The sequence below is a fragment of the Anabrus simplex genome, chromosome 2 (genome assembly GCF_040414725.1).
Source record: "Anabrus simplex isolate iqAnaSimp1 chromosome 2, ASM4041472v1, whole genome shotgun sequence".
Taxonomy (NCBI): domain Eukaryota; kingdom Metazoa; phylum Arthropoda; class Insecta; order Orthoptera; family Tettigoniidae; genus Anabrus; species Anabrus simplex.
In genome coordinates, this window is record NC_090266.1 from 761,886,483 (window position 1) to 761,958,571 (window position 72,089).

Consider the following 72,089-nt stretch of genomic DNA (forward strand, 5'->3'; position numbering starts at 1 on the left):
CCATATAAAGCAACAGTGGCTCGCGATTTAGCCACATCATTGTTTACTTCTGGATCCTCCAACCACGTGTGACTTCACATTTACATCTCTAGAGATACGAACTCGATTGTACTATATTGTAGACCTACTGTAACACCATCTCGGTATTAAATTAACAAATAATGTCAGATGTCAATCCTACAGGGATATTTTTTAATGTTATTTGTTCGTGGCGTCGACCTCTGTAGATCTTTTCACCATATAGGCCTACCATATGATATGAACCTGCGTGTAAGTGGAATTGCGGAAGTGTCGAGTGTTGAATGTGAGGAAAGGTTCGTGAACGACGACTCAAACATCCAGTCCCCAGGCCAGGGATATTAATCATTACAATAAGAAACCCATGACCCGGCCGGGAATCGAACCCGGAACCGCCGGGTGACAGGCGGACGTGTTGCCTCCTACTCCGCGGGGCCGCAATTCAGGCACATAATAGATGCAATTGGTAATTATTCTGGCGAGTCAAGCAGGGACGAACCTGAGTGCGTTGGCTGCTCCGTATGGATCGTGAAGCTGCAAGCTTGTATTTAGGCGATTCTTAATTTGCTCCAATAGCTTTTGCTTTCCATGCCGCCACGAAAAAAAGCCCTGGGTAAGTCCTTGCCCCAATGGAGGTGAGTTGCACGTACAACTGTAGCAACATATCAGCCGTCCTGCCATTCTTAGCGTAAATTTCTGGCGGTACCAGGAATCGAAACCGGACCTCCGAGAACGGCAGCTAATAGTGCCAGCCGATACACTACGGGAGTTATTATTATTATTATTATTATTATTATTATTATTATTATTATTATTAAATAATAATATTCTTATATTAAATAATATAAGAATATAATAATATTCTTATATTAAATAATAATAATAAATAATAATAATAATAATGCCTTCGGTTACCGTATGCAGGCTTGTTAATGTTCTATTATGTAGGCTGCCTGCCTGTCTCTTTAAACATTACGTTTTCCTCCAGAGGGCATAGATACTGCAAATCGATTGGGTGATCTACTGCAAAATTTTAATTAATGTTGTCTTTTGAACCGCAAATGGCACCAGAGATCTTTTTGGTCTATAGAGCAAGGTATGCTAAATGGACTTCTTTCTGTTCTTAAAATTTTCGGCTAACTCTGCTGGTTATGAACCTGCGTTCTTGTACCCGGAGGTCGTTACTCTACCACTGATACACAGAGGGAGCTATCGAGCTTGTTCGTTTACCGTTATAAGACGGTAATGAAGTTTGTATATCAAGAAATTGTTAATAATGCGTACTTGATATCGACATTGAAAAATATCTTTCGAGTGTGTAATTGGTTTATAAACTTTCTGGCACATATTCTGTGAGGACACTTGTCCGGAATAATCAGCTTTTAATTTTGTTTACCAAGTCAGTGCTAAGGCAAATTCGTAATAACATATTTCTCGTTTTCATAATTTTAATACATATTTGCCCAATACACACTTTGCCAAAAACATGAAGTTTAGTTTAGTTTAGTATAGTTTAGTTTAGTTTAGTTTGTTGCCTTTCCTATTTGGAGGAGCTTAGGCCATGAAGCGTGCTATTATGCCGAACCATATTATGAAACACAGTTATAACAATAGAATAATATAATACATTTTAGTTTCGTTACGTTAAGGCAGTGACAATCAGGGGAAATATTAGTGAATGCTATCATTGAAAATCGTTGCGAAAACCACGGAAGTTCACTCTTCTCTTAAGAAATTTAGATAAGCCAAGTAATCTCTGTAATAATGTTCTCCATCATTTCGCTCGTGCTTTTATCTATTTTTTCTCAAACTCTGTTCAAAAGGTTGTGTAACATTGCATACTGTAATACATACGCGCTAAACGTAAAGTCACCGAGCTCGATAGCTGCAGTCGCTTAAGTGCGGCCAGTATCCAGTATTCGGGAGATAGTATGTTCGAACCCCACTGTCGGCAGCCCTGAAAATGGTTTTCCGTGGTTTCCCATTTTCACACCAGGCAAATGCTGGGGCTGTACCTTAATTAAGGCCACGGCCGCTTCCTTCCCACTCCTAGCCCTTCCCTGTCCCACCGTCGCCATAAGACCTATCTGTGTCGGTGCGACGTAAAGCAAAAAAAAAAAAAAAAAAAAACAAACGTAAAGTCGTGAACAAAACTTTAATCTACGGTTCTTAATACGTACCATCCAATATGCTTCGTTGTTAACTAGTGTACGTCCGGATGAATTCTTCTCTCTGCTTATACAACATACAATTTTGGTGGTGTGAAGGGAAATCTGTAACAAGTAAATTTGTTGTCTATAAAGAACGCAGCTTGCTTTTCCTTTGAACTTTTTATACTTCAAAAGCGTTTCCTTCCGAGGCCTGTAGCGGCAACCTCATATACAGGGAAGGCAATTCCTTATGTGCGCATCCTAACGATGTAATGTGAGCTGCTTCCACAGAGAGCGATGTACTCATTGCCTGTAATAGCGAACATGTGTCGAGGCAAGGTATTTTATATCATGAAATGAGATTAGTTACAGAATACCATTCTACCGTGAATTACGGGAACATGCGCAATTAGGGGGCGTGTTTTACTGGGGTAAGCAGAAGGCAACATACAAATTACTCACTGCTGAATTAAGCTACACATCCGGAAGATAGTGGGTTCGAATCCCACTGTCGGCAGCCCTGAAGATGGTTTTCCGTGGTTTCCCATTTTCACACCAGGCAAATGCTGGGGCTGTACCTTAATTAAGGCCACGGTCGCTTCCTTCCAACTCCTAGGCTTTTCCTATCCCATCGCCGCCATAATACTTATCTGTGTCGATGCGACGTAAAACCACTACCAATAAAAAATTAAGCTACATTCTCTAAAGTGAATAACTGTTCGTAAATTTGTCATACTATGTTCACTGGACAGGCATTAATATCCTGTCCTGGAAGTGTCGTCCTTCCTGGGTTAAATAGGAATTGTATCTAGTAACCACATTCTGGCTGCCGCGAGTGAGTTCTGCCACAGTAATGTTGCTGATTTCATTCGTAATGTTTTCTTTCAGTTCCTCCAATGTGTGAGGATTTGTTCGATAAACTTTTTATTTCAGTTTACCCCACGAGTAAAAATGACACACTGTTAGATCTGGAGAACGAGGGGGACATAGACCAGCACTAATCACTCTGAATCTATGCTCGTAATGGTGGCACATCACCAGGAAATTGCTGAACAAATGCATCGCGTACCCATCGAACCAACATGTATTTAAAATAACTTTTACATACGAAAATACGGTATTGAAATGACAACTGCCTCATCATGTTAACAGCTGAGATTCAGACTGGCGACTGATGCTTGCGAGGTCGAATACGTGCACGCTGCTTGCAAGGGCAAGAACTATGCGCGCGCCTCCAGTACTGCTACTTTCGTATTGGATAGTAAAGACGCCGCTTGGACAGTCTTAGTTTATAAGGGAGACCCTGTATAGTGTCATCCAACTAGATGTAGCCGCGAATATAACTGTAGCTGTACTTAAGGAGCTGTCAAGATGGAAATAAGTTAATCGTAGCCTGTATTTTACTTAAGATGCTTCAAGGTTGATAACACCGATTTACATGTGGAAATTTATGAGCAGTAGGAGTGGAGTTCCGAGGTGCACTTTTGTAACAGTAGATAAGGTTTTCTATCTGTTAACTTATAAAAATCTAGTGAATATTGTATTTTCACGACCGCATCGTACTTGAAATAAAGTTTCGACGTATTAGACCGTGTTCAGTACAATGGACATTAGTGGGATCGGAATAACATTCCAATTTCACGTCGGATACTCTAACCAGTTGAGCTATGGTGCCTGGGTCACTTTTGTTCTGTTGGGAAGGTTCTAAGCTACAGGTCCGGGACTTCTGCCGTCATAATTGTAGAGTGCGAAATCGGAAGGTTGTGGGTTCGGATCCCACTGGTGTTTGATTGGCTCCTTTTGTTTTGTATTATAATCTCTTCGGTATGTAGGCCTACTGTATGTACAAAACATCACCTAATACGCTGGAATATTACTTTCAGCCTAACAATCTGTCTTCTCTGCAGTTAGATTTTAGAATTCTGTCATTTTGTAGGTTTATTATTTCCATTTCAGAAATTTCTGATTCTTCAATTTGCAAGCCTCTTGAAATCTCAGATCAATCGTGGCAAATGGGATGGGAAAACATGAGCGGGAGGCTGCACGGTTTTGGTCACGTAGCTCTCAGCTTACATTCGGGAGATAGTGGGTTCGAGCCCTAATGTCAGCAGGCCTAAAATGGTTTTCCGTGGTTTCCTATTTTCACATTGGGCAAATTCTGTGACTGTACCATAATTAAGACCAGGGTCGCTTTCTACACACTCATAGCCTTCTCCTATCGCATCGTCGCCGTAAGATCTATCTGTGTCGATGCGACGTAAAGCAAATCGTAAATGCTTTTGATTCTTTCACAGAATTCTCCTTAAAGAGTTTCAGGGTGAACAATAAAAGGCGAAGTCTTTACGTTTACTTCATTTATACTTTGCATCTTCATTTTCATGTCTGTGAAGCACGAGAGAAAATATTTTGCTATTGAGCCCTACATAACAAAGAAGTTTAATTTCAAAGAGTGTTCGACAACCATTCTCTGAATTTTCAAACGAAAATCCTCCAAATAAATGTACAAAATCACAAAGCATAAGGCAGGCGCCCGAAATCTTATACCCGCGGGCACTGCCTTGTCGATCTCTGCCCTAGTATTTGGCAATGATATCGTAATTTTATCGGAGTTTGGAGAATAGCTGGGGGATGAACTGAATTAAAAATAAAAACTAACCGGAACGTGTGTGTACGATACAACTACAATTCAGGTAGTTCGACCATATAGGATCTATCGCCATCTAGCTTGGCCAATTAAAAGCGCGCACCATACCTATCACACCTTCAGCATCCTGAATAAAATACTGAATTATTCATAACGCACCTACGTGAGAAGTTTCTTCAATGCCTCTCCTCACACTATGATAAAAATACCCCATGAAGTAACACCACCCTCCTTACATTATCGACTATTACGTTCACAAGCCCACAGTTCTCGTATCTCATGAATGGATGAAGATCCCTAAGAATATAATTACTATACCAAGTGGAAATGCTTTTAAAGTAGCTGTTCGGGAATTTTTGTGTAACTAGATTAGCGTATCAGCTTCCCGTCTTGAATCAAAGTGTGTTATCTTTTATGTCCTCCCAATGTAACTCGTTGTCTTATGTTGCATTTATTAATAATCATGATTCGAATAGTTTTAACAACATTTTTGTTTATACAGTAATAATTTCGTGTGGCTGTTTTCAAACCTGATGCAGCCATTATAAGACCGCCCCTTGATGAGTGTGGGTGGCATCTTCCGCGTATGAGAAACAAGAGTTGTAGGAATGTTAAGGATGGCACAATCCTCCGGTCACTAAACCATTTAAAATCAACATCCTTGGACCCGACTGGAAATAGAACCTGAGTCACCGAGGGCTGAAGATCAGGATACTGCACGGAGCCGGACGTTTAGTTAGTTATTAAATACTTATTTTGATACTGCAAATAGTAGACTATTTTAAACATAAGTTATTACCAGTTTTAGCAGCTAAAGCGCAATATTCATGTCTTTTTCATGATATTTAATAATTCGTTATTAATTCAGTCAATAATTTATATACCGGGCGATTTGGCCCTGCGGTTAGGGGTGCGCAGTTGCGAGCTTGCATCCGGGAGGTAGTGGGTTCGAATCCCACTGTCAGAAGCCCTGAAGATGATTTTCCGTTGTTTCCCATTTTCACACCAGGCAAATTCTGGGACTGTACCTGAAATAAGGCCATGGCCGCTTCCTTTCCACTCCTATCTCTTTCCCATCTCATTGTCGCTATAAGACCTATCTGTGTCGGTGCGACGTAAAATAATTTTTTTTTTACATAATATCACGTTGTTAGGTACGCTTATATACATATTTTTATTTCATTGTAAACAACTTACAATAAGTAGAGTAACAACCTGGTCAGATATAATAGGTCATTATGCCTTAGTCTTGTAAGGATAACTAAATCGTTAATCAATTAATAATCATTCAAAACTTCAGAGATAGGAAAGTTGGGATTTAGCCCAGGATGAGGGCCTTAAATGTGTCATTTAATTTACAGAATGGATGTCTTGCACTTAGACATTGTTTAATTAACATAAAAACGTAAATCAATGTTAATTAACAGAATGAAGTCGAGGGGGGCAGGTTATAAAGATAAGGTAAGTTAGTATCTCTAGCGGAGTTTACTTGTGGTAAACAACGTGTGGTCCTAGAAAATATGTGGGTTACCAAACCACGTGGATATATATTCCGATGTTGTTTACCCCGAAGATACCAGGGGATCCAGTATTTTAATATATGTTTCCAGGCATGGAACGAATTTTCGTACTGGGGTAGAACGATAAACCTTCTGCATTTTGCTTCTGCTTTTATTTATATAGGCCTACGTGTCATATGCTCGAAAAAATAAGCCTTCCTTAAATGTTAAGTGGAGTACACTTAGTATATTGGTGAAATATTATATATACTTTTTTTACAATTTGCTTTTCGTCGCACCGACACAGATAGGTCTTATGGCGACGTTGGGAAACAAAAGGGCTAGAAGTGGGAAGAAACCGGCCGTGGCCTTAATTAAGCTACAGCCCCAGCATTTACATGGTATGAAAATGGGATACCACTGAAAACGATCTTCAGGGCTGCCGACGGTGGGGTTCGAATCCACTATCTCCCGAATTGATGAAAAAGTATCAAGTATTATCGTATGCTTATTCATTTATTTTGCAGTAATCTGATGAAGATGATTATGATGATATTGTTGTTTAGAGGGGCCTAATATCTAGGTCATCGGCATGGAAAGCTGCATCAACCCAGTCTGTTGAATGGTGACTCAAACAAACAACATTATTATTATTATTATTATTATTACTATTATTATTATTATTATTATTATTATTAATATTATTCCTTGATTTGTCCCAAATATTTGTAGTTGACAGTAAATGTGGATTAACCCCAGTTTTACAGCTGGATGCCTTTCCTGACACCAACCCTATGAACTTTTACCTCGAGTTGTTCTTAATTTCCTACAACCAAATCAACGGTGGCTCTATGTCTAATCAAGACATTTATTCCCTAATAACAGAATGAATTAATTGCAGTTGCTCAGTCTACGCCTGTCCAGCTACTTGGCTGAACGGTCTGCATTGGGGCCTTCGGTTTGTAGGGTTACAGTTTCAATTCCCAGCCGGACTGGGGATTTATGTCTTGTCTAGTTAAGTCCTCTGCTCGGTGACTGTGTGTTGTGCTGTTCTTAACACACTCCTCCTTATTCTCATACAAAGCATTATACTTCCGACCACAACAGAAACACATTTAACACATCTCTCCACATGCGGCGGCGTCAGGAAAGGCTATAACTTTTACTTTATCCGTAAGTAGTGCCAACTCCAACTTACTGGGAAAAGGTCAGGAATAATAATAATAATAATAATAATAATAATAATAATAATAATAATAATAATAATAATAATAATAATAATAATAATAATAATAATAATAAGGCTCAATTTAGGCTTGCCACATCTGTAATACACATTTCCAGGAGAGTTTCAGAGATTCGAACAGATACCATTGGAGATCACATTTTTCGTAGACCAGACATCAGTGCATAATTATTCTTCGCACAATCGCGATGACTACGCGTGGGACATATTCGGAGAGCACTTGTCAGAATTGGATTTGTTTTTAAAGAAATTCGTCTACCAGTTTTAGTGATATAATGTACCTGCACAGAATCAGACCCCGCGACACGTGTTGCAAACTGTTGAGCAGATGACTCTGGGTTCGATACAGGGCTTTGCCAATTATTAATTTAAGACAGATTTCATAGTGCGCTCGCCATGGTGAATCCCATTCAACAGTTCTTTGACCTCGGGGCGTAAACAGGAGGGAGGGGGTTGGGTTACTTATTTTTACAAAAATAATATGAACAGAAACTGACAAGAAGCCGAACGAACATTCAGAGAGATAATTTAAAAACCAACAAATCTAAGAAGCCTCGAAAATTTTATTTAAATTGTAAACTGAACAATGGCCTAGAATTCACTTTAAAACTGTTGACCTTGATCGTATTGTTCTTGTTTTGTAGGGTACTGCAATCTGAATATCAACGTAATTCACTTGTATCAGTGCCCTTATAATGAAAGTCATGCATGAGCGCACCACACACGCACCTTCATTATGCTGTAAGTCCGGCTACCATGGCTAAATGGTTAGCATGCTGGCCTTTCGTCACAGGGGTCCCGGGTTCGATTCCCGGCAGGGTCGGGAATTTTAACCATCATTGGTTAATTTCCCTGGCACGGGGGCTGTGTGTATATCTTGTCTTCATCATTTTATCCTCATCACGACGCGCAGGTCGCCTACGGGAGTCAAATCAAAAAATACCTGCACCTAGCGAGCCGAACCCGTCCTGGGATCTCCCGCCACCAAAAGCCATACGCCATTTCATTTCTCATTATGCCCTATCAGCACTTTGTAACTATAACCTCCCCCCCCCCCCCCAACCGGCCGATCCTGGCTACGCTACTGCTTTGACCCTTAAAGCGTAGCTCTTGATGATCACAGATCATATGACAATTTCTGTCCCAAGAAAAGCAGGCGTCAGTAGGAATTGGTTCATGTGACCTGTCTTGTCAAATGCTAGGCTGGTTTATCCCAGTTTAAACCACCAACAACATTTGAGTGATCTCACACAAAGAATACGGAGTCGTCCTTGACAAGTCTGCTTTATTCAGAAACACATTGCTTGTCAAGAACGAACTACGTGATTTCCTGTGGCAATTTTTAGCAAATCAACATCAGTGATAATAAAAAGTAATATTTGAGGGAGCTACCAAATGATCCCATTTCATCCTCCTTGCTCCACACTGCCTTCATTGTGCAACTAACTTTAGAAGAGTAAGCAAAAACTGGCGTGCTGAAGTCGGTAATAAGTTGACAACCACAGAGAATTACAAGGAAGCCTTGTCAGCTAATAAGCGTTAACTTCACTGAATCTTGCAGCAGATGTTGAAGGCGCCACGCCCACATGCCTATAACAATGTACATGATTGGCTCCATTATTGAAGCACGCTGTGTGACGTCAGAGACCCAAACTGACGCGGAATGAGCTGCTTGGTGGGAGCTGCGGTCGCATCAGCAACAGGGGTGGCACGTCAGTTCGTGCTTCCTGACGCGGGTGGGTCACACCTACTCACCAGGTGAACAACACGAGACCTGTGAATTTAGAAACAATAGCTCAGATTAAACCGTCTTGAAGAGAGCTTTGGACAAAAATAAATATAAAGCCACAGCCGAGAAGGCGAGACTTGAGTATTCGAAGTTTAAAATCATCACCGACGGTGACCATCCTGAATATAATATTTTCCAGGGATCTATACATACTTACACCTAATAAAAGATAGGATGATCGCTATTAATTCATATTCCAGAGATCGTCTTCCAATGTCAGTGACAAAAACTGTACATTACAACACATCGACTTACAAGTTAACTACAAATTATCAAATAACACTTAAGAATCTCGGACTAGACTGTTGGCAGAGATAGAGATAGAGAGGGGAGGAGGGGGGATGGACAGAGACAGAGTTTCGTGTCAGAATGGTTTGTTATTTAACTCCATTTTGTAGCAAAATCCAGGTATTCATGTGTCTATCATAAGTACTAATTATGTTACTTATTAGGCTATAATGTTCATTATTCGTTATCACTAAGAATACGTGGTTGCTGGCCAATTTCTCTTCAGCCACTAGAGAGATTGAGTATTATTATTATTATTATTATTATTATTATTATTATTATTATTATTATTATCATTATTATTATCAGTCATACTTGTTAACCCTTTAATAGTGCGAAGAGTGTGTATATTTCGGCTGTAATTGGTTGTACTGCAGCATTTTTTTTAGCCTTGCAGCCTAAAAGAAATTAGTAAAATCTGCAGGTGGACGAAACGGGTCTTGTCATACCTAAATGGAATCCTTCCTCCATTTTTTAAATATTGACTTTTAAGATAGTATGTCTAACTTACGGTATTTGAAAAATAATTAAGGTGGAGCTCCGGCATTAGCCTGGTGTGAAAAATGGGAATCCATGGGAAGGTATCTTCAGAGTTACACGCAGAGATATTCGAACCTCATTATTTCCCGAACGAAAGCTTAACAGTTAAATTCTCACCGCGTAGACAATCGCACGCTAGAGATCATGTTAGGAATAATAAACGGTTCTTTTTTTTTTTTTTGCTTTAAGTGAGATCCACCTGGATTTCACGGTTTATGGATGAGAATCACAATGCGAGAGCAATTTCAAAAATGTCAGGCTTCTTCATTAGAGTTGTTCCAATTAAAACATTAATTTGCAGAGTGCTAGAGATTGAGCCATGAATTGGATCTATCCATCACATTTGGAGCTGGTGGTCATTATTGGCAAAATTAACACTCCACGGGCATTTCCCAGCAGTCAACTGGCTTGATTTATTTCCCTGTACATCATTATCATCACTTATTTTGTTGGAATTACTTACTGCTAACCAGTAGATAGTAGCGCTGCATGGCGGAAGGAGTGGGTGGTAACGGAATACCGGCTATCTCATCGCAGAATGGTGCCAACTAAATAATCATTACCGGCTGACAGCAGGTCACCGATAGTTCCTCTATTATCGCTGGCAGAGTTTCCACAGAATGTGCGCTGTATCACAGTCAATTTGCAGACGGGGACTGTCGATAGAACCTCGACAGTGAGTTTACTTGAAGCAACAATCTGGCACTAAAACTGAAATACAGTTCACCAGCATATGGCACATCGCTAAATACACCAAATTCATACTCCACTGACTTAACACAACCATGTTGTAAAACTTACTGTGAACACGTACGCTTCAATGTGTTTCCAGGTAACATCATGATTGTTTTCGTTTTAAGGCACCATACATCTAGATCATACGCCCCTCAATCTAAAAAGAAATGCTTCATTGGTGTAGTGGAGATGAAAATAGAGTCCCCTGGAGGGACTTCACGATGGGTCGGACTTTAGAAACATTCTTTCGTACAAAAGAAATCTATCTTCCTTTCTTGTAAAACAGGAATGCACTCTTAATGTTTGAGTCGAGGGAGGGGGATATTCAAGCAAACACTTTTTAAAAGAAGGGAAAAAGAATTCCGCAGCTGAATAATATATGCAAATAATAATAATATGTTGTATATTATTATTATTATTATTATTATTATTATTATTATTATTATTATTATTATTATCATCGAAATCTTCAAAATTTGGTCTCAATATCATAATGATCGATGATTGATGTTTGTTGTTTAAAGGGGCCTAACATCGAGGTTATCGGCCCCTAATGGTACGAAATGAGATGACAAATGAAAAGTCCAAAATACTCCACTGACCAGAATTCAAAGCGTGAGGACGAAAAGTGAATGGATGGATTGATATGAATTTAAAACGATCAGTGGATCTGACCCACAGTGCCTCACATGCACAGAAGCTCGCACAAAACAATAGTATTACGGACCAAGGGACTGCTGCTATAGCACGATGCTAAATCGATTATGCTTGTTGTCGAAAAGGATCCAAAATCCTGGTCATCGGCCCCTCATAATGGTATTTATCGCTAGAAATGTACAATCATGGTATTTGTCATGTTGCGGTACTAATCAAGAGTAGCGTAGACTCGCGGTATTCCACACATTATGGTAATACTCACAGGTAATGAAATTCGCACATGTATTACATACCTACTGTGTTTCGCACAATGCGGCGCCATTGACAGGCAACGCAAACCTATGGTGTTCATCACCTAAGTGTACTAACCACAGGGACTCGTACTATCCCGTGGTCTTCCTCATATAGTGGGTAATAATCATAGGCAAGCCAGAACCATTGGTTCCGTCATCGCATGGTGTCGCTCATATAGTGCTACTAACCACAGGTACTGTAAAAGCCGTCGCGCTCTCGTTTGCTACTAATCACCAACCTATTTGGTACCTAACATAGTGGTACTACGCGCAAGGAAAAGCGACCCAAGGTGTTCCCCGCGTGGTGGTACTAATCACGAGTAGTTTCATGGTTCTAATTTGATCATCCCTTGGTAGCCCCAGAAGACTCAGATCCTTTACCGGCCTGCACCCAACTCCACCTCCGTATGTCCTACAATCACAGTCCAAGGCAAAGTTCTGAAGAACATAGAAGATTTCTCATACCTTGGCAGCCATCTAAAGCAAATTCAAATCTTGATGATGAGATTCAACACCGCCTCAAATGTGCTAGTATGGCTTTTGGTCGTCTTCGGGTAAGGGTCTTTGATAATCATAATATCAGCACTCAGACCTAGCTTTACTGTATGTGTACAAAGATACCGTTATACCATCTCTTACATATGGATACGAAACATGGACCACCTACAGGAGGCACATACGATGCCTGGGAAAATGCCATTAACGTTGCCTGAGAAGGATCCTGAGGGTGAAATGGCAAGATGGACGCACTAACATCAGTGTTCTGGAAGAAACCAACTCCACTAGCATTGAGGCCATGATTATCAAGCACCAACTTCGCTGGACAGGCCATATCGTTCGCATGCCTGAATTCCGTCTTCCAAAACAAATTAAGTACTCCCAGCTAAAGGATGGTCACAGAAAACTTGGAAGACCACAGAAGCGTTACAAAGATGCACCGAAAACCAACCTGGAAAAGTGTCAAATGAAAACTATCAACTGGGAAGCTACGGCACGTAACCGCACAGTCTGGCGTCGCAATGTCTGGGAAGGAACTCAGCGCTTCGAGCAAGAAAGGCAGAGAACAGAAATTGACAAGCGCAATGTAAGAAAACAACGTATGCTCATGAAGAAAACCAACTACAGAGCCAGTACCTAACAGAACAAGTGTGTGTCAAAAATGTGGAAAAATCTGCGGTTCTAGGATTCGCCTCACAAAAAAGTTCTTCAGGAAGACAATCATACTCGTTTACGAGGGATAGCCCATCAACACGACTGGCAGGGGATACCGTGGGTGTATTCTTCATCTGCCTCCCCCACTCACAGGGGGTTCAACCTCAAAGTGGTAACAATGCAGGGTATTTGTGTATCGATTTAGATATTTCATTTCAGTTGCCTTCTACCAACGAAGTGAAACACTGCATTAGTGAACGGTTTCTAGGGTCGCATTCGTTTTGTACATTGGACGAAGTGTGTCCTAGCGGATGCTCTTAAGACACCAATAATATTCAGATATATTATGACTAAGGTTTTTGTCCACCTTTTCAAAATCGGCTTTCTCGCTTCCGATTCGCGAACAAGGGATCACGAGTCGGTCACTCTACCTCTAAACCATTAAAGTGGAGTTCCACCTAGAATAATGCATCATTCTTTCAACAAACTCCTGGAAAGAAAAACCAAGGTCTTTCGAGTGATGATCCTACAGTATATGAGACCTTTCACTTTTTTTTTATCCAGTTGTGTATCTCAATACTTGCGCTTTCTCTTATTATCACAAAATGTTCACATTATCCTTTTTCTGAGTGGTTGATGAACACAATGTTTTCTAACTACACTTCGTTCATGGCAATGAAAATTAGCGGAAACACCCCATATATCGCTTGAAAGTTCGGAGACAGGTCCTCAGTTCCAACGAAAGGCTGTTCATTTGAACATTAAAAATTTGCATGCTCTAAGTCTCGGCGGAATTCGTGACTGCAATAATATGAACTCCGCATCGTGGTCAATTCAGATTAAATGAACGAGTGCTTTACCCGTTCAGAATGCAATGGACAATTATGATGTAGTCTAGTTCTGCGAAGTCCTGGAGTAGGACGATATGAACGATGATCGAAGGTAAAGTTATTGGAATGCATTGTGAAAATTATTTTCATTTGTATGTTGTCAAGCACCAGTATCATATAGGCTACTTAACCGGCGAATTGGCCGTGTAGTTAGGGGCGCGCAGCTGTGAGCATGCATCCGGGAGATAGTGGGTTCGAACCCCACTGTCGGCAGCCATGAAGATGGTTTTCTGTGGTTTTCCATTTTCACACCAGGCAAATGCTGGGGCTGCACCTTAATTAAGGTCACGGCCGCTTCCTTCCAACTCTTTCCTATCCCATCCCATCGTCGCCATAAGACCTATGTGTGTATGTGCGACGTAAAGCACATTCTAAAAATAAATAAAACAAAGAGGTGCCTCCGACAACCGTTAAGGTAGGTAGTAAGGACATGAAAGTAATTCTTCTTTTTCTTCTTCTTCTTCACCTTTTACAAGTAATTGGATGCCAACCCTTATGTGGAGGTATGTATTCACTATCGTGTCCTTTTGTGGTAGTTTGTAATATGATGCGTCGTGTGTAAATGAAAATTGTGTGTGTGTGTGTGTGTGTGTGAAGAATATATAGGCCTACACCCAGTACGCGAGTCAGAAGTATTAACCATACACGATTAAAATCATCGCCATGGCCGGGAATTGAATATAGGGGCCCTATGAACTGATAGCAACAACAGTGGTCCTTCAGTTAAGGAGTTGGACGGACATAAAACTAGTTAGAGTTTATAAGGACACGCAATAATAAAATGAGCTTTATCCCATACTGATTTCGCTAAACAATAAAATTCGTACTTATTCTGGAGGATCATTTTCCAAATAGCAATCCTTGAATGATGATTACATGCACACCTTTTCTAACAACATTAGTAGCTGCGTAATAGCTAAGAAATATATATCAAAGTGGAAGCATGTCAAAAGTGAAAGCATATTTCCTTTAAGTGTGTTTGGGCTATATGATAATGTAACTTACATAGGTCTATACGAGTGCAGATATTGACTGAGTAGGAAGAGGCTTTATTAACGGCACTGTAACTTAAAAAATTAGGAGACGAGGACGATGGGGAGAGGGGTTCCAAAAGATATGAAAAATAATCTCAAAGGTTAGAAAGCGTAGAAGGCTGCAAATTCGCATGCAAGTAACTGTTAATCATGAATGGTACAGGAAAGCTTGGTGACGTAAAGATCCCACAGGGAGGCCAACAATGGAGGTTTTCATAAAATATCTGAAATTGAAAAAGAAATTCTTTCCAATTTCGTAAGGAGTTCACACTTCGTGTTTTAACTTCATCTCGTAAAGCGGAGACATAGAGAGTGTTTCACTGTTTTGCTCTTGCTGATCACGTAAAGAAGAGGTTAACTTTGCTTGAATTTGGTTACTGATTGGGTTATAATAAGTACAGAAACCCGTTGATATTTAACATGTATTATACTAGTATAGGTAAAATACTGTTTGTTTTACCTCTTGATTGCAGGTGGTGATTGTGCTCACATTCTCCCATGTGTTTGCAATCAAACTCTATCCATACTCTCTGGGGAAGGTCCGTGTTTCGGGCGAGGATGCCTGAGAAAATTGTTTATTACCCAATTAACTACATGGAGAGCTGCTAATAACCCACTTAGTGATACATAGGTGAGATTAAATCGTTAATGCCAATTATGAGGCATTTTATCAGTATTAAATAGGAAACAAGTTTGTGTTCTATCTCAGAGCCAACACCCACCCAGGAGTGGCTCAACTATAGTTCACGTAACCAGGAATAGCTCGTACCATTGGAGTATCAGAGTGGAGACCTACTCTCTTTCGAAGGTTCAAGATTCAAATTTCAACGCTGACAACGGCCATAGCCTAAACAACACCATTTTCCTAACCGTAATCTCTATATGCTGCAAGAAATGTATTGGGAAGGCACCAGCTCATTTCTGTTTGAGGGAATGTAGATTTTCTCAGCCACGTAAATAGATAATAATAATAATAATAATAATAATAATAATAATAATAATAATAATAATAATAATCAGTAATAAGGGAGGTATTTTACTTACTGTATGATTTGTTATATGACTGTTTCAGTGCAGTTGGTGCAGTTCTTTACCACTGATTTCGGATGTTCGGAATTTTGCACATTATATTGAACCCTTAACTTACCATTCCATCGTTGGTCGGACACAGCTGCTGCAGTAGAGCAATATTGAACTCCTAAGTCTTGGAGTCGTTGCGGGAATAATTCGGTCACTATCTTAACCAAACGATGGGGTTCAGAAGAGAGCCTAAATACTTGAAATGAGGAGCAAATATGTGCTTACTAACTTTTATTGAATCAATTAATGGCACAAAAAATTATTTATATAAATCCTTGATTAAAAAAATTAAATATTTCAAACGCAGTCATATTGCATAGCGTTATTTTTAGTGATTACAATATCGAAGAATTTTCTTCGGAGAAAGTAGGAATCTCACAAATTAGTGGACAGCGAAACTGAAAAAGTGAAAAAGAAAGCCTGAAAAATCGGGCACCTATTAATCATAACGATAACTGAGAATTAATCCACACGATCCGTGGAAAATCTAACCTTCAACAAGTAGAACGCCGGGTTTCCTCTTAATTAAGGTTATCCACCAGTCGAATAGCCTTTCGGATACGGAAACACCCGCCGAATGGACCCTTAATCGAAACAAATTGACTATCAGTTGCTTTGGATAGGCTGCATGATATTATTGGAAAGCATGGTGTTCACTACAAGTTAACAGCAGCATTCACAATTGAAACAAAATTCCACCATGTATTGTAATTTCATGACATCCTTCAGTTATACAATAATCCCGATGCTAACCCTGCATCACCCAAACAGCTGTTCAGAAAGAACCAACAACAACACGATCCGAGAGGATCTTACGTTACGTTGTTCTGAAGGAACAAAACTGCGAAATGCAGGAAACACTTATTCATCACGCATTTAGAAGAAATGCCAAACACTGAAGTTAAATAAAAAGTGGTAAATCACTTGAAAAATAGTATTATAAAACCGACTTTCAGGTTATAAATTGTTACGTTACGCTTAATAAAATTACAAGTCCACATGGTAAAATAAAATAAAATAAAATAAAATAAAATACAGAATTCTTTCCTTTTTAACAATGACTACCACATCACAGATCCATCTACTTATTGTTTGTCCCAAAACACTACCTACAAAGTTATCAATTGACCACACTCTACTACGTATAAAAATTAAATAACGACAAAAATTGAAAATAAAATATATTACCGGCTGACGAATCGAACCCGCATTCGTAACTCAAATCTCACACCAATACGTTGAGTGTCAACACACACACTATCAAAGCAAATGGACGTCAGAACGACAAAACAATTAAGTCCGTGAAATAAAATAAAATACTGAAGTTCATTGAACTCAAACACGCATGGCGAACTGCAGTACGGAGCTCGATAGCTGCAGTCGCTTAAGTGCGGCCAGTATCCAGTATTCGGGAGATAGTAGGTTCGAATCCCACTGTCGGCAGCCCTGAAAATGGTTTTCCGTGGTTTCCCATTTTCACACCAGGCAAATGCTGGGGCTGTACCTTAATAAAGGCCACGGACGCTTCCTTCCCCCTCCTATCCCTTCCTTGTCCCATCGCCGCCATAAGACCTATCTGTGTCGGTGCGACGTAAAGCAACTAGCAAAAAAAAACTGCAGTAAACATTCAATCACCATTAACTCAGTACCCAATATTGGACAACCCTCACATGCCATTCGTGGTTCCATAATCTTAGGTGAATACCTTCCAGCTGGTGAGGGCTGGACGCAAGCTTGGCGTCAATATTACTGAGCTAACACTCTTCGCATTGTACACACTACTGCAGACACTACCATCGCTCAAGTCACTTCGCAAAAACATCTAATCTAAGACTTGAGTATGCACAGTTGACATCCCAGACCTATCGTCGGGCCAACCTAATGTCTGCACACCCTAACACTAACCTCTATGTACACACACACACCTTCCTAACCCTATCGTTGAGCGTGAACTAGGACGTCTCATCATCAGTATACTCCTAGGATAACATGCGACGTCCTAAATCTATTGTCGAGCGGAAATTGGGTCGTATACGCTTCCTCTAGCATATCAGGTGATATCGTAACTTCAAACATACTCTTAGATATTTTAGCTGTAAACCTTGTAGGAAATAATAGCACACAATGAAGCGAATCTTCCCACAAAATGAACGCAAGTCGGGAAATGCAGCTAAGTCCCTAACTTGTTACTAAAACGTGAAATTGAAAATAAATAACGCGTGGCGAACAATCCACAACTCAAACACGATCTCAGCATGCACACTGAAGTTTGGAAAAATAATAATGACTTCCAACACACGTCTAACACTACTTGACTATCGCCAAACAATAATCATCACCACCGCAAAAATCCACGCTGTAATTTTAGGGTGAAGCCCTCAAATCGCCTACCGTCATTTTCCAAATGTTCATATCCATGACTATCCAGTAAAACGAAACCGAATGAATCTACACAGCCAAACATATCGCTTTAATAACTTCCAATATATCATCCCACAATGTTTCCGATTTAATGATAAACTGCCGTCTCGTAGTTTATGAAATTTACTGATTGGAAACTTGTCATTACAGTCAAATAACACCAACCGTGTATTCAGAATGCTCTTCTAACCTTGAGGTCATATTACTATAATATTCATTATACTGACTTTACGTAACTAGTCACTTGATTTTTGCTACCAAGAGTTACAATCTTCACCGGAAATCGTTTTTCACTTAGGATCTTAACTTGAAATTTTACTGTGCCTCATACAAAAATCATCTCGAACCAACCTTCTCCTGGTCTCAGTTTTCGGATTGTCAGCGGAATACACTACAGCCTGCCATATAAACATCACATTTAATATTCAGCCTGTCTCAAAAATTCTTCGCCATCAGCAAATATAGCCTGTCTCAAAAATTCATTCAATCGCCTTCTCACGGCGGCATTACATGAAATATACAGGCTTCCTTTGCCATCAACATTATCTCAACATATCAAATTTCTTCGCCATCAATCCCTTTTCTCATATTTCAAGACTTCACAAACCTCAATCATCTCGTGACAAACAACCTTTATAAAAATATACCGTTTTATTTTATTTTTACTACAACTTTCCGACCTCAAGAATACAACAACACACCGTGATTTTCCATATCACCGATATACACGATGTCACAAAATTTGACTTCCCATGAATAAAACATTACTTTATCGGATTTCACTGGAATCTTCTAGACACACGCAAACCTTATTGAACATACCTGTTAAGTGCACTTTTAACGTAGAAAAAAATTATCCCGCAGTGAACATTATTATTATTATTATTATTATTATTATTATTATTATTATTATTATTATTATTTCGACCAAATTTTTCTGAATTCCTACGATATTCGAAATTAAGACATTCACCACGGCTACGTTATCGTTACCACCTTCCTAATTTTAATCAATTTGGACAATATCTCAAAGAATACTAACACAATATTTAAACTTCGCATTTTATAGTTTCTTGGCGTGAATTTCACAGCACTGGAGAGTTCCACACGACGACCAGAAATGTAATTCATTCGCCTGATCATTATCAAATATCAACCCGACATACGCAATGAAAATTGGTTGGGACAAACAATACTCTAACTACAACATTGATACAAAAATATTCACAGACCTGTAATCGTAGACATCATTCTGGATTCTGGTTGCATTTAGCCAGCAGACCTCTTTGTCTAGCCTTCCATGGCTATCTTAGAAGTCTTCTTATAGATATATAACTTAAATTACACAACACTTTACAACGCACTTTCAATGCGTCTAACAGGCGACGAGCACTCTTCTCAAAATGACCACGTCCACTGCGCTCGCGTGATTCTGTTCCCTGTCACCCTACTAAGAGCCAGGTGTTCCAACAGATAAGAAACCAGACCTCGCAGCTAACTTCCAGACTCCTCTTTAACAAATATTAGACGCACACACTGAATACAGAGAGAAACTCAATTACTTATTCACCCAAACATCTAAACCTTCAAAGTTCCCATTAGCGGCAGTCCAGAAAATTTCTATCATCTTCTACTTTAAGAGTATATTTGAACCATAGACAAGAACATGTAATAAGTTACTTGGAGAATAAATTTCCGCACTTTCTTGCTGACGAGTGACGTGGGCTTCGCCGTTCCAACAACCAGACAGAGAGTGTAAAATATACGGAGGGAGATTTCTTTTATACTCTATGGGAGGACGCTACCCACAACATGAAGCTTGGTTGTGTAATATGCTAATTCCGCATCCCTTTGACCACATTTCTTGAAATTTGTTATATAACTTCGGTCAGACTTACGATTTATTACGGTGTTAGTTTCATATTTTTCCCATACTCGCAACAGGCGAAATGAATTATTTCTGCCCTGCGTTTCGCGGGTTTTTCTTCATCCATCGGCCTTGGCACGTGTCGCTGATCCGCGGGCCGGACGGAAATACTTCTCTAGGCTTAACTGCATTTTTCTTTGCCCTGGGGGTTCTGTCTTCAAATAGAGTTTAAGAATAATTTAGTTTCTTTATTCCTGGATTTACCATGTCGCCAAAATCTCTCGTTATGAAGAATTTCTAAAATTTGAAAAAAATTTCAATATTCGAAGTCCACCGAAGTGTCCCGGCTAGATCGACACGGGGATCTCGTTCCCACGAGAGAGCCTGACACTTGAAATAACAACATGGCTGCTCTCAAAAAGTAGTTTGTACCTGAAATAAATATTTGAAATTAAAATATAATTTTCTCATCGTAGAATTATGGGTTCAATATTTTTTCAGATGCTATGAATGTGGTAACGAAATTGAGACGAACAAACATGATTTTCTATACTCATATGTAGAGTAGATTCGGTAAATAGCCGCAATAACCTCATGCAATGAACACTGAAATTGAACAACTCAGTCTCATTAGTTGTGGTAGGCTATACTTCGAACTGGTAAAGGATTTTCTGGACGTCTCAACCTTGCTACAAAAACACGTAAGTTACAGGTATAGCCACTCAAGGAAAAAATGGGGACACGTAATTGTATGTTCTTCGTATTTCATACTTGTTAAAACTTAATTTTAATTATTATAAAAATATAATCCACCTCCCATGTAGATTCAAACATATCTCTAGGTTCACATGTTTCTGAGAAAAGTGTACTTGAGAGGAACTTATGCGATACCATTCACTTTTCTTTGAGTGACTGTTCGTGCCTTGCATGATTTGATTACAGAAGATTACCAAGACCTCGGTTCACGAGTCGCCGTAGATAATATAGCAGAATATTCATGTTACATCGAGCATCCCTGTGAAGCTTCAGGCATAAACATTTCCTATATTCCGAACATACCGATCAACATCGATTGGATATGCTAATCCAATCCATCTCACGGCGCTCATTAATGTAGTCCTAGCACGGAGTTAAAGTTCCGCCTAACTTAATTGGTTATTAGACACTGCTTGTTAACCTCTATTGTAGTCCTTCATGATACCCTCCAGCTCTCATCTTGCCTCCCGTCGTACTTGGATCACGAAATTCTAGTGATAAAGATCTTCATATTTTGTAAAATAAACTTCAAGTAAGTCTGAATGCTACTGGACAATTTACCACAGAATTGCTTTATACAGGATATTTATTTCAAAGATACGCCTGACATATATACTACGTGGAAACCATGTCAAAGATAAGGAACAATTAATGGGGACCAGCTGTCACTAGACCAGTAACATCCGGCATCCAAATGACATGCGACACACTTCAGGATGAAATGCACTAATTTCTGCTAATGACGCAAAATTTGCACTTGGCAAACGCATGAGCATATAACAAGTGAGTATCAGTCTAAAAGCAGAAGGGATGTACAACATAATATTAGAAAATAAATACTGGAAAATATTCCAAGCTCTATCCAGTTAGGATGAATAAAATTTTAACACATAGTAGGAAGTCGGATATGTAATGTGGAGGAGGGTTCAAGAATGTCACAAGTCAAATGAGAAAGGAAAAATCTCCGCACAGGTCATGCAGTTCTTTGGAAGCGTGGAAGGTAAAGGCTCCCATTATTCGTAACAAAGGGGGATAGAGAGGTTAGCTCTATTCCCAGCCAAGTTTAATAATAGTAAACAATAATAAAAACACCGGACGAGTTGGCCGTACGATTAGGTGCGCACAGCTGTGAGCTTGCATTCGGGAGATAGTGGGTTCAAACCCACTGTCGGCAGCCCTGAAGATGGTTTTCTGTGGTTTCCAATTTTCACACCAGGCTGTACCTTCATTAAGGACATGGTCGCTTCCTTCGCACTCCTAGGACTTTTCTATCCCATCGTCGCTGTAAGTCCTATCTGTGTCGGTGCGACGTAAAGCAACATGTACAAGAAATATAACTAATAAATAAATAATAAATAATTTTACGGTTTTCGAAGACGCCGAGGTGTCGGAAGTTAGTCCAGCAGGAATTCGTTTACGTGCCAATAAGTCTCGCAATATGAGGCTGGAGTATTTGAGTACCTTCAAATACCACCAGACCGATCCAGGATCGAACCTGCCAAGTTGAGTTCAGAAGGCCGGCGCCTCAACCGTCCGAGCCACTCAACCCGGCTCCGGCCTATTTTACCCTCACGAATTTGGCTGATATTTGTTTTTGTTGTTGAGCGAGTGAACTTCAGGGTCATAAAACTCTCCTGAAGTGGAAATCTCTGCCTAAATTATAGGACTTCCAGAAGGGAAATCTAATCCACATTCTACCAAGTGAAATGAGTATTTCTTTATTGCCTCGGATAGGTAGATTCTTAAGTCAAATTACAATGTCAAGATTTTCATATCCCGGTACATCAGGATAAAATAAAATATTAGCATAAACAGGGTGGTGGGAGACAACGTGACCTGGATATATGATCATTAGAGGTTGAAAAGTAATTTTAAAAAAATCGCTATCTCGCGCCGTTGTCATTTTATTAGCTTCTGAAGTTAGCCAATCAGATCGCTTCGCGGGTGAATTTAAATGGGATTTGTGAGGCGGTGTTGCTAAATCTGCACGAGGCTTAAGCCGGGCTTGAGAGCACCAATCGAAGCAAAATAAACTTCACCCGAGAGGGATTGAAACATGCACCTCCAAGCTGACAGGGTCGCGCCATAGCAAGTGCGCTACAGTGACACCGGCTGAACCCCACGGTTTGTTTGTGTTTGATGCTGATTTTTCAAGCCGGTTTAAGTCACGTGCAGATTTAGCTATATCGCTGCGAGAAGCCCATCCGAGTTCTCCCACGTAGCGATCTGATTGGCTAACTTCAGAAGCTAATAAAATGACTACGGCACGAGATAAATAAATATTTAATTTAAAATTATTTATTAGCATGATCTATCCTCTAACGCATAAATACCTGGTTCACATTGTTTCCGGCTATCCTGTATATATGCCTGAGGTAATTTCAGGTCAAGGTATGACGAAGAAACATAGCAAAGGAATAGTTGTCGTCCATTTGCTCGCCCAAATCTGTCGAGAAGCAAGGGCTTTATTGTGATGTTCATGGTATCCGAAGAAGTGGATAGTTTAAACTATTAGAAGGCATACTCAAGCAGATCCCAAACATGATGGCGCAACAGCCCTGAAGGGCCATGGCGTACCAAGCGACCACTCCTCATTCCGTAGATCTGCAGAGTACGACGTGTCATGTTGTCGGCAAGACGAATTCTCTCACCCGTTATTCTTGGCTTTCGGGACTGATGTCGCCAACTCACTGTCAGATAGCTCCTTAATTGTAATCACGTACGCTGAGTGGACCTGGAATCAACCCTCAGATCCGAGCAAACCGTTCAGCAATTTCTCCAGATCTTTTGCAGACTCGCACAAAATAGCAATATCAATGGCAAATCTCACGGTTTTGATTACTTCTCATTGGATTGTAATTCCGTTTTAAAATTTCTCTTTGATTTCCTTCAAAACCTTTTTTTAATAAACAATGAAAAGGAGAGGGTACAAACTGCAGCCTTGCCTCACTCCTTTCTGGATTGCTGCTTCATTTTCAAAATCCTCTATACTTATCACTGCAGACTGTTTTTTATACCGATTGTAGATAATTCTTCATTCTCGGTATCTGATCCCGATCACCTTCAGAATTTCAAATATCATGGTCCAATGAACATTGCAAAATGGTTTTTAGATCTACGGACGGCATGCACGTGTGCTTGTCCTTCTTAATTCGGTCCTCTAAGATCAGACGTGAAGTCAAGATTGCTTCACGTGTTCCTACTTTTGTTCAGAAGCCAAACTAATCTCCCCCCACCTCAGTTTCAACTTGTTCTTCCATTCTTCTGTAAATTATACTCGTTAAAATGCTGCAGGCGTGAAATACTAATGGTGCGGTAGTTTCCGTCAGCAAAGGCTTTCCTGGGATTAGGTATAACAACATTCTGTCAAAAATCGGATGGCCTCATTTCTGGGCTTCTATTTGGCCGGGTGGTCGAGTCGTGCAATATCCAGATTCATGGGGCATTCGGATGTGACAAATAGCCCGACGTTGGACTGCACGAGAACGTGAGGGCAGGCATACTCGTCGTCAATGCCCCGGTCGACCTCGTCTTACCACCACCAGGGAGGATCGCCGTATTGTGCACCAAGCACTTCGTAACTCTTTCACATCTGCGCCTGGTATGGACTCCCTGCAACATTTTCTGTCTTCATGCACCATTGGTGGGAGACTAGCAGCAGCCGGACTGGGGAATTACCGTGCCATTTGTAGGTTGCCGTTAAGACCACGACACAAACGGCTGCGTATGGAGTGGTGCCGTGACAGGGAAGACTGGACTGCTAATGAATGGAGTCTCAATGTGTTCAGCGATAAATCGTGCTTCTGCACTACCCCGGCTGACCATCGTCTGCGAGTACGGTAGCGACCTGGTGAGAGTTCTCACATTCCTCCAATGTTTTGGAGACACACAGCGGCGTTAATTCTGGCAGCATGGTGCGGTATGACATCAGGCCAATGATTAAGCGAAATTTGACGGCACAAAGCTACGTCACGGACATCCGGCGTTCTTATGCGTTACCTCTCATGCGACAGTATCGTGGTGTCATTTTTCAATAGGACAACGCTCGTCCACACACGGCACGTGTCGCTATGAATTGTCAGCGTGATACTGAGGTCAACCTCCGTGGCCAGCAAGTTTCCCTGATTTCTCCTCGACAGAACATGTGTGGGACCAGGTACGACGTCCACTCCGCCCCAGTGCCAGCATCCAGGATATTAAGGATCAGTTGCAAGATTTGTGAGCCAGGAGAGGATACGACGACTTTATGACACCATTCCCAAATGAATGAGTGCATGTATCCAGGCCAGAGGGGGTGCAATGTCATACTGATAAATGGGCTTGTACTGTCATTTTCTTTGTAAATTGGACTCAGTTTTGAAATCACTGAAAATACATGACATACCCTCCCAATGCGTAAAATTCCATTTCGTTTTCTCCTCCCGTTCTGAGTTCTTCAGTTTTATTTTCAGGCAGTGAACTTGCAGCTCACCTCCATTTGGGATGTGCCTAAAATATCTGCACCACTTCGACGAATAAGAGGGCACGTATTATTATTATTATTATTATTATTATTATTATTATTATTATTATTACACATAAACCGGCGTCCGTGGTGGGACTATGTGAGGCGAATGGAGGAGGATAGGATATGTGTTAGGTCATCAGCCCATAGGCTGGTTGGATCCTCAAATAGCACCACCAAAGGTTATGCGGTTATAAGGAAACCCCAAAAACCAATGGCAGCACCAAAATGAGGCGTACTAAGCAAGATGAGGAGTGAGGTAGTTTGCCATTGCTTTCCTCACTGGGTCAGAAAGTACTATTGCAGCACGACTGACCCTATGAGCAGCACCTTTCATAACACTCAGATGCACTAGTCGTGCTCCGAATGTCATTACTCAGCACTACCCATACCCCAGCAACTTCCATATTGTCACAGCCATGGATGTTGACTGGGACTTCGGTGGAAGCTACACTTTACTCCGGCCTGTGCCAAGTGATGGATGCAAAAGTACTGCATCCATCAAAAAATGACAGCAGGCAGAGAGGATAGGATACCTAGGAGAATAATGGACTCTGTTATGGTTAGGCTCAGTTTCTAACGATTTAAAGATGAGCGATATAGAACTAAACGAGACCACAGAAATAGTTACAAATAGAGGATTATGGTGGCGATTAGTAAATTCACAGAGGCTTGCAGATTGAACGCTGAAAGGCATTAGAGTCTATAATGAAGGTGTATTATTATTATGATTAATATTATTATTATTACTAATAGTTTTTATTATATTTAGCCAATTTTCTGTGTGCTATAGAATGGTTTACATGTCATTGAAGCCACACTTGTCGTATGCTGCATACCCGTCGTGGAGTTGAAATAAGCTTAGATGATAATTTCACTCGTTTGCAATTTATTTACGTAGCATGCACGTGATATTCCTCTCGAAATAGTAGTAATAACGTTGTCTTCATGATTCCCACTGGCCTGGCGTCACGTTAGGCAGATCAATAATCCACGGCGCCAACCGTTTGTACTCTCCCTCCCTAATATATCTCGTCATGTTTCAGGGTTACTTCAGTCAGTCTGCTTTCTGCTCATTAAGAGTCCAGGAAGCACACCTACTTGACCAACCCAGACCCGCCATCTGCTTCAATATCTTCTTAGCACTAAACTCGATTTTATACGCTCCACACGCTTACTGCAGTACCAGCCATCCTTTCCAGTCTAGCCTAGCGAAGCGAGGTAATATTTTCTCCATTAAAATTCTTCACCAGCATCAGTGAGATCTCATACCAATTAGCTTCTCCCCATCTACTTCCCTTCCTTCAGCAGAGTGTAAACAGCCTCATTTAAATGGAAAAGTCCTCCTTTTCATACTTTTAAGCTGAAGTACGTCACCTTCGGTAAAGTCACCGATATAAGGGAAATCTGAATAACAATGAAAAATTATCTCGCCACCGTTAATTTTAATGCAGTTTCATTTACATGAAGTATTTAGGAACTTATTTATGAATTATAGCTGACAATAAAGCCGGTCTTTCTGTCTGGGGGTAGCGAGCCTGTCTCTTAGACGGAGGCCTCGGATTGTATGATTATTATACTATTATTATTATTAATACTATTATTAATATTATTATTACTATTATTATTATGTTCAAGTAAGATGCATACTCCGATAGCAATTCAGCTGAGATAATGTTTTAAACATGATATCTGTCTCACAATTTATCGAAAGGTACTTCCAGGTTGGCTAGTTACAGGGTATATTTCAAAGCTTTCCTTTCAGTGACTTCAGATAGAAGAAACTACTAAACGAACCACTGTACTTCAAAAATATTTATTTTACCTCAGTGCACACATTATTACTAAGTTTCATAAAAAGAAGAAGCGGGAATGTCGCGGGGTTCTCTTGTGATTTTCTGTATGGTAACTTTGACCACGCACGTGCAGTCTTGTGTATGTTTCTCTGATGTGGGAGTGTTTATGTCCCATGTTTTCAAATACACACACATACTTGTCTGTCACATCTTTTTCTCTCTTTCTAAACATATCTGGTTCTAGATGCTGACCTATCGGTTGATTCACTTGCTTCTATCTTACATAAAATAGCGAACTAATGCAAGTGGTGTTGCCGCCTGCTACGAACTGTTTCTCCTCGTTTCTCCCATACCAGGTAAATTTTACAATATTTTTCTCACGTCATTCGGCTCGTTCTGGCATACAACCCTGCAATTTTGCAGTTTATTTTTAAATACCCTCTTTAGAAATGTAGATTACGCAGTTACCATAAATACTCTCCTTATAGAATAACAATGACACCTATGAATACTCCTTATTGATTGCATACCTTATCGACTGATCGTCCTTAACTGTCAGCACCTTTAATTAAACTGGACTTGGCTTACACTTAGTTACTAATTATGGCCCCTCCAAACACTCTCATGTTAATTTTTGTGAAATAAATTTATCGGTTTTATTCGTTGGATAGTTGTCCTATCTCGTAGATGTCTTAAGTGTGGAATAGTGAGTAAGTAGTCATGAACATATAGGAAGGACAGCACTGTGCAACATGGAGAGGAAATGTAAAGCCACATCCATCAGAAAAGTAGAGAAATCAGTTTGCAATCGGTTAAACGAAGCCAATATAGCTTTCTGAAAGACTGGACTACGTAATTGGATTAGTCGTTGATGAAGCGAACATTTCCATGATGAGCGAGCTTTCATGGTACTGCCGGTAAAGTGTAAATGGTCTCCTAAATCTCTACGAGAATTAATTATCAGATGTTATCATTAACGAATATGTAAAAAAAACGCATACCTTAACTCAGTCAGAAACTGTTAATTCAGACTCACGTTTTGTCAGAGTACCACTCTACTTACAGCCTATAACTTCTCATTACACGGTGTCAAATCCCGATGTATGCGCAAATCGAACGCATTTATCAGTTTGTATGGTAACATCGACTGGAAGCCACAGTAAAATGAGTAGAGTGAGTGGAACATGACTAAGTAAATGGACAAATATTCTCACAAGTTCCTGAATTGAAAAATAAAAGTGTGCAAAAACGATCCAAACGGTGAAGTATACAATGTAGGGGTTATTGTTGTTATCTATTGCTTGAGACAGATATTGACTATTAAGAGTATTGCAGATGGACAATGACGAACTGCTTCTCAGAATCAATTAAAGTAAATCTGTGTAAGGTAGCGCATAATATGGTAAAAATGGACATCATATAAAGTATAAATGAAAAGACTGAAGGACACACAATAGAGGAAGATTGGACAGTCGTGAAGAGTGCAGTCAGTTGGGTTGCTGAAGAAAAGTTAGGAAGAAAGGAAACATCAACTAAGAATCAATGTGTAACTCAGGAAATACTAAACCTGACTGACGAACAACGAAAGTACAATAATGCTAAAATATGAGGAGGGCATAAAAATATAGCCGCTTACATAATGAAGTAGATAGAAAGTGCAGGACAGCTATGGATGAATGGCTGAAAGAGAAGTGCAAGGATGTTGAAGGTTGTATGATCATAGGAAAGCTCGATGCTGCATACAGGAAATCCAAGGGAACCTTTGGAGAAAGGAAAATTAGGTTTATAAATATTAAGAGCTCAGAGGTAAAACCACTTCTAGCGAAAAAAAAGACAAGAAAGAAAGATGGCAGGAACATATCAAATAGTTGTATCAAGGTGAAGACGTGCCTGATATGGTTCAGGAGCAAGAAGAGGCTATTGATGCTGATGAAATGGGAGACCCCACTTTGAGGTCAGAATTCAACGGTGCTTTGAGAGACGTTAATAGGAACAAGGCACCTGGAATTGATGACATATCCTCAGAATTACTGACGGCTTAGGAGAAACCAGGATGGCTATGTTACTCCTTTTAGTGTGTAAGACGTATGATACAGGCTAAGTGCCATTTCGATTTTAGGCAGAATGTTGTTATACCTATTCCCAAGAAAGCTGGTGCTCCCAAGTGTGAAAACTACCGCACCATTAGTTTAGTATCTCACGCCTGGGGGCTTTTAACACGTATTATTTACAGAAGAATGGATAGACAAGTTGAAACTGATTTGGGAGAAGATCAATTTGGCTTCTGAAGAAATGTAGGAACAAGTGAAGCAATCCTTACTTTACGTCTGATCTTCGAGGAATGAATTATAAGGACGAGCCCACGTACATGGCGTTCGTACATCTAGAAAAAAAGGCATTCGATAATGTCCATTGGACCAAGCTATTTGAGGTTCTGCACGAGATCGGCATCAGATACCGAGAAAGAAGAATTATCTACAATCTGTATACAAATCATTCAGCAGTCATAAGAATCAAGGGCTTTGAAAAAAGAAACAGCCATCCAGGAAAAAATGAGGCAAGACTGCAATGTGTCCCCTCTCGTTTTTAATGTTTATATAGAGCAGGCGGTAAAGGAAATCGAAGGGGAATTTGGAAAGAGAATCACAATCAAGGAGAAAAAATCAAAACTTTGAGAATTTCCGATGATATTATTTTATCTCAGTTTGAAAAAGATCTGTAGAAATCGCTGAATGGTATGGACACAGTCTTTGGGAAAGAGTACAAAATGAAAATAAATAAGTCCAAAACAAAAATAATGGAGTGTAATCGAACGAAGTCAGGCGATGCAGGAAATAGTATATTCCGACCTGAAGTCCTAAAGTAAGGAGACATAAAATGCAAACTATCACAAGCAAGGAGGACCTTTCTTAACGAGAGAAATTTCGTCACTTCGAAAAATGCTATAGGAATTAGAAATATGTTTTGAAGAATTTCGTCTGGAGCATGGCATAGTATGGAGGTGGAACATTGGCGATAACTAGTTTGAAAAGAAAGAGAATATAAGCTTTTGAAATGTGGTGTTACGGAAGAATGCTGAAGGTTAGACGGGTAAATCGAATCATGAATGAAGGGATTCTGAATCGAATTGGTGAGAGGGGAATGATTTGGCTAAATTTGACGAGAAGAAGGCATAGAATGATAGGACACACCTAAAGACATCCAGGACTTGTTGGGTTGCCTTTTGATGGAAGTGTAGGGACTAAGAACAATAGGGGTAGACCAAAGTATGAATACAACAAGCAGATTAGAGCAGATGTAGGATGCAGTAGTTACGAAAAAATGAGAAGTTTAGCACAGCATAGAGTGGCATGGAGAGCTACAGCAAACCAATGTATGGATTGATGATTCAAACAACAACAATAACAACATCAAGGGCGTACGGACATTATTCACTCAAAGAAAAGAGGAATATTCTCAATCAGGAATATCCCAAAAAACGCACTGGCTAACGATGAGAATAGATAACTAAGGATCAAACCGTTAAATATATTTTGAACATTCTAATAGTCAGTATGAACATGAAACTTCAAAAATACACATGACAATGAGATATGACAGCATAAGTAAAACGAAGACTAATAGGCAGAATTTACGGGATCACTAAGGTAAATGATAAAAAAGGGCTGTTGACAAGGAAATTCGATTAGGACTACAGCCCACAGACTGTGTTTACACAACCAGTATATCAATTACAAAACAAATTCTAAATACATACCGGGTGATTATCTTGCGACTACTATTTTTTATGCAGGCCAAAAAACCGCTGGTTTTATGTATGTGATGAAAACGTCAGCCTTTCCGGTACGCACAGTAAAAAGAATCGGATATCTTTGGGTTTACCACCTAACCATAATAGGAAAACATTATGATGTAACATTTTTAAACAGTGGCAACCACGAGTGGGCTATCTAAATGATATGAATACGAAACGTCCGCGAAACGCGAAGTGGGCATTTTGGCCGCGTTAAAACTATTACATGAGGTATAATCTGCACACATTTTGTCGCAATGCACTATAGCGCAGTTGCTAAGTGTAAGTAAAGCGGGCAGGTCTAGTGTGTGAGGTGAGAAGTTCGAATGCGGGCCGAGGATACTTAAGTAATTTCTCTTTTTGTAAGTTTTACCTCGATGTTTCGTGAAATATCCACTTTTATGCATATTTACAGTGAATTACAGTATATTTGGTCATATGAAGGGCCGATTTGACATCAGGGCGGATAAAAACGGAATAGGAAGTATGGGGTACTTAACTACACTGACAATGTTTAGATACGGTTGCAAATGCTCGAAGTAATGAATAGGTCTTCTAGCAGGCCGTAGCATGGCCGGTGTTATTGATCTGCAAGTTTCGGTGATAAGTTGCCGGAGTTGCTCGGGATTTTCTGGTGCTTGAGTGTAAACTGTTTGTTCCAAATGCCCTTACAGGAAGAAGTCCAATGACGCGTTAGATCCGGTGACCTGGCGGGCCATGGAACAGGTCCTCTTCTTCCTATCCATGTTCCTGAATGCGTCTCATTCAGACGGTGACGGACGTCTTACATCGAATAAGTTGGAGCTCCATCCTGCTGAAACCACAGTGTTAAACGAGCTCCAAATGGAACATCCTCCAGTAGAAGTGGGAGTTCAGGGCAAAGAAAGTGCAGGTAGAGTGTGCCTGTTAAATGACCCTCTAAGAAATACGGTCCGATAAGGCGAGCACCCAAAATTCCACACCATACATTCACACCGCATTGTACTTGATAGGCTGCCTGTCGCATCCAGTGAGGATTTCCAGCACTCCAGTAGTGCATGTAGTGGCTGTTGACGATTATTCCATTATTGTGGAATCGCCATTCGTCCGAGAACAAGATTTTCGACAGGAATGCTACGTCATATTGCATATTTCCAAACAGCCATTGAGAAAAATTCATTCGAGCTTCGAAACCATACACGTGGAACACTTCGTGTAGCTGTAGATGTCAGGGGTGATATTTATGTGCATGCAGTATTTGTCATACAGACGGCTGTCTAATGTTCAACTGTTGTGTAATTTGCCGTGTACTCGTGAGTGGATTATTGCGAGCTGTATGTAGGACTGCTTCCTCATTCTAAACAGATATTACAGTTTTCCCTCGGAGAGCCGGTACTCTATGAATCACGTCTGCTGTAGAGAAAGTCTTTGCAGTCAAATATTGCCTGTTTTTTTTAATTTGTTTTTTGCTAGGGGCTTTACGTCGCAACGACACAGATAGGTCTTATGGCGACGATGGGATAGGAAAGGCCTGGGAGTTGGAAGGAAGCGGCCGTGGCCTTAATTAAGGTACAGCTCCAGCATTTGCCTGGTGTGAAAATGGGAAACCACGGAAAACCATTTTCAGGGCTGCCGATAGTGTGATTCGAAACTACTATCTCCCGGATGCAAGCTCACAGCCGCGCGCCTCTACGCGCACGGCCAACTCGCCCGGTATATTGCCTGTTTGAATACCTTTCCTTTTTACAGACATAGTGCCTGGCACGCATCTTTCTTGCTTCCCCATAGACAAGGAACATGTCAAAGTATTCATCCATGGAAAACATGACGAATGAATGAAGTGACCCATTCAAGCCGTATAGCATTGCAGCGCACAATTTCAACAGCGTCGTTCTACTGTTTGCATGTAGCACACACTGGCCTGCGCCAAAGTATTAAAACATATCGATGCAAGAAAATTTGAAAGATGTAGAATTCGAGCTATCAGTGATGTTATCCGTTAATTGCTAGGCTAGTATCTAACCACCTGCGCTACGGCGGAACGGTGAGTGTGTGCTTGTATTGCGAATAAATTAGAGCACATTATTCCGTCAGTTCATTCATTTATACGTTGTTCACGTCACTGTAACCTGTAGCCGGACGTAAAGTGAAATTAACATATTGGCCTTGCATCTGAGTGAACACTCCGAAACCGACATGCAGCACCAGGTTTGGAATCGGTAAGTTTAACTTAAATGACAAGTTTTGCATTTGTATTCAGATTTTGATATCGCCATATGGCTGAATTGTACGAAGGACGAAAAGCGAAAATATAATGGTCAAGTGAGACATGCTGTATCAGGAGAGGATAACTGTCTTATCCTATAAGGACACACGCAGAGGGAAAGGGTCCCATGAAAAGGGCAATTTGTCCATCATGTCAACATTTTCATCTGTATTATGTCAGAGTAAGTAATACGTCTAACGTGAATAATCGAAATAAAACAATTTGCCGGGCTGAGTGGCTCAGAAGGTTGAGCCGCTGGCCTTCTGACCCCAACTTGGCAGGTTCGATCCTGGCTCAGTCCGGTGGTATTTGAAGGTGCTCAATACGTCAGCCTGGTGTCGGTAGATTTACTGGCACGTAAAAAGAACTCATGTGAGACAAAATTCCGGCACCTCGGCGTCTCCGAAAACCGTAAAAGTAGTTGGTTGGACGTAAAGAAAATAACATTATTATTATTATCATCAAAATACGACAAACAGTCGGAAATACATACAAAAGAATGACTATAAATAGGCTACGATTATTCACGAACAATCAACGAGGGGTTATGTTACGAGTATTTTAACCTGAAACTTCATTAATGCACAGTATCTCAAAAATTACCACATAAACGCAAATTACAGACAGCATAATTTTCTATCCTGTTTCTTTTTTCAGATATTCTTCTTTAAATGAACATCTCAGATAAATGTTTTTTTTTTTTTTTTTTTGCTATTTGCCTTACGTCGCACTGACACAGATAGGTCTTATGGCGACGATGGGATAGGAAAGGCCTAGGAGTTGGAAGGAAGCGGCCGTTGCCTCAATTATGGTACAGCCCCGGCATTTGCCTGGTGTGAAAATGGGAAACCACGGAAAACCATCTTCAAGGCTGCCGACAGTGGGACTCTAACCCACTATCTCCCGATTACTGGATATTGGCCGCACGTAAGCGACTGCAGCTATCGAGCTCGGTGATAAATGTTTTAAAAAGTTCCCTAAATCAAAGTCTCCTCATAGGATTTAAAGTGATGATGATACGTGTTGTTTAAAGAGGCCTAACAGGATTTAAGGTAATTTACTACTTACGGAGATAGTGGGTTCGAACGCCACTGTCGGTAGTTCTGAAGATGGTTTTCTGTGGTTTCCCATTTTCACACCAGGCAAATGCCGGGGTTTTACCTTAATTGAGGCCACGGCGGCTTCCTTCCCGCTCCTGCACTTTCCTATCCCATCGTCGCCATAAGACCTACCTGTGTCGGTGCGACGTAAAGCAAACTGTAAAAAAAATACTACTAGCATAGACGAATGGACGGATTGTATGACAACGCGATCCGTATCCCTCATACATAAAGCATGCAACAAAATATTCAAACTGAACTTGCAGATTTGGGATGTTCAAGCAGATTCTTGAAAATATTTCCAGCAAACTGAATGGCTTATAAATCAACATCAATCCTAACTTCTATAGACAGAAATTTTATGTTACATTCCTAGAAGAAAGACATCATCGTGTACTGTCTACCCAAAAATACTGAAGCAGTTAAAAGCTAAATAACCTGCACCATTTATAAAACTATGCACGTTGTGATGCTTTTGTTTTATTCCTATTCAGGAGAGAAATATGAACACTGATATGAAATTCTACCCCTGTCAACACGCAACAGTCGCGTGCAAGCTACACTTTTTGTGACCGCTCAGTTAGGCGGCAAGAATAATGACAAGCCGCGTATTTCCTAAGCAGAAAGGAAATCGAAATTCTATCAAAGTATGTTGATTATTCTGCAGACTGTTACGAATCTGTACGAATGAAATATGTTTAGCTTTTGTTTCGAATTGTTACTAAGGATATTCTACCTGACCTTTCTCTCGCTATTACGCAACATAATTTCTTATCGGAATGTTCTTTTAGCATTAAACCACCTACCTAGAATTGTGGCACTCGATTCTACATTTTGCCTAATGTCTTACATATTGTTGAAATTAGCGGAGTACATTACACGAATACACAGAATAGTTCCTGATCATCATTAGTGTTATTTGATGTTAAGTTTATAAACCAAACTACCTCCACACTGCTGACAAACTTCTACCTCGAAATAACGTAAGATCACAAATTTAGGCAGAATGCGTATTGACAGGTTGTTTTAATGTGTGCAGTTAGATTCTCAATAATTTCGTACTAAAACTTCCCAACGAACGGAAAGGTTGTTTAAGCATAAAGGCCCCTAAAATTACGTTTAGAAACATGTTCTGTATTCTAATGTCACCATAAAAGAACCGGACGTATGAATAGTCTAAACCGTATCTATTATGGCCTCATCCTAGAGGGGTGGGAGGTGGGAGTTCTGTAAGTGTCTCACGCAGTGGGTTTGCATTTACTTTCTACATTCATGTAAAAATAAAACAGTAAAGCTTGTAAATTTACGTAACTGTTGATGTCGTGATCATATGCACGAGACTTCAAGTTTCATATGAAATCCGAACCATGAGACGTGAATTTTTATTTCAAAAATTTTACTTGTATTGTCCGAGGTTCGAACCGCGGCCACCTCGGTACATTCTGCAATGTTTTGGATATTAAGCTGATTGTTTGAATAATGCGCAGTATATTGTTCATTAGGTACATCCTATTAATTTTATTTATGTTTTTATTACTGCAAGGTAGAAGTCATTTCTAAAAGCAACTGAATATAAACATTCTGTATGACTTCATTCCGCACCAGTTTACATTTCTGCTCATACAGAAAGCCAGTTATTTGACTGCCATGAACAGCGGTTCAGCTATGCAACAGTGGCACAATGGTGGGGTTGCATTGTTATTCATCAAGCAGAGAATACCTTCTTCTAGTCTCGAGGACCGTGAGTGATAAGGTAATTTGAATCTCGTACCTGGAGTTTAGATTAATGACATACGTATACAATCGTTACGAAACTGGTAGCCACCGTTTGATATTTGAAAGCCAACAAACAACATGAAATGAAATGGACAGTCAATGTGATTCAGGGAAATTAAATAAAGAAAGACGGACGCCCAGACGTTAGTTACATTTGTTACCGCGAACGTACGGACAGGAAAATGGAGCAGCTGCCCTAGGAGATTTTTCAAACGTCTACCTCGAAAGCACCTCCTTTCAAAGTCTTTCGCAACAGCTGGTTCGTCCTTCCTTTACAAGAGAGTAACGAATATCCATGGATAGAAAATGAGTAACGCGGATCAACTAAATACGTCTGCGCTAATTATCTTAGTGATTCTAATTAGGACAAATGTGCAAGCATACAAAAGTTAACGTTAAGATATAATTCTTCAAAAACCGATCGAGTGCTTGAGCAGTTTCTGTCACGTAGCTGTCACCTTGCATTCGGCAGATAGTGGGTTCGAACCCCAATGTCCGCAGCCTTGAAGAAGGTTTCTTGTGGTTTCCCATTTTAATACCACGTAAATACCGGGGTTGTTCCTTATTTAAGGCTACGGCCACTTCCATCCCATTCCTAGCCCTTTCATAGCCCATCGTCGCCAATAAGACCTATCTTTGTCGGTGCGACGTAAAGGAAATTGAAAAAAAACCTTTAAAGTGAGAATTTGTTAATTATTGCTGAAATTTTGCTGAGAAGAGACTCTTACGTGACTCGGAATCTACTGATACAAGTCTGTCACATTCAAAACATATTCAAACGTCCCCCTACCAGGTCGGGATACAGTCCCGCAGCCCTGAACACAGGAGACGACTTGATACTGAACAGTGCTACTCAGCTTGTAGATTGTAATAATAATAATAATAATAATAATAATAATAATAATAATAATAATAATAATAATAATAATAATAATAATAATAATAACAATAATAATAATAATAATAATAATAATAATAATAATAATAATAATTTAATACACAATTTATGACGTCTGATAGGATGTGTGATTATTGTACGTAGGCTTGTGACATTGACATTTTACTGTACAGCAGAAATACACGGTAAAATTTATAGTAATTATTATTCTTCCTTCTTCTTGCTATTTGTTTTACGTCGCACCGACACAGATAGGTCTTTTGGCGACGATGGGATAGGAAAGGCCTAGGAAGTGGAAGGAAGCGGCCGTGGCCTTAATTAAGGTACAGCCCCGGAATTTGCCTGGTGTGAAAATGGGAAACCACGGGAAACCATCTTCAGGGCTGCCGACAGTGGGGCTCGAACCCACTATCTCCCGATTACTGGATACTGGCCGCACTTAAGCGACTGCAGCTATCGAGCTCGGTGTAATTATTATTAGGTTGTTATTATATATTTATAGTTATAGAGTAAATGTACATGATATTTAGCTTTTAACTCACGTACATAGATCACTGTTAAGTTCGAAAAGAGGAACATATAGAACAGAGTCTTCCAGGGGTAAATAAACGTTGAGATTGGAAAAGAGTAATATTTTCTGATGAAGGTATTTCTGGAAGGCTTATCAAAGACCGATCCTTCCTAGCACACACGTCCTGTAGGCCTGTAAGGGAATGGAGACTGGTAATTTTAATTTCTCTGTGATGTTACTGATAAGTTGATGACAACATGAGGATGTTCTGACCATGTCAGCGTCAACTCTAAGCTTGCATGCAATTAAAATCCTAAAGGGGTTTATTTCATATATAGAATTACGCTTAGAATATAATAGGCCTACATCGTTAATGAATTGGTACCTAGCGTGTGAACACCTCCCAGTTTCACAGACGAATGCGCTTCTAAAGTGATGTAGAAATAGACAATAGTATTGGCAGCAATTGTGAAAGGGGGAGTATCATATGTAACTGTTTCACCGACACTAGAATTATGAAGAGAAAAAGGACATATTTTCACTAATTTGCACACTACTACGGACACATTAACTGCACTAGATGCACTAATTTGTTCGTTGCCTTTTCTAACTCTCGCCTCTTTTTTGTGTGTACCACTTCGATGTTTGTACCTAACTCTAATGGGTTTAATTTCTCAGCAACTGCAGAACTATAATACTAATTTATTTGATTACAATACATAAAAATATTGGAACTAAATTAAATCAACAAATCCAAATAAAGTTCGAATAATATCACACTGCACAACTGATTAGCCTGTTCCTAACTTCGTGCAAAGATATATCGTTCATAACTGAGTTGACTTTGCTACTTCTATACCGTCTCTCAAATCAAATCTCACTTCTGAAACAGTCAATGTGCATTAGGAGTACATGTTAGTTTGTAGTGAATATCATAAGACTTTTGTTAAATTGTATAAAGTACCAATATTCACCGTAAGTAGGTGTGACAAACGCTGAACGATGTGCTGTTCATAATGGTTATCGATGTCCACCAGGATATGCATTCTGAGTCCATGTGTACGAAATCCAAGCTAAGTTTCAGTTTAAGTGCACAATTTGAAGCATAATGTATGAGTGAGGTACACATACACAACTATGTTTTGAATTATTCTGAAATAAATCGTTAACTTACAACATGAAAACGTGTAATATAATCACAAATCGGCTGGTAGTAAATTAAATGTTCTGTAGCACATTTGTTTTAAATGCTTCTCATATGTATTCCTAGTGCTTTTGCTCACATGGAAGACGGCATACACTTACTTTTGACTAAATTAACAGATTCTTCATGCACTAGTCAACCTGTATGTATTGAAAGGAAATGAAACAGAGCAATTTTGACATTAAGTGATTAAAAAACGTATCTGAGAGTGAAATTTAATTAGCAAACGTAAGACGCGTTATCAGATCTCTCACAGTGATGGTGATGCATGCTCTACTTGTTATATGTTGACGTGGGATGGAACAGGGCTAGGATTAGGAAGGAACCCACCTTGGCCTTAATTAAGGTACAGATCGTGCATTTTCCTGTAGTCAAAACAGGAATCCACAGAAAAATTTCAGATCTACGGACAGAAGTTTCGAACTCGCCTTCTTCCGAATGCAAGCTAACAGGTACGTGGACTAAGCTGCGCAATCAGCTCGTTCGGTTACAAGGGGTTGTTTCGAGATAAGCGCCTCGCACAAAAGACATGTCTGAGCTTGAAGGGAAGAATGTAAAGCATTTTAAACCTTGGTAAAGGGCTAAATGGTTATTGTATGATATAATAATTAGCTCGTATATCTTTAAGGGCACCGTTGTATCAGAGCAACGTATTAAAAATGTTAAAAACCATGGCGTTACTCCCATTTATGTCAACATTCATGTGGGAACCCAGGGAGAGTAGAGTCTGTGTTCACTGTAGACCCACAACCAGGGAGCTGAGAAGAATATTCTTCCCACCTCTTGCACACAACTAAGAAATACACGTGTGCTTGGGAGATAGCCTAGTATACATGTTCCAGGCCAGGGGACTTCGAAGAAAGCCCTGGTGCGCAGTTGACAGTCCAGCTACAAGCAATGCCTGCCAATGGACGTTCACACTAATACATAATCTTCTAATAAAATATCCTTACAATGGAAGATAAATATAAAATTACTCCCTATCAACATGGCATGCAGACCAACAAATACATACAGCAGAGCGTTCCGTGTTTTCTTTGTATTCATTATTATTATTATTATTATTATTATTATTATTATTATTATTACATGTATATTTTAGTATGCTGAGAGAATTTGGTTGGGCGCTCTTGGATGGATAACCGTATCCACCACCACCACCTCCTCTTAGTTGTGAAACACGTTCTGTCACTTAGCTTTAGCGTTGATAAGTCGACGTAGCTGAAAGCTTTTCTTCCCTTACTTCACATCGCAATTTATTCATAAAAGGGTGAATATTTGTAGTAACTAAGAAGACCAGAGATTGCTTCTACTAGACGTGCAAATCTACTAGCAAATCTTAGAGGTGTTTCCTTTGTTTGTTCCAGTCAGCAACAAGTGTGAGTCTCCTTAGCCTTCTTGGCTCCTAGTTAAACTAACCAAAAATGCCCTCCTTCGGAAAGGAACGGTTAGCGCTATTAACTGCCGTACTCGAAGGCTAGGGTTTGATTCCGGGTACTGCGAGACAATTATTTTACAGGAACTACTACTACTACTACTACTACTACTACTACTACTACTACTACTACTACCACTACTACTACTACTCGCGTGCTGCTATTGAATGGCTGGTGTTGTTTAGTGCTCCGCGTATTTGCTTAATTAAGTGGTGTTTTAAAGGCTGTGTATGGTTAAAATATATTGCGATTATAAGTGGAAGTGCTGCCCTTCAGAACGCGGTATTATCTCTCTTTGATGAGCTAAAGAGGCATCCCTTTTCTGACAAGGTAAATAGGCCATTTATATTGCTTTAAATGATTTAAGGTTATGTTTTCAAAGAGAAAAGAGAGTAGAGGTACTGAGAATAGAAATGTCAAATCCAAAGAGGTTGAAATAGACGTAGAAAACCAAAGAGATACTATGTCGGATGAGGAGCTGGACGTAACCATGGAACTACAGAGTACGAAGACTATAAACCAAAGAGTAGGATTAGAAGAGATGCGACTAGAAATTGATAAGTTAGTCAAGCATAGTGAAGACTTATTAGCATTAGTTAAGATGACTCCCAATACGAAAGCGGAGATAAAGAAAGGTATTAAAGAAATGGGACAAATGGCAGAAATAATCCGTAGTCGTTCGTGGGAATGGGAACAATTTGATGTGAATGAAGATCCAAAGGCTAGGAGTGATTTGGAACAGGGCACTACCTCCAGTAAGAAAATAACCCGTGATGTTGGGACACAGGCGCAATTCAGTGACAGAGTGCTAGATATAGAGCAGACCCTTTTGGAAGCTACGTGCTTTGACGAGTTTGCGAAGCTATTGGATAAGGAATGGCCTGACTGTGTTTACAGTAACACGCACGTCATCTCCGGAAATATAGGGAAATTGACTGATTGGGATATATCAATGGTTGTAAATCCCAAACATCTTACAGAGGAGGATGGAATTATGAGAAGCATGAAGAATATGCATACAGAAATCTCTGACTTGCTGAACTCTAATCTGGAGGAAGGTAAGACGGAATTCCTGCGCACTGTTACGCAAACCTACACGAGTCGAGGAGGAGAGCGGGAGAAGCTGCGATATGTATATGTAATACCATATTCATTTAATCAAGATGGAGTAAATGACCTGCAGAGCCTGTATTCATGTCTCACCCACTGGAAAGAGATAATTGAGACTCATGCAAGAAAGAAGGTGCTGATAACTATCCCGGATACCCTTGATCGGAATTATATAAGGAAAATCTGGGAATGGATGTTTCGTAAGAGTGATATTGAAATAGGGTGCTTGGAATCGGGTAAAACGCAGGTAAAACAGGCTGTTTCTGTGGGATTAACATCGAAAAAGAAATCCTTAAATGACAATACTCAGGAAACAGTTACGTGCAAAGCTGCGGGAAAAACGTACGCCGAATTGCTTAAAACAGTAAAGGAAGGAGTAAACATCGAAAAAATTGGTGTTAAAATAAAACGAATAAGGAAAACAGCAAAGGATGACCTTATACTTACTGTAGAAGGCAAAGGAAAGGCTGACGTATTACAACGTGAGATAACTAAAAACGTCAAGGAAATAGAGGTTTCAACAAAAAGGAAGGAGACAACAATTCTAGTGTACGGTATGGATCCGGATTTAAATGAAAACTATCTCAGAGCAGCACTCTCCTTAGAAGCTGCTGTCGAAGAATCTCAGATCAATATTACGTCCGTAAGACCGGGGAGGTTCGGAAATCTGAATGCTACCGTAATATTGCCAACGGAACCATCGAAAATACTGTTAAAGAAAAAGAAAATAAATGTGGGATGGGCAACCTGTATGGTGAAGGAAAAAGTTACAGTTGCAAGGTGTTTTAAATGTCTTGGATTTGGACATAAAGCGCCACACTGCGACGTTAAGGATGACCGGTCACGGAGCTGTCTAAATTGTGGACAAGAAGGCCATTTGGCGAAGGATTGTGGGAACATTTCGTTTTGCACCATGTGCCAAGTGGAGGGCCACCGCTCAGATCAAATGAAATGCCCTACTTACAGGAAGCTAATATTAGAGGCAAGGAAGTTGAATTTAAACGACCAATAATGGACATACTGCAGGCGAATCTCATGAGGAAATCCGACAGTCATGACATCATGTATGCGACAGCCTTGGAAAAGAAAGTAGACTTAGTGCTTGTTAGCGAGCCAAACAGAAGGCGAGTAGCCGAAGGTGGTTGGTTCACGGACAAAAGATGTGATGTAGCTGCATATTTTTTAAATGATAAGTTGGAGGTGCTAAGCATAAGGGCAGAAGAAGGATATTTGTGTATTCAACTTCAGCAATATCAGATTTATTGTTGCTATATCTCTCCTAACATCCCTTTTGATATTTTCAAAGCTGAAGTAGATGCAATAGTTCAGGACTGCATGGCGTCAGGTATTGAATCTATCATTCTCGGAGACCTAAATGTCAAGTCGCCTCTGTGGGGGGCACCAACTGCAGATCGTAGGGGAGAATATTGGGCAGAATGGATAGCGACCCTAGACTTGGTGGTTCATAACACTGGAATCTTACCAACTTTTTCCAGAGGGAACTCAGAGTCTTTCATAGACGTCACCTGCTCAACGCAGGGTATAGCATCATTCATTGTTGACTGGGAAGTTATGGAAGATGAATCTCTCAGCGACCATCGTTTTATTTACTTTCAAGTTAAGGGATCGAAGAAGCTTAATGGTATCACGAAAACGGTGTGGAACTATAATTGGGAAACCTTTAAAATTGCAATCGAGTGGATGTCACAAACTGTAGATACAGTGCAACATACTCTAAAAGATGTAACTACTGCTCTTAAAGATGCTTGTAGGACCAGCCGATTGAGGGGATCAACAAAATATAAAACACGAGTCCCTTACTGGTGGAACAATGAAATAGACATGCAAAGGAAAGACTGCAATCGCAAGAGACGAATTCTTACAAGATCTAGGAAAAAAATCAGCCAGGTCAACTTAATACCATTAGAAGCTGACTATAAGGCATCAAAGAGGCAACTAATGAAGCTAATAAAGGATTCTAAGAGAAATCTCTGGCAAAAGCTATGCGAAGATCTAGACAGTGATATCTGGGGAGCGGGATATAAGATAGTGACCGGTCGAATAATCAACAGGGTACCAGTTCAGCTCCCAGCTGATAGAAGGAAAGCCATAGCAATGGAGTTGTTCCCTTGTACTAATGACAGACTTGAAACGGAATCAGATTTTTGTGTTGCAGAACCGTTCACTGTGGTTGAGTTACAAGAGGTAGCACGCAATATGAAGACTGGTAAGGCACCAGGTGTAGATGGAATCCCACCAGAAGCCATCAAGTATGCAGTTGAGGTGGCACCTGGTTGGATCTTATCAGTCTTCAATGATTTATTAAAAAAGCGTGAATTCCCCGATGAGTGGAAAGTAGCCAAGCTAGTGCTGTTATTGAAGGCAGGGAAACTATCATTAGATCCATCAGCATACAGGCCACTGTGCTTATTAAACACCTTGAGCAAACTTTACGAAGGATTGATTAAAACTAGACTGGAGAAAGAACTTGAACAACAGGGAGGACTTTCTTCGAACCAGTTTGGATTTAGAAAGGGTAGAACCACAACCCAAGCTATTGAGAGGGTGATTCAAATACAGGCAGAAAGCAGTGAGAAATGGGCTGCCTTGATAACGCTAGATGTCAAAAATGCTTTTAACACTGCTTCTTGGAGCATTATTTTGAGAGAACTTCGTAGGATGAACATTTCTCAGTATCTACAACAAATAATCGTTAAGTACTTCAAAGGACGAAGAATACGATTTCATGATTTAGAAGATCTTGAAATGAGTGCTGGCGTTCCACAGGGATCTGTCCTAGGACCCACCTTGTGGAACATTCTATATGATGGTGTCTTACGCCTGCAGCTGACAAAAGGGACAACATCTATTGGTTATGCAGATGACCTTGCAATAGTGGTAATAGCAGAGAATGTAGAAGAACTGACCTTCCGAGTAAATGAATCACTGAGACGAGTTAACCTTTGGATGGTAAATAATAAGTTGAGATTGGCTCCACATAAGACTGAGGCTGTAATTTTGAAAGGTTCCAGGAATTGGAAAAATGTCCGTTTCTTATTAAATGATACAGTGATTATCCCAGGAAAGTCTGTACGATACCTTGGGGTTCTTATTGACAGGAATTGCACATTTGGTGCACATGTGAAGGCAGTAACCCAAAAGGCAGAGAAGAAGGCATCGGCATTAGCCAGACTTATGCCTAACATCGGGGGACCAAGAACAGTTAAGAGACAGATTATGTGCTCTGCAGTATATTCCATTTTACTTTATGCTGCACCTATCTGGCACAATGCACTCAGGAGGAAGATTCACCGAAGAGCTATGGAAAGAGTACAGAGGAAAATGCTGCTCAGAGTTACCTGTGCATATCGAACTGTTTCGACAGCAGCTTTACAAGTTGTAGCTGCCAGTATTCCCATTGACCTCCTCGTTGCAGAGAGAAAACTTTGGCATGAAAGGGGTGCAACTATATCTGCTGAGGAAAAGAAAGCCTCGAGGAACCAACTCTTACTAAACTGGCAAGACCGATGGGATGGCACAACCGATGTTGGCCAATGGACAAAAAAGCTAATACCCAACATAGGAGACTGGCTTAAATGTAGACATCGGCAGGTAGATTACAATCTGTCGCAGATCCTGACAGGACATGGAAGATTCGGCGTATACGCCATGAAGATGGGAAAGACGCAGGGAGATGGTTGTTGGTACTGTTCTGAAAGGGATACAGTAGAACACACCTTTTTCTACTGTGTTCGATGGGAAGAAGAACGAAGAAAAGCCTGCCAACAACTTGGCCGACAACTCACGCCAGGGAATCTGGTTCAGATTATGTTAGAGAGCCCGTTTGCCTGGAACACAGTAAAGGCAATGGCGACAAGCATTATGGGGATGAAGGAGAAAGAAGAGAAAGGAAGAACTTAATTACATACATCACTCCATTCTGATGTCATGCCGACAAGCAGTTCCAGAATGGTCTGAGTGAAGAGGGCAGGGGTTTTTAGTTGGTGGAAATCCAACTCCCACACAGAGTGGTGTCTTTAAAAAATTTTCCCCTGCCATAACAAAAAACTACTACTACTACTACTACTACTACTACTACTACTACTACTACTACTACTACTACTACACGAAATAAGTAATAAGTTCACCATACCCTGAGTTAAGGACATGTGATGAACTCTGCCTTTAATTGGTTAGTGAAAACTTGATCTACCCAATAGCGAGTGTTATTTATCTTTAAATTATAGGTATATACTGAGTTACTTGTGCGAATCAGGGAAAGAAGCACTACCACCTGATTAACATGGTTGCGAGTACTTTTAACTCCAATTTAAAATCGCCGTGGATAAGCTTTGGAGTAACAGACATCTAAACAAGTATGTTGGTCACAGTGCTGTCTCTGGTTGTGTCCGGTACATAGATTACAGTTTAATCATGTCTAAGAAAGAAGTTGTAGGCGTTACACACTCTTTCCTTACTGATGTTATAACCTCAGTGTAGCGCCACTAGAAAATGTACTTCCTTTATTCTTTCATCATATCTTCCCCAGTCTCTACAAATGAGTTGAAATTTCCTTTATATCCATACACTTTAATATTTTCTCTGTAAGGAAATTTTTGTCACTCAAGAAATCTCATCTCGCCATCTTCCGCATCCCCGTTTTACTTTTTAAGGGGCATTTATTTGAAGACAAGTTAATATCCAGTCAGAGTAATTTGCGAGAATTCTCATATGAAATTTGTCCCAAGATTATCTGACGAAGACTTAATATTTCACCGACGTTCCTTTATATATTCCAGGATGAAGTAGTGTGTAGCAAATGTGATGAATATTCAGAAACTTTTTAATATGCTGCTACCTTACGTCTCACTTCTCAAGCATACTCTGTGGCTCCCAGAATTAAAAGGAGAATTTGAATGCAAGATGAAGGTACAGGAAGAAGGCATTCACGCTCAGTGAGTGTAAGTGATATCACTTCCCACTTTGTACTTAAATTCGATAGAAAACGTTCACAATGTATTCACTTTTCATTCATGTGAAGCAGGAAAAATGGTGAAGTACATATAATATACTGTGCATCATACATAAATACGTATATACATACATTTATTTATAGACAGTTATGCCTTTCAGTGTTCAGTCTGCAAGTCTCTGTGGCTGGAGTGCAAACCATATGACATAATATATAAATGGCTGGTGGAATTTAATTTATGACTTTGTAAATTTGGAGGGTCAAGTAAACACTATCATAGCACTCGGCGTAACCGCGTGGGCGCATGCTGCGATATATTAATCTGTGCATATTCTAAGTAACGGCATTCGCGTGCATGACTCATTCACACATGCGTTTACGTGCTATGCGTATGGAAAATAAGGAGGCGATTCCATCATTCGTTACAATAGAAGGATATCATGCAAAAATAGCTTAGTAGGGGCGGTGCGTGGTATTGTTGCAGTGTTTCACAACTCCCAATAATTTTACACTTCATTTGTCGTCTTTTCTTCTAATGTTTTAGTTCTTTTTTTTTTTTTGCTATTTGCTTTACGTCGCACCGACACAGATATGTCTTACGGCGACGATGGGATAGGAAAGGGCTAGGAATTGGAAGGAAGCGGCCGTGGCCTTAATTAAGGTACAGCCCCGACATTTGCCTGGTGTGAAAATGGGAAACCACGGAAAACCATCTTCAGGGCTGCCGACAGTGGGGCTCGAACCCACTATCTCCCGATTACTGGATACTGGCCGCACTTAAGCGACTGCAGCTATCGAGCTCGGTATGTTTTAGTTCAATAAACCTAACATATATTCTAAAACACATTAAAATCAGCTATCTTTGGTCGTTCGCTGTACTAATGCTTCATAACGGACCAATAAACGCTACTGGCTTCGAATCAAACTCAGGGGGTTTGATTTTCTACGGCAAATCCCTAGCGGACAGCGCGGCGCAGTATACTGTAGTTCAGCAGGGACAAGCCTAAGCCTGTATAGCATCAGGTAGCTTGCTCGCTAGTATCGGTCTCAGGGAGTTGCACGAGACTAGCAAGTCCCCTACCGAGAAACAGTTCCAAATGTCCCCGTTAGATTGCGCCACTCTGCGGAGATTACTTCATTCCTACTTTCTCTCCTATCGCAAAGGTTATTTCATTTCCATTTTTTAAACGTACAATTTTTGCTTGAATTTGCACCGACGTAGATAGGTCTCAGGGCGACGATGGGATAGGAGAGGGCTAGGAGTGGGAAGGAAGCGACCGCGGCTTTAATTAAGGCAAAGCAACATCATTTGTCTGTGTGAAAATGGGAAACCACGGAAAACCATTTTCACGGCTTCCGACAGTGGTGTTCGAACTCACTATCTTCCGAATTCAAGCCCACAGCTTTGCGACCCTAAATACACAGCCAACTCGCGCGGTAATTTCTTATACACGTCAAATCAGACCAGCCACCATATTATCAACATCTTGCTTCAATGAAAAACAGGAATGCAAATTTTCAATTCAAGTGTGGCAAGAGATACCTTGCCAAGCTGAATGGCTCAGACGGCTGAGGCGCTGGCCTTCCGGTGGTATTTTAAGGTGTACAAATACGTCAGCCTCGTGTCTGTAGATTTACTGGCATGTAAAAGACCTCCCGAGGGACTAAATTCCGGCACCTCAGCGTCTCCGAAAACCGTGGAAACGTAGTTAGACGGACGTCAAGCCAGTAACATTTTTTTAAAGTTGCTTTACGTCACACCGACATAGATAGGTCTTATGACGACGATGGGACGGGAAAGTGCTGGGAGTGGGAAGGAAGCAGCCGTGGCCATAAATAAGGTACAGCCCCAGCATTAGCCTGGTGTGAAAATGGGAAACCACGGAAAACCATCTTCAGGGCTGCCGACAGTGGGGTTCGAACCCACTATCTCCACTTAATCGACTGCGGCTATCGAGCTCCGTTATAGGAGGTTTTGTTCCGCTAGCGACGATATGTAAGTCGCCACCCGGCATGGAGTGCGACAGAACCAACAATAGAGCAAAGACAGATGTGGTAAAGATCGCTCACTCGTTTCCGCAATATGCTCCTTGAGAAGAGTTTGAGATGATGGACATCCTAATTAATGCAGATCGATAACTTCACATGCTGGTGGTAGATGGTCACGCAACCATTCCTTCTTTTCACAACGCTTCACAAACACTGTATCTGCCCCTGACAAATCAGCGTTCATGATCATAGCTAGAGAGCGATAAGGAGTATCCTTTTCTTCTCACCGTAGGCCTAAGTTATTTTTAATCCACTACGTCTGCCTTTAATTTTCATCTGTTTGCGAACAGTAAGGGAAAGGCGGTCTAAATACTAAACTCACGACTTTCGGTGCCCACAATACAGTGAAATCCAACACAGTTACCTCTAAACACAAAATTGTTCACCTTCAATTTAAAACATTGAACATCAATTATCAATGTCCTTATCATGATAAAATAAAAAGCTTGCAACTCTCTAGCACATTATCTTATCAACTAATCGACTAAGTAAAAGTTCCTCCTCACAGCATATATTAAAATTTTGAATTTGGAGTGAGCGAGCTTAATAACTACCACGTCTGAACATGAGATTTTAAAGCAAATTCTATATACGTCCAAGTACACGAGACTGATGCCACAGACGTTACAACACGCTTAAGAATTCAACAACTAAAAAAATTGTCGTTAATAAGAGAAACAGTAAACCATGTTTAGTTACTCTGTATTTGGTACGACACACCTAGCCTCTAAGAAATAGGCCTCATAATAATAATAATAATAATAATAATAATAATAATAATAATAATAATAATAATAATAATAATAATAATAATAATAATAATAATAATAATAATAATAATAATACTTGTACCGGGAGGTACACCTCAACGCCGCGCATTCAAAATAAGCGCCTTAATGAACTCCTCTATCGAACAAAAGTGGAAACTACTACAACAGGAACTTAGAACTTTAATCAAAGATGTCACCACTGAAAAATTAAGTAATTGTTTTGTTGTGAAGTTTCCTAAACTGAGTGAATTTCTCCTTGTTTTGTTTGCCATTCATCAAGAAGTTTGGACATTCTTCCACAGATGAAACTACCAACAAATTATGATCATGCACTCCGGTGCAAGGTGTATGAACTTATAACTTAAAGTTTTGTATTCCTAAGTTTTACAAAACTGATCTATGTTAATTTATTTTTTGGGTTGGCAACCCTCCTCTTTCTTTCCGCCAGTTTTGAATCTGGCCAATCAAAAATTTCTGTATTTAATTTTCAACCTATTACAGGCTTCTTGTTCGATTCTGAGTGTAACTTTGAGATTAACCAATTAAATTGAGAGGGTGTGGCTGGTTTAATCTTGAATTCTCTCGAACCTTCTCTGAGGGTATATAAGTTGCGGCTTTTTGTGTTTCCTGGCCAATTGATCGTCGTCTATCTGAGTGTGTGTGTTTAAGCAGGAGACGAGCGGCCTCTTTCGTCGGCAGCAGAACATGTATAAAGTAATGGCCACATAAATTACATCTTTCTTGTTGTAGCTACCTCCGCAGCTTAATTCGAGGGGAAGGTCCGAATCCTTAACTATGTAATCTTTTTTAAAATGTAACCTTTATTTCGACTAATGCAAAAACTTCATTAAATCTTTAATTGTAAATCGGAGATAGAGAGTGAGTTACCCTCTCCAGCTCTCCTTCATCTTGGTGTGAGATGATTTCGTTTTGTAACGGGTTTCTTCTTGTAATGTGTTAAAGTGATTTCCATGCGAGCCACCTCGGTAGTTTGGGAGTAGCCCCTGCTTCATCGGCCGAGAACCCTATAGGTTTTAATATTTCATTATCTGGAGCGCAGTGTTCGCCTCCATTCAGTTTGTGTTTCGGACCGTTTATTTAACCTGTTCCTTTACGCAAAGGCCCTATAGGTTGGGTAATAGATACCCCTGTTTCAAGTTATAGTTGGGCCATGGAAGGACAGAAAGTGTAAAATTTGCCTTGAGTGGGCCGTAAGAAACTGACAGCCTGTTAGCTCTTTTTCAAAGTTTTGTAATTGTGAAGGGTGCCTCTGGAAGGCTTGACATTGTGACTGAGGGAGCAAGTGCTCTTGAATTAAGGGGATTTCTGCCCTTGGATAATGATTCCTTAGTTTGAATTAAAGTTTTGGTAAACTGAATCCGGTATCTCTGACACTGTAAAATAGGGGCTTGAAGCCCCAAAATTGTTAAAGTTCTGAATCTTGGATTTTCCTAGTCTTGTTTCAAGATTGCTCTTGTACCTGATATATTGTTATGTTCACTCGGTGAAAAATATTGTTAAGCTTGTTTCTGGGAAAAGAAATATAACCTTTTAAAGTTTTAACTCAACTTTGATATTGTAGATAGATCCATTCACCCCGGCATCTTCTTTAACCTCCTTCTGCTCCACGGGTATCCCCGTAACAATAATAATAATAATAATAATAATAATAATAATAATAATAATAATAATAATAATAATAATAATAATAATAATAATATCCTCTAGTCAGTAACGTTTGCTACCCAGTAAGGTTAAGATTGGGGTTTAAATCAAGCTTGTAAGGCTAATCTTGCACTCTTTTCAGCAACTATACTTACTGATTATACGCTTATTAATATCTTATTATCATTACAGCAAACGCAAGAGAAAGACACACTTTAGCTGAACATTCAACCGTATGTTCAGTATCCTACTACAAAACGCAGTTGCTTTAACCTTCGCTAGCATTTATACGAGGGCTGTAGAGCAACGTAGTCCAGACACTCACAGGAGATCGGACGTGCGTAAAGAGGAAATGGGAGCGGTCAGGTGGTCATGTTGTCGATGTGTAGTGTGCCTTTGACGGGCATCCAGTTGCGAATGTTGTTGCTGTGTGGCGTTGAAGTGAAGAGTATCGATTTCACCGCTCTAAACCATGTTTTATAAAGAGGATCAGCTTTCGTGGATTAAAATTGAAGTTGTCTGTGGGTAAAATTCATCAGAATGTTATCGAGGATTACGTGAATCCTGTGGCGAGAATGCATTACCGTATAGGACGGTTGCACGATATGTCCAGGCGTTTCGTGCGGGTCGGAAGGAGACTGCGGATTTGCATAGCACAGGTCGGCCGTCCGTTCCTCAAGATCAGATGGACATCGAGAAATACTAGCTGCCCCTTACCGCTTCTTAGCAAGCTCAGAGTCCTTTCAAAAGCCTGCGCTACCTTTTTAAAATAGCAAAATTGACCATATCTCCGACCGTGCCAACAGTTTGTGATGCATTGATTAATTTTTTTAAGGAAAACATAAAGCTAATTATAATCTACTTCTACTAAACTATAAAGTTCCACGTGGGACTCACTGACTGACATAAAAACTAATTATGTTATTTGTATGGTACATATCGTAAATTAATTTTAAAAAGTCCAACGACAAAGGTTTAAACAAAAACACAATGATTTAGTTTACCGGTACCAATCTACATTCAATTTTCATGGCAATCAAATCTGGCATTGTCTAGCAAGTTTCTGTCTAAGCATTATTTAGAAAATTACACTTAGGCATCTTAAGTTTCAAATTTAGAATGAAAAGATTGCCTTAAAACATATTGAAAATAACGGTCGGAGATATGGTCAATTTTGATATTTTAAAAAGGTAGCGCAGTCTTTTGAAAGGACTCTGCGCTTGCTAAGAACCGGTAAGGGACAGCTAGCATTTTAATTTTGTTTAAAATAATAATAATAATAATAATAATAATAATACCGAGCGAGTTGGCAGCGCGATTAGGTTCGAGTAGTTGTGAGCTTGCATTCGCAAGATGGTGGGTTCGAATCCCACCATCGGCATGCCTGAATACGGTTTTCAGTGGTTTCCCATTTTAGTACCATGCAAATGCTGGGGATGCACTTTAATGAATGCTACGGCCGCTACGTGACCAATCCTAGGCCCATTCCCATCCTTCCGTCGCCGAAATAATTCTATGTATTAATGAGACGTTAAACCGCGAGCAGAAGTAATATGTATATAAATATACATAGATCTTCGTATATATGTTTATTGTGGACGTACGCCTTTCAGCGGTCAGTCTGCAAGCCTCCGTCATTTTACTAAACTCCACAACAATCTTCTATTTGTAAATCTTTAAATCATTAAGAACCGAGAATCATCGTCTTGGTCTGTCTCTACTTCTCTTACCCTCCAATACTGAGTCAGTTATTCTCCTAGGTAACCTCTCTTCACCTATTCGGCTCACACGACCCACCACCGAAGCCGGTTTATGCGTACAGCTTCATCAATCGAATTCATTCCTAACTCAGCCTTTATCTCCTGATTCTATGTACCCTCCTTCCATTGCTCCCACCTGTTTTTACAAGAGATCAATCTCGTTATTTTCATGTCTGTTACATGTACCTCATAAATATGAAATCCTGAGTCCACATAGTTTCAGTCCCGTAAAATAATATTGGTCTGAAAATAGCCCGATATAAAGACAGTTTCGGATGGATGTTGACTTCTTTGTACAGAATACTGTTGATACAATTCCAAGATCACTGTATTAGCTTTGCTGCACTTTGATTCAATCTCACTTCCTATACTATCATCCTGGGAGAAGACTCATCCTAAACACTTGAAATGATCTACCTGTTCCAGCTTTGTATTCCCAACAAGACATTCAATTCTTCTAGGATTCTTACCTGCCGGCATCACTTCAAGGCCTATTTTCATATAATATTAGACTGCAGTCTTTCAGCACAATCTGCTATTAAGACCAAGTCGTCCTCATAGGCCAAACTTATTACATATCCATGTGCATTGGTGCCATACATGAAAAAGGCATACGTGTTTTGTGGCAGAAGAACATGAGCTAAATGAATGGCTCAATTTTAGGATAATAATAATAATAATAATAATAATAATAATAATAATAATAATAATAATAATAATAATAATAATAATAATAATAGAGAAAAGGAAATTTGCATTTTTATATAATTATTAATCTTAAATCAAGCCACTGAACTATAGGTTTAGGTGAAATCGAGCCACTGAAATATGGTTTTTTACCTGAATCTCCCTTAGGTCTATATAGATCGTGATTCGGAAAATGGTCGCCTTGGTGAAGAGCTAGCAATAATAATTGGTATTACAGCTTCATTGCGAAGGACTTGAAAACTTTTGGTAAATTTTACTGATAGGTGTTAGACGATTATGTGGATATCTGATCCAAAATACCCTTTGCAAGATACGGCGGTATTAGACAAGGAGACTTACTGTCAGCAATGTTATTGAATTTTGGCCTGAAAAAAGCTGTCATAGGAATTAGTATGAACCCAGAGGTTGTTTGTTATCTTTATCCGACCAAGGGATTGTCCGGCATACGATGGCAATGCTGTACTGTTAGCTAGGAATGTAGACTCGCTGAATAAAGTGGTGCTGCAAATACAAGTAGGCGCAAGTAGTGAAGGACTGGGAATTAACTGCATGAAAACTGCATTTGTGAGACGTACCAGAACCTCCAGCACAGCTACAACCAATGTGACATTAATTTAAATAATAAGTTCAAATATTTGGGCACCACGGTTAAAAGTAGGTGTATCAATGATGTATGGGTTCAGATAAAACACAGAATTTTTTTAGGTAATGACTGTGTCCGTGTTCTTGGCCATGCAATGAGAGCAAGATATATTTCCAAGGAAGTACAGATAAGGGCTCAAAAGACAATAATCAATCCCACGGTTGTGTGATAAATTGAAACCTGGAATAAGTCTGACAGGGCAATAATTATTTTAGCAGCCTGGAAGAAGAAAGTACTCCCACAAATATAGGGCGCCGTGCTTGATCAAGGAACCTGGCGGATAAGAACGTACCACAAATAAAATCAATTATATATATCCTGGTACTAACATTAAGGTAAAAAGATTTGAATGGCTGAGCCATGCAATCAGAATGGATAGGCACAGATTGCCAAGAATTGATGAGAAAAGGAGAATAATAATAATAATAATAATAATAATAATAATAATAATAATAATAATGGCTTTACGTCATTCTACTACAACTTTTACCATTTTCGGAGACGTCGAGGTCTCAGAATTCTGCTCCTCATGAGTTCTTTCACGTGCCAGTAAATCTACCAACTCTAGGCTGGCGTTTTTTTTCTATTTGCTTTACGTCTCACCAACACAGATATGTCTTTTGGCGACGATGGGATGGGAATGGCCTAGGAATGGGAAGGAAGCGGCCGTGGCCTTAATTAAGGTACATCTCCAGCATTTGCCTGGTGTGAAAATGGGAAACCACGGAAAACCATCTTCAGGGCTGCCGACAGTGGGGTTCGAACCCACTATCTCCCGATTACTGGATACTGGCCGCACGTAAGCGACTACAGCTACCGAGCTCAGTCTGGCGTACTTTAGCACCTTTAAATACTGCCGGACTGAGCCGGGATCGAACCAGCCATCTGTCTTTCAGAAGGTCAGCGCTCCACCACCTGAGCTACTCAGCCCAGCGTGAAAAGGAAAAGTGGAAGAACAAGAATGAAATGGGAAAATGTCCAGGTAAATCTAAGCAAAGCTGGCACAATTATATGGAGGAGGGATGCATGAATGATTGTGCAGTTATCAAACGGACGGAGAATAAGGATATTGGTATTTTTGTTCATGTATTATCTGAACTGAAACTGAGCTTTGAGTCTGATGAAGGCGTTCAGATGTATTTATTTCCTAGGTAGGAACAGACATTCTAGGACGTAGTGAAAGTTATTATCCTGACATGGGATTTCACAATCATAATAACTATCAACTCACTGTAACCTAGGATCGAACCACTCAGGTTTGGCTTCGGCCTCACAAGGAGCGATCATGGCTACAAAAGTACCTATAAATGATGGATATTGGCGAGATAAAAGGGAACTTAATCCATAGACATATGTCGTATGTACTTAGGGGGCATCGTAACAGTCTACAAAGGAATGTGTTTACCCCTACCACATTGCAAAAAAACATTTCCGCGCACAGCGTTAATCCCTAACACCTCATACAGCTACAAAGCATGATTACAGCTTAGTGACAACCTTTCTTTGTATGCCGGGGCCAACACGTGCTTACCAAATACCGTAAGCTTCCTTTCAACGTCTCCTTTCTCCCTTAATCCTTTTCAAAAGGATGTTTAAACCTATAAGGCTGTAATACTATCTATCTTCCGTTTTCCTCACAATTGTAACGGCGATGATTTCTTTCGTTCATTCCTCAACCGCGTAAATTGAATCTCAGAATTGAATTCCTCGTCTTCCTGACGAAGCCATACTGCTTTGAAAGCATTAGCTGTGGTTGAGTGTGGTAGGGGAGGAATTTCTTGTATACTGGCTGAAAGGAGGTCATCCTTCTACAGGAAATAGAAACACATTTTCGACACTTCTATGTATATCCTTAATTGGAGCTCAAGGATATGTAATATATCATGTAATCCTATACCATACAGACAGTGGCGGTGGGCTATGAGGAGCACTTGAGCATATGAACACGCAGTTCAAATGCATACGTACACATGCATAGATAATTCGAAATTGCTTCCTTTGTTTCGACCTGATTTCATTTATCGATCTAAAACATTCCATTTATATCGAAGCTCCGTTACACTCACAACTGTTCGTTTCGACTGACAATGCAGGGAGCACACTGGAGATTGCGTCGTGAGCCTGAAGACTATACGCATGCGCATGCAGATGGCGTCATGGTTTATGCACAGATATGCCCATAAGCGAGGAACACGTTAAGGTATGTGCCTTTCCGTCTACAACCACCCTCAAACCAGAGACGGTATTACAGCTGACCACAACGGTCTGCCACCTCCCCTGCTACTGCTGACCATAGGTCCCAGAAGTTACTATTGCATTACATCGCCGGAGGATTTCGATAGTAGGTAATTCTGAATAGGTGTTCGTAATCGCGGGAAGAAGTTTGCTTACATTGTGGGTGGAGAAACGTTTTAAGTTAAATTAATCTGAGTACCTACCGGTAAATGTGTTAACGGCACGCAATATTTTTATGCTTGTTATCATACCTACTTCGTAGGTGAACTTCGTGCTTTGTAAATCCAAGGATAGTGTTCAAACCTTTTCATATTTGCTGCAATAGAGCACTGTAGCAAAGTTGCCGTGAATTTTAATCTAATCGACTAACAGTGGCCACGGCTTTACTGCGACTTTTCAGATCTGCATTCGGGAGCCGGTGAGGTTGCTCTCACCGTCGACTATCCTGGTTTTCAGTGGTTTTCCACTCTCGTTACAAAAGCTAATGACGGGACAGTTCCTTTTATAGGCCACGGCCACTCACCTTCTCTTCGCCCCAAACCACCGTAGCGAACTCCTGGCCTGTGAGAGGACGTCATCCTCTAGGAAGCCCGCTATCAGGGTATGGAATGAAAATATTTTAGCATTAGTCGTAATTTTAATAATAACGTTATTGATTTTTACGTCCCAATAACTACTTTTGACGGGTTTCGTGGACTCCAAGGTGCCGAAGTTTAGTCCCGCAGAAGTTATTTTACGTGTCAGTAAATCTACCGACACGAGGCTGACATATTTAAGCACCTTCAAATACCACCGAAATGAGTCAGTATGGAACCTGCCAAGTTGGGTTCAGAAAGCCAGAACCTCAACCGTCTGAGCCACTCAGCCCGGCAGTCATGATTTTAGTTTTGTTGTATACTCACAGACTATTTCTTTACAATTTGTCTTACGTCACGCTGACACAGATAGGTCTTATGGGGATGATGGGATACGAAAGGCTTAGGAGTGGGAAGGAAGCGGCCGTGGCCTTAAATAAGGTACAGCCCCAGCATTTGCCTGGTGTGAGACTGAGAAACCACGGAAAACCATCCTCAGGGCTGCCGACAGCAGGACTCGAATCCACTATCTCCCGGATGCAAGCTCACAACTGTGCGCCCCTTACCACACGGCCAACTCGCCCGGTACACTCACAGATTAATCTTTGAAAAATGCATCCTCAGTTATAGAGGTTCGCCGGGCTGAGTGGCACAGATGGCTGAGGCGCTGGCCTTTTGACCCCAACATGGCAGGTTCGATCCTGGCTCAGTCCGGTGGTATTTGAAGGTGCTCAAATGCGTCAGCTTCGTGTCGGTAGATTTACTAGCACGTAAAAGAACACCCGCGGGACTAAATTCCGGCACCTCGGCGTCTCCGAAAACCGTAAAAGTAGTTAGTGAGACGTAAAGCAAATAACATTATTAACATTATTAGTTGTAGGGGTTCTACCATATTATGAGTGGAGAAGGAACCGTACAAGCAAATTTTAGTGAAGTGATTGTAGTAAATTATTTTGTACTGATTTGCATTCTACTTCGGTACATTTGAAACGTGAACATAAACTATGTTGTGAACCACCCTAAAATTTGGTTACCAGCCGCCGCTGCATAGAGACACTCTTAAGTTAATTTAATTCAATTTTAATTTAATTTAGTTACGTTCTTTCCTTTTCTAGTACTGTTAACATATATTTTTTTTCTCAGATAATTTATACATTTAGTACTCAAAATTAGTTTCGGCAGACTGAAGAACCTAACAGTTAGAAATTTCATTTTTCTTTAGGCATTGCCAAACGCATTTCTTCAAACGGGCCGATCACCTAGATGTTAGGTCCTTTTAAACAACAATAATAAACACTTCATCAAAGTAGATCTCATAAAGATATCAAGACAAAGCGCCCAACAATTTGCAGCGAGATGGAGAAAGGGGATATGGATGCGTACAACGTAGTTCGTTGATTGGTTCTGGGGTTTCATCTTGGGAGGTGGGAGGAGTGGAAGGCTTCGTGGTCCCTTGTTTGTCCTGGAGTAAATTCTCCAAGCGGTAATTCTGGAGACTTTCGAGAATTCTACTTATTGTTAGTGGGGTAAACAGATGTTGAGAAACAAGAAAATAATTCTATCTACCACACCACCTAGAATATAACACATTGGAAGAAAATTGGATTCTTTAAAGACAGTCGAAAAGCATTAAATAGGCAATTATACTCCAAACATGTACGAACCCTCGAAATAGGCATTTGTATGGCACAATGAAGCCAACATGTTCTTGCTGAGAAGAGCCTGAAACGAATTTATATCCGTAAGGCCTACAGGAATAAAACAGGCAAATAGGCAAAATGTCATCCCTGGTTATGATCTACTTCACTAAGATAAATACACGGGATTGATGTTCTTATTGCACAAAGTCTCTTGAATAGCATTTTAACGTCACACTGAAGTTGGGTTAGGAGAGGTTAAGGATTGGGAAGATAGCGGCAATGGTGTTAAGGTTTAGTCGTAGCATTTGCCTGGTGTGAAAATAGGGAAACCACGGAAATCCATCCTCAGGGCTGCTAACGGAGCGGCCTATAACCATCATCGACCGAATATAAGCTTACAGCTACGCGACCAGTGAGTTAACAAAATCTATTTACTGCTAAATACTCATGATGGCTGATTGCACATCTACAGTTTGCAGGCATAATTAGTTACTAAAGCAAAGTAAGGTCCAGCACGACTTCCGTACTCGTGAGTGTTAAGGAGGTTCCACGGGAGAGGAGGTTAGAAGCCAGAGTTCAGTAGCTAAATCCACGTCCAACGTGAATTACTGAATCGGGCCTAAGTGTCATTTACTAAGCAATTCCCACACTCACACCGTGTTATATAGTAGGGGTGTATCTAATAAGTACACTGTGGCAATATTTCCCTTGTCTTCGATTGTTATTTGCGACATAGATTTTAAATATCTATTGTCTGTGCCTGGGTTCGTCCGTGCTACATACATTCCTAGTATTTAACTTGATGCGAGTATGGGATTTACTTGGTAAACGATACTCACGCCAGAAATGGTAATTCACCATTCGTTTGAGGTGCTTAGCTTACATGATAGAGATTACAAGGTCAAATTCCAGCGTAGTCGAATTGTATTTACACTAATGAGCAATTAAATTACACATACATGGCTAGTGCGTGTAGCACCCCCGTTCACTCTGATGATGATGGCAATACTGTGTGACAGGGACCCCGCATGATACCGAAAGCTTGGGAAGTCGTACTATTTCATGACCACTCCACAGTCTTCGTAAAGCACAGAGATTGTTCGGAACACGGTCAACGGCGCCGCGCACATCCATCTCGGGAGCATCCTAGAAGTGCTCAATAGGACTGAGGTCGGATGATCCAAGGGATCAAGCAAACCACCCCATGTCGGTGGAGTGTTCATCGAACCAATCAATCACAATTCCGGAACTAATGGACCGTGCATTTTTTTTTTTTAGCGTGCGTACTGATCTCCTGCAGTGTGCCGGAGGTGAACAAATGGATGAACAAGATCTGACAGCAGGTTCCTGAGGGACGTTTCAGATGTGCCATGGGTCCAAATTTATCCGACGTGAACGGTCCCCTTACGATGATACAACCACCTTCGGCCTGAATTGTACCCTGCTGACAAGAGAATCCATTGAATCGAGTAATTGGTGACGTACTCGCACCCTGCTATCAACGGGCACAAATTGATACCACGACTTATTTGTCCTGGCAATCTTTCTTTATGCTTTGTGTGTTCAACGGCGGTGTTCCTGTGACATTGCCATTATTTGTACATTGTGATGTGCGGTGAACAGTGGTGGAACTGTGGCTTCTGTATCTCATTGTGAAGAGGTGGTCCTGGATGATATAGCTGTTCACACTTTCTTACTATCCAACACTGAATTCGGGAGTAATCTGTGACCCGTCCATCCATTCTTACAATTCATCAGTACAAGGTGACCCATGTCAACAACACGTTTTACTGCATGGCAGTTGACCCTGGCGATGTTGGTTTTGCCCAAAGGTACGTACTCCTGGTACTCTGGACACGGTGGCACATTGTGTACACGACTTCGGAGACAGAATAGTCCATAAGTATGGCACCGACAATATGGCCGCTATGAAACGCGCAGAGACCCCATGTCTTACCCATCCTATGGTCATCTGTTACTCATACGGCCCGTACGAGGTCTGACGACATCGCAGTCATGTACTACGCCAGACTATTCCAATCGCCTGGCTGACCACAGCACGCTTTTGCCAAAACGGCAGCTATCTCTAATTCAATTACTCATCAGTGTATGGATGATTAATCAATCAATCAATCAATCAATCAATCAATCAATGATGTGCACTTAGGGCTGACGCGTAGGTGGCAGATTCCCTAAGAATAGTTAACTTAGGCTTTTCTTAAGAGTTTCCAAATAACTTGGAAAATTAGCGAACATTTCCCTTGATAAAATAAGCCCAAATTTATCCTCTTGAATTCCAACTTTATCTTCATATTACGATCTTTCCTACTTTTAAAAGATCCATTCAAGCTTATTCGTCTACTAATGTCATTGCATGCGATTTCTCCACGGACAGCTCGAAACATAACGCTTAGTCGAGCAGTTCGTCCTCTGGCTCCCAACTCTTCCCATTCCAAATTTTGCAACACTTTCGTAATACTCCTCTCTTATCGGAAATCGCCAAGAACTGTGCTGCATTCTTTTTGATCTTATCCATTTCTCGTATGCAGTAATCCTGGTGTGGGTCCCATACACTGGAACCATACTGTAATTCTGGACGTCAGAGGTAAACTATCGTAAGTGACATTTCACGAACTTAACAGGAGAGCGCCGGTCCCGTGGTGTAGGGGTAGCGTGCCTGCCTCTTACCCGGAAGCCTCGAGTTAGATTCCCGGCTAGGTCAGGATTTTTACCTGGACCTGAGGGCTGGTTCGAGGTCACATGATTAGAATTGAGGAGCTATCTAACGGTGAGAGAGCGGCCGGTCTCGAAAGCCAAGAATAACGGCCGAGAGGATTCGTCGAGCTGACCAAACGACACCTCGTAATCTGCAGGCCTTCGGGCTGAGCAGCGGTCGCTTGGTAGCCTAAGGCCCTTCAAGTGTTGTAGTGCCATGGTGGGGAGGGGGGTACAGGAGAACAGAAAGAAGCTGCTGACGCGCATATTTTGCTACCTTTAAGGCAAGTCGAATCAACAGTTCTGACCATGGTCAACTATTGGAAGAGCCAATACGATAAGGAGTGCAAAAATTGCACAACGTATAAAGGAAACCTTATTTCTATCAGTCAGTCATAAGAGAGTTTTAATACAGACTGGAACATTGCCCCCATTGATATTTGCATTATTTAACGCTGATTGTGCTGGGTTTTTTATTACGAGATCTGTTAACCGGCAGCGATGTGTTCTGTCTTAAATGTTTAAATTATTAGCCCTAGCTTAGAAATGGACCAACTTTTATTGAACTGCATTTTACCAACATGTTTTATCAAACACTCGGCCTGTATTACTGTAGAGGATAATATGCCGCAGATGGAGGTAAGTATGGCAACAAAGCGCACGTCGTAGTTACTATTTTCGCCGCTCAAATGTCAGAATCCAACTCTCATGGGCCCAGTATAAGCATTCTCTCTTCATTCAGAGTACCCTTCTGTCATTGTTTATACCTATTTGCACCAGCAATCATTCTCGTTACCTTCACGTCTGTTACTTCAAAATTATGAAGAAGATAGCCTTAGTCTACCCGCTTTCACTCCCGTATGGTAAGTCGCTCTGAAGACAGACCGACAGGAAGATGCATTCGTCCGGAAACTCAATTTCCTTCTTATGGAATGACAGTTGATTGCAACTGCGTATTCATTGCATTAATCTTGTTGATTCAATTTCACTTACTACACTGCAATCCTGGGAGAATATATATATATCGGAAATACTTGAAACGATGTATCAGTTCCAGATTTTATTTCCGACCTGACGATATCAACAGTCACGTAAAAATACAAGTTTGCTTAATTTTAGAAGTACCACAAATCCTTCCATAGAAGGCACGTTAGGTATGTCGGTGACACCGTAAGGCTCATTATATATATATAAAAATCAAACCAAACCCCATGGCACTACAGCCCTTGAAGGGCCTTGGCCTACCAAGCGACCGCTGCTCAGCCCGAAGACCTCCAGATTACGAGGTGTCGTGTGGTCAGCACGACGGATCCTCTCGGCCGTTATTCTTGGCTTTCTAGACCGGATTTTATATATATATATTGTAAAATGCCGTGAATTCTAAAGGTAAATTAACGATGTAGTAGAATCGAGGGAGACAAGAAAGACGAGGAATGTTCCGGTACCTAATTCTAAAACTCCCTCCAGTACTTGAATGATGAGCAGTCAGGGAGAGTGGGACAGGTAATTAAAGACGAAGGATTGGCTCGGACTAAGCCAAGCCGTATGGAGGACTAAGTTACTCCTGACGGGAAATGGAGAGTTTCAATTAACCGAATACCAAGACAGGACGATGACAGCGCGAGTATGGGACACGCTATACATGACATTCCACCGACCAGAACAATCAGAGCTCTGGAATATTGCATACTCGGCAAAGTGAGGGAACCGAAATGTTGAACGTACGTGACAAATGTAGCAAAATATATCAAGAATAATTGAAATGGTGAGGGGTAGAGAAATTCCATTTGATTAATTAAATTATGAAGAGTTGTAATAATTAATGCAAGCGCACATTCCAGCTCCATCACTCGCTCATCATATCTACTTCATGAACGCACACGCCCGCGTATTCAGCAGTGCTGGAAGAAATATTTCCAAACATATTTACAATGGTTACGAACCTCATTGTCCGACTCATTGGCTGAATGGTCAGCCTTCTATTCAGAGGCTCCCGGGTTCGATTCCCGGCCGGGTCGGGTATTTTAATCGCTTCTGATTAATTCTTCTGGCTCGGGGACTGGGCGTTTGTGTTTGTCTCAACACTTTCATCTTCATATTCAGACAGCAGACTACACTACCAACCACCACATAAACACGCAATAGTGATTACATCCCTCCATATTGGGTTGACATCATGAAGGGCATCCGGCCGTAAAACAGGGAGAAAACCCGTACCCGCGACCCCACAGGTGTGGGAAAAGCGGTAGAAAAATAATAAGGAGAAGAAGAAGGAAAGTTATGAACCTCAATCGTAAATGAAAAATGTGTGTTTCAAAATATATCTGTGGTAGAATCGTTTCCTGAGAACTTCTCCATTAGGGTTTTCAATGGTATATTTAGTTTCCGGGAATTCATTTCACGCTTTGTTTTAAGTGCACTAGATTCCTTTCCACGATAGAGCCTTGAATTAGGCTATTGATTTTAAATCATCATCGAACTGCTAGTGCTAGGCAATAGCCGTGAATACTTTACTGGACTACTATCATCGTAACTGAATGCATTGAGAACCCCTTGAAGATATTCTGAGGTATATTGAATGACCTTCGTTCCAAGATATTTCTTTACAGCCTGGATCATAGAAACGGTGAGCCGGTGACCGCTCTCTTGTTTACCGACGTGTGATCTGCAGGAAGAACAGCAACCCTTACCGGATTCACTCTCTTCAAATACTAACCGATTGTGCTGCTGCGGTCGAGTTCCCGGTAAAATGAAGTGCGAGCAATGGTTTAACTCCGGGACATGACTGTGGTACTGAGATGAGCATTGCTTCTGAGTCCAAAGTTATTGGCCGGACACAGATCGTAAACAAAATAATAATAATAATAATAATAATAATAATTGTACCGGACGGTACACCTCCACGCCGCTAATTTAAAATTTGCGCCAGTTGAAACTCCTCTGCTGGAGGAAGTCTGAACTTTATATACGCTATTAATTCGCTATCTTCTCAGAAGATGTCACCACGTGGAAAATTTTGAGTTTTTGAACTGTGTCATTTTTTATGTGTTTTTGTTTTGCTTGAAGTAAGAAGTGTGAACTTTCTCTTCTAGAGGACACTACTGAAGATCAACAATAGTGCACCCTAGTGCGGAGTCAAAGAACTATTTTGTTGGAGAAATTTTTATTTCAAATGTTCGTTCTTTGCTAAATTTCTTTCAGTCATTGGTTAAGTTGGCAATATTAACCCCTTCTTTCCCCTTGTTTTAAATCTAGCCTATCCCGAATTTCTTAAATTAATTTTCCACCAATTATGTGTTTCTTCTTAGTATTGTGTAGGGGGTTTATGGATGAACCAATAAAATCCTCGTGGGAGGGTGTTCTCATTCCCCTAACGCCTAGAAACTTCCGCGAGAGTATATAAACTGCTAATTTTAGGGTCTCCGGGCCACTTCTGTTCCATCTTTCAGTGTATAAAGTACATAGCAGGAGGCGGGAAGCGCCTCTTTCCTCGGCAGCGGTCATCAATAAGGTAATGGCCGATTAATAAATTCTTTCTTTGCTAGCTCAGCAGTTTAACTCTCGGGGCGGGTGCGAAGCGTTCCTCCATGTAACCTTTTCCTAAAATGTAACGATCTTTTCTTCTATTCTCTTTTAAGCTGCATATTGGGATAGAGAGTGCTAACCCTCTCGAGCTCCCACTCACATTGTCTTGAGGTGAACTTATTTTCTCAACCTATTCTTCGTTAATGTAAAACAAATTGCTCTTTTCTAAAGTCACCTCGGTAGTATGGGATTAGCCCTTGCATTAGTGGCCTAGAGCCAGATTAGGTTTTTAAAAACAAGTGTATTAGGAGTGCAAGATCGCCTCCTCTCAAATTGTTATTTTAGAGGTCATGTAATTGCGCATTTTATTTAATAGACCTCAGTAGGTTGGGTATTTTACCCCTGTGTCTATGTCCAGTGAGGACAACTTGAAGGTGGAGTTTGGTGTGGCCTGGGAGAGGCTTAAATTTTGAGAGCGAGTGGCTCTTTTGAAAAAAAAAAGTGTTGTATGCCTCGTGGAGGCTTTTCTGTGTAATTTGGAGCAAGGGCTCCTAGGTATGAATGGGGTTTTCTGCCCCTCTGTTAAAACTCGTGTTTGGGGTAAAACTGAGCTGATTGCCCAAGCAGTGTAAAATCAGGGCGCGAAGCCCAATTCCTGTAAATATTGTAACGACCCTTTTTGATTTGCTACTTTGTACCTGCCATGCTTGTTATTTCTTTGTTTTTGAAAAGAAAATATAACCTTGTTAAATTTTAAATTAATTTTGCTTTCGTAGCTGGAGACCTATTCACGCCCGCACCTTCTTTCACCTCTACCTACCACGGAAACTCCGTAACAATAATAATAATAATAATAATAATAATAATAATAATAATAATAATCTAGTTACTTAAAAATAGACAAACTGAAACAACAAAAGAAGCTTGCCGTTTTACGTGACTGTTGGTATGGTGTTAGTCGTCACGGGAACAGCGGAGTTAAGTGTAGTTCTATACAATGTGCAGAAATCGAACATAAATTGTCTTGGTAAACCAATGAGTATTTACTTGCCAATTAAGCTCAATTTTTACATTTACATAATTTTCCATAGCACATACAGGCTATTGAAGCCCTTAGCCTCTCAGGATGACTGCTGTCCAGCCACATGTCCTCAGCAACGGGGTCCGCTGCCTCTTATGTCAGATAGCTCCCCAAAATTGGTATCACGACTCTGAGTAAAGCCCGTTCCAGCCCTCAGCCCAGAATAAAAATCCTTGTGGGTGGCCGGGACTCTAACCTAGTGCTTCTGGGTAAGAGGTAGACACAGCAGTGGTGTCCACGTCAACATTGTGAGGTAGTAGTGAGTCAGACATGCCTTCAAGGACTAGAAGAAAGCAGTAACAGCAGCGAGAACGTGTAATAGGGCTACGAGAAGGTGGTTGTTCTTTCCACGATATTGCAGAAAGACCGTGTGGTAGTGAAACCCACGAGGATTCAGAACACCAGCGCAGTAAAATATAGGAATGCGGTTAGACAAAGAACCAGGGGAAGGGATATAATTAAATAACCTGTCCTCAAGTGACTCACACGGTAGGAACGTTGGATTTCTGAGTCAAAGGTGGCGGGTTCGATCCCGGTTCAGTCTGGTGAAATTTGATGGTGCTGAAATACGCTAGGTTTGTGTCGGTACATTTACCGGCAAGTAAAATAACGCCTGCGGGATAATTTTCAGGCACCTCAGCCTCTCTGAAAACCACAAAAAGTATTTAGTGGCACTGAAAACCAATAGCATTAAATGAATGAATTAAGACATTGGAAAAAATCCCTTATGTTTGCAAATTTGGATTGTAAAACAATATGATGAGAATGGATATATAGAGACGTTCGGTTGATTCGACTGGTTAATAACAATGCTATTTGCTTTACGTCCCACTAACTACTTTGACGGTTTTCGGAGACTCGCTGGTGCTAGAATTTAGTCCCGCAGGTGTTTTTTTACGTGCCAGTAAAGCTACCGTCACGAGGCTGACGTATACGAGTTCCTTGAAATACCCCCGGACTGATCCAGGATCGAACCTGCCAAGTTGGGGTCAGAAGGCCAGAACCTCAACCGTCTGAGCCACTCAGTCCAGCGATTCAGCTGGTTACGGATAATAATGGAGTCATGTACTTCGGAGAGAATGTCCTTCCTCGATACACATATTGGTCCACCAGCTGCTTTGAACTTTGGTTTGTTTAAAACAATGTTCTGGATGACGTAGTTATGGTTTGGTTTTTAACATAGTGAAATGCTGGTACCGATTCACAAATTATTGTATTACGGTTGTTACTCCTTAATGATATTTCTTCTTGCAAAGCCTGTCTATGTGAAATGACCCGCTGCTTTAATGCAATGTCACTTAATTTGTGGTCAGTATTCTTCTACCTCCTTCGAATTTCATGTGTTGGTTTTTTATGCCGTTCTTTGTATATTGGTGTTGAAGACACTTCAACGTAGGATGCAGGCTTCAAGCATGTCTCCTTTTCGAAATAGACCATCATTATTAGAACAGACAAATAGTAATAAGCTTACCTTCATTCAATTAACAACTGGAAACGAATTGTGACAAGCGATGAAACATTATTACTTTGTGTAATCCTGAGAAAAATAAAACCAAGGCTACCATGGTTCGAATTCCGGCCAATGCATGTGGGACTTTCGAAATAAAATATCATGACCCTGTGGTTCGGAATTCACGTAAAACTGGAAGTCACGCGGTTATAATCAATACCAATATCGTATAAAACTACGCGCTTGCTTGCTTTAAACCCTAATCAGTAGATGGTCTAAGACATATTGTGTAAAATTTAAAGCTTAGAATTGGAATTGATCTTAAATGATAGTGTAATTGACGCTGCGTTCTATCATGAGCAACTGAATCGTATTATCGGAGGCTTAAGACCACAATGTTCGGGTCAGTTACTGGGAAGTGTACTATATGACTACTGTTAAAAGAAAATTTTTAAATAGATCGAAATACATTCAACAGGGGAATAGGAATTTGATGGAAAAACAATAATACTTACATCAATCAGTCTTCGATACAGATGTTATTACTTCTGATTGTATTCCGTTTCATGGCGTTATAATTTCGAGGAAGATGGTCTGATAATTCTTAAGACTCAGAAATGCCTATGCAAAGGATTTTCGCTTCCGTTTCTAAGCAACAGTGTTGCCAACAGGGTGACCAATTGTTGAAGAAAGGAATGAAGGACAGTCAGGAAAGGGGGAACATTCCGCTATTTTGGGGAGACATTTTTACTCTAATTTTAAAACGACAATTTTTAAAGTTAAAAAAAACATTTTGTTACCAGATTCCCTCCTTTCCGACCAAGAACTCTTACTGAAGTAACATTATAGAAAAATACAAGTCACGCATGTATTTGAAGAATTGTAGAATGTCTTTTCCAGTCTGTGGGCTGAAGACCACTCATCTAAACGAAAACATATCAAAGTCAACAAATTCTCAAATAATAAAATAAATATTGATCAATTTATAGCCTAAATGTTATCACAAGTTTAAACATTTAGAAATAGAGGAAAACTAATATATTCGTGGCACTTCTTTGTTATATCATTTACATGAAGTACTTTCTAACATCACTTGTTGGGTCGATGGCCTAGATGTTAGACCAATTTAAAAAAACAAAACAACCGCATCTGCACTTGTTATAAACAACCTCAAGTTATAACCACTAAATAGAAATGTTGAGGTTTTCAATATTCCAATATAAGTAAAAATTTGTCATCATTTATCTTGCTTAAAACTGTATTTATCGGCACTTCTTGCACAAGCCAAAATTTGTTTGTCTTTCAGTAGATCAGTAACGCTTGTCCAAAGAGAGTATAACCTGCTTCTTTACACTTTTAAAGATCACACTGTTGGCAACGGTTAAGCTATGTTTAGTTGAAGCTAGATGGCAAGACAGCTGAGTATTGTGAAAATTCGTACCGATGACAATAACAGGAAAATGCGTTCACAAAGAAAACTAGACAACTGCGGGACATTTACAAAATACGTTAAAATGCGGGATGATTGGTCACCCAAGTTACCAAGGAAGTTGGACATTGCTGGAAGAGTGAAATTCATCCAAAACGATTCCTTTATTTTGAATAATAAAAATAATAATTATAATAATATTTTATTTGCTATTCCAAAACGTGAAATGCTAATTACAGGAAAATGCTTCCGAGCCGGTCTCGTAAGTTCAAACGAAGCCCCATGATGCTACAGCCAAGCGATCGCATGTCAGCTCGAAGAAATGTAGATTACAAGGTGACGTGTTATCATCGTAAGGAATCTTCTCTTCTAGCTTTCTACACCTGGGCCACTATCCCACCGTCAGATAGCTCTTGAGTAGTTCCCAGGTAGGCTGAGTAGACAACGGACGAGCCCTCAGATGCAGATAAAAATACATAATCTGGATGGGAAATGAACTCTGTGCGTCTGGATGAGAAGCAGTCTCGGTACTCCTAGACCGTGGGATTCAGCCTCTTTCAGTGCTGGAATTCCAGACACCGAATTCCGAACCCTGCTGCTTCGCAATTATTTCGTAGACGTTAACTTACTTGGCTGTAATGGTAGGTCGAAATGAGCATTTACAAGACCGAGTGAAATAAACAATGAATGTGTTCATTCAGAGAAAGCAGTGTGTGTGTGTGTGTGTGTGTGTGTGTGTGTGTGTGTGTGTGTGTGTGATGACGAAACATTGTTATCTGTTACAACTGTGCTTGCCGCCGATCTATCATGATACTTACTATCAAATTCCCGTACGGATTCATTGGAAGCAACACAATAGCCTATTTAGGACATCCCAATTATCATCATCGACGTATTAATTTTCCCTCTCAGGCTCATTGTTTCCTGAGCACGAGCAGTTATGACGATGCACTCAGATTTACTGCAGGCTATGATATGATCATAAACCTGCCGATAATGACTGGATACTGGCTCACATTAACATTCGCGACGAGTAATCTTGGTTGTCTCTGTGCTCAAGTTATCAATATAGTGTATTACTAGAGTATAAACTGCTTTCTCTTCCCACGCTGGATCCCATCCCAGTTTTCTTTACATCAGTGAACTATTTCTGTGTAGGCCTATAGTACCGTTTCGTACTCCTCAGCGGAATTTTGATACAGCAAATTACCGTATCGAGTTTAATATTAGGCATGAGATGGTCTCTACAGTTCACCAATGTCCTTTTAGTAAGTACGGAGTCATGTGCACGACTGTGTTAGAAACACTTCCTTTATATCTCTATTCGTAATATTCCAAAACTCGAAATACAAAATCGATGGCACACTTAAAATAAAGTGACAAGTTTGAACTGGAAGGTGTGCATATCAGGTCAAATACCGCAGTGACTTTTTAACATGCAATTATGAAATGTGATCATGAAATTATTTAGTTTACTCATTTGCTTCCGAAAAGTTTCCCTTTGAAAAACTGGCGAAAGATAAATAAGAGAAAGACAGATGATTGAATTGAATTTATTTACACTTGACTACAGGAAGGCTACCAGCCAGAGTTAATATAATGCAAGATGTTTAAAAACGAAAGGAAACTGTTCTCTTCCTTAAAGCTAGTGCTACTCACCTTTAACTTACAATCTTAACTTCAAGTAACATTGTTCGTTAAATCGTTAGTATATCATATCTACATACGCAAAGAGAAAATTAAGTAAAATTAATAGTTATTCCCTACATCCAAAACGTAAGGTTGGGGCACTTAAAACGAAGAGCCTCTAAAAGTACCTCACTATATTTGGTGAGTTCATTTTGCTATGTACAGGATGTTCACCTCTCACCTATTGAATGATTTTTCCTCTTCTAAATTAGATACTACTATGGCCCATATAATTTATGTTTAGAACTTGTATATAAATATAAATTAATTAATCAATTGTTAGCAAAAAACGGGAAGAAAGAAAGAAAGAAAGAAAGAAAGAAAGGAAGGAAGAAAGAAAGAAAGAAAGAATTAGAAGGAGGGGAAGTAGGAAGGTTAGAACTGGAATGTTACTTGTGCTGGTGACGTCTTAATGTAGACAGTACTAATAAGTGAATTTGTGTTGTAGTATTAAATGACGTTAACAATATGTGACTTACCTAGCGTGCCTTCATCACAGAGAAGCGGCAGCAAAAAAAAAAAAAAAATCACGGACTGGGAATGTTCTCACTTGTCAAACAGAGTGCGTGGAGAGATGCCAAATGACATGTTTGGCATTGTATAGCGTATACATGGTACTGTAGTCTAATGTCACGGGTTTAAAAAATACTCAACCACACAGAATACAAACAGAAAAAGCGGAGATGGAAAAGCAAATATATCATGAGATAACCCATTGAGAATTTTGAACTAGTGTCAAAAGAAAGACAGGTAACGACTATGATTTACAAACACTAATCCTTTACTCGCGCCCTAAATGCAACGACAATATAGTCTGCGGACTGATTTCCTTTTAATAATAATAATAATTATAATAATAATAATTATAATAATAATAATTATAATTATTATTATTATTATTATTATTATTATTATTATTATTATTATTATTATATATTATACGAGTATATATATATATTATAGGTAGGTATTATACCGGAGGTACAGCTTCTCCGTGCATTTGAACTGAGCGCCTTTTAGAAGGCCATCAGTGACGTAAACCCTGAACTGTGTATTAGAAGAAGTTTGGAACTGTAATCTTCAGATGTCTCTACTGTCGACTTATGTGCCCCCTCTGGTGCGAAGACGGACAATTAATTTTCAAAGGATTTTTGTATATCCTAAGTCTGTAAAACTGAAGTGTTTGTAGATTGTTTCTGTGTGCTAAGGTTACTAGCATTTCTATCACTTCCTTCTTCCTGAGGGCCGATGACTTCAGATGTTAGGCCCATTTAAACATCAAGCATCATCATCATCATCATCATCATCATCATAACCACCTTCTTCTTGAAATTTTTAGTCGATCAGAAAATTTGGTATATATATTTTGTAACCAATCAAAATTGGGCGTGTGTACAGGCCATCGGCCTAGAGTGTTCTGTAACTTCCCTCTCTGCTATATAAGCTGGGCGCTTTTGGACCATTTTGTCTTCTTCTTCGCTCCAGTTTAGAGTGCATACGTTCGTGGATGCAGAGGTAAATCTTGCCCGTCGTCGGAGGGTCCACCAGCTCAAGGTAATGGCAGACATCTTTTAAATAGTTGATAGCTCCAGATAGCGGACTTGAGAGGAAGGTTTCAAATTTCATTCTTCATGTAAATTTCTAAAGTTAAACATCATCTTTTTAATGCAAATTTTTAGTCAAGCCTAAAGACTATATTCAAATTTATGCGGGAAAATCTGTAACTTAGGGAGTAAAGAGTTTTTACCCAC